Source organism: Falco biarmicus, chromosome 14, assembly GCF_023638135.1.
Source record: "Falco biarmicus isolate bFalBia1 chromosome 14, bFalBia1.pri, whole genome shotgun sequence".
Taxonomy (NCBI): Eukaryota; Metazoa; Chordata; class Aves; order Falconiformes; family Falconidae; genus Falco; species Falco biarmicus.
This window is the reverse complement of record NC_079301.1, coordinates 24,067,341-24,137,017: the sequence shown is the minus strand read 5'-3', so window position 1 is coordinate 24,137,017 and position 69,677 is coordinate 24,067,341. Positions and strand designations below refer to the sequence as shown.

The 69,677-nt window shown below is 53.1% G+C and overlaps 2 protein-coding genes and 1 long non-coding RNA gene across 13 annotated transcripts; 2 read left to right on the top strand and 1 right to left on the bottom strand.

The window, feature by feature from the left end:
* Positions 1-21,200: 21,200 nt before the first annotated feature.
* On the bottom strand, positions 21,201-59,974 carry LOC130158590 (BCL-6 corepressor-like protein 1). Of its 11 annotated transcripts, none has more exons than XR_008825411.1 (18): positions 59,659-59,971; positions 57,084-57,231; positions 56,119-56,234; positions 54,875-54,988; positions 49,845-49,988; positions 46,836-46,926; positions 43,995-46,562; positions 43,513-43,726; positions 43,187-43,267; positions 42,606-43,028; positions 38,037-38,266; positions 37,721-37,924; positions 37,463-37,629; positions 37,137-37,282; positions 36,119-36,196; positions 31,127-31,280; positions 27,440-28,760; positions 21,201-21,353 (listed from the first exon to the last, which is right to left on the bottom strand). XR_008825411.1 is itself a non-coding variant. In XM_056359291.1 (17 exons), the coding sequence occupies exons 4-17, from the start codon at positions 54,880-54,882 to the stop codon at positions 28,544-28,546; spliced, it is 4,725 nt and encodes a 1,574-aa protein (XP_056215266.1). In that variant the 5' UTR covers positions 54,883-54,988; positions 56,119-56,234; positions 57,084-57,231; positions 59,659-59,971; the 3' UTR covers positions 26,927-28,543. The 11 variants fall into 11 exon arrangements, 9 of the variants coding, with proteins under 9 accessions (XP_056215274.1, XP_056215266.1, XP_056215267.1 ...); XR_008825412.1 differs by lacking the exon at positions 21,201-21,353 and adding an exon at positions 22,578-22,688; XM_056359291.1 differs by lacking the exon at positions 21,201-21,353 and having other exon boundaries at positions 26,927-28,760.
* On the top strand, positions 25,379-26,831 carry LOC130158594 (uncharacterized). The gene is made up of 3 exons (XM_056359307.1): positions 25,379-25,871; positions 26,220-26,385; positions 26,599-26,831. Exons 1-3 carry the CDS (start codon positions 25,461-25,463, stop codon positions 26,763-26,765), a joined length of 744 nt encoding a protein of 247 aa, XP_056215282.1. The 5' UTR covers positions 25,379-25,460; the 3' UTR covers positions 26,766-26,831.
* A 5,188-nt stretch (positions 59,975-65,162) lies between the features above and the next one.
* On the top strand, positions 65,163-67,317 carry LOC130158596 (uncharacterized). Its single transcript, XR_008825413.1, has 2 exons — positions 65,163-65,262; positions 66,049-67,317. It is a non-coding gene; the product is annotated as an uncharacterized LOC130158596 (long non-coding RNA).
* The last annotated feature ends 2,360 nt before the right edge of the window (positions 67,318-69,677 follow it).

The following is a 69,677-nucleotide window of genomic DNA, read 5'->3' as shown; positions in this document are numbered from 1 at the left end:
CTTATCAACATGTTCACGGGTTGATTTATGCGGGTGTCATGGTCCCATCATGGCCTCCTACTACATTAGCATCTACAGAAAAACAACTGTCGGCATTCAAAGTGCCAACAATATCAACTTCTTGCGGTATAACGTTATACAGAGGTAACCAATTATCCCAAATATCGGAAGGCTTTCAGTAAGGTCCTTCATTCCCCAAAGTCTTTGTCAAAATCGTACGTTCGCTTTTACGCAATGATGTCTGTTAACACACGTTGCAAGTTTTGAGGAAGGCCACATCGATCAGACAAGTGTGGAAAGGTTGACTGCCTTGCACCACAGACACACCAAACCAGGACGGGTTCAGTTGCTGTGCTAAGGAGACCGCACATTAGCTGTTGGGTTGACTGGCGGCGGCGGTGCTCCCACGATCCGGCACGCTAAGCTCAGGCCGCACACAGCCAGCAGGTATCCATCGCGGACCTTCATCTGTAGAAACACAAGCATAACCTCTCCCCCAGGTTAACAATCCATGCGGTCCTGACGAATGCCTTTGTGTACAAGGTACAAGGGTCTTTCAGGCGTACTAAGACGCCTTTGTGCTTTTGCTGCTTAGCACCAATTGACACAAAGTGCCGCACAATGGGAGGCACCGCACGGTCGGCAGAGATTTTCAAAAAGATCAAAACGTAGCGTGCTTTCTCTAAACGTGCCTCTGGGGTCATTCCCTTCATTCCTCCTCCCTGTTTTTCAAGCAGGCGTTTGAGAGTACCATTCAAGCGTTCAACGATGGCTTGGCCCGGGAGGAATGGGGAAGAGCAAATTTGGGGGAGATCCCTCACAGGGAAAGGAACTGACTGACGGACTTAGAGTTATAGGCAGGTCCATTGACCGTTTTGATCGCAAGGGGGACGCCGAGCACAGACAAAGCACGTTGCCAGGGCCGAATGACCTCACGAGTGGTCTCACCTGTGCGGGCAGGAGCAATCATTGCAGAAGAATATGTATCTATTGTAACATGGACATGTTTTTGTCTGCCAAACTCGTTGTAATGAGTTACATCTGTTTGCCAAAGCAGTAAAGCTTGAAGGCCTCTAGGATTAACTCCATAATCGGGCACGGAGGTAACATTTTGACAGTCTGCACAGGCTGCAACCATACTGCCTGCAGCAGCCTGAGAGAGACCCTTTTGACCAAACTGATGATACAAGGATCGCCAATTCTGATGATAAAATTGGTGGGCTAACAAAGCCTGCTGGTGGACATCAGGAACAGGCACCAACAGAGCCACAGAAACCAGAGCATCAACTCTAGCATTGCCTTCAATTACAAAACCGGGTAGGGAAGCATGGCTGTTAACATGCGTAACATAAAATGGAGAATGGCGTTTCCGAATCTCTTCCCAAACTAAAGTCAAAAGTGCAAAAAGCTTGGGATTGTTGACATGGCCAAGGACAGCCATCTCTAACTTGGGAAGGAGGGCTGCCACACAGGCTGAATCAGTAACGAGATTAAGAGGGCCTGGGAAGGATTGAAATGCCAAGGCCGCAGCCCGCAACCCTACAGCTTGCGGGCATCCTTCCCGATACACAATTTGGGAATGCCATTGCCCATTCTGTTTGCAAGCAACTACGGCTTTCCCCGTTTTTTCCAGACCCGTCTGCAAATACTGTGCCACCTTTGACTGGTCGTCTCTGACTCAGTTGCCGTGGCTGCAAAGTTAGATCTACAGTCATTTTCAAAAGTGGGTGAGGTGGATGATGGTACTGAACTTGCCCTTGAATATTGGCAAGAGCCACTTGGAGGGCAGTAGAGTTTGACAGCGCCCATTCAAAAGAGAATTGTTGTACGGGGCTAATCACAGCTGACGCATCAACTCCAGTCCACTCTAAACATCACTTTGGGATTTTTATGATCAAATCGGCAACAAGTTTGTACCATCCAACAGCGGTTTTCTTAGGCTGCAAAGGCAGAACCAACCACTCAAGCACATGCAGTGGATCTTCCCAAGCCTGCTTTCACTGGGCCAGCATAGCATAAGGAGAAGACTGGTCCATTAAAATAAAACCACTTAAAGGAAGCGTGATATCTACACGCCACACATGTCGTGCAGAGATCAACTGTTTGACTTCTTTCACAAGTGCCAAGGCTGCAGGTGTTAAATGCCTTGGGGCTAAAAGATCTGTGTCTCCTTCTAAAAGTTGCCAAAAAGGTGGCCTTTGTTCATTAGTAAGGCCTAAATAATAAGGCCATAGCCAATTCGGCATTCCTGCAAGCTTTTGGACATCGCTCAAGGCCTTTACGTCCAGTTTCAATTTGATAGGTTGTGGAGACACAGTTCTCTTCAGCACATTCATGCCCAGATATTTCCAGGGCCCTTGCCTCTGAACTTCTTCAGGAGCTACAGTCAATCCAAACTCTGCTAAACTGTGCCTGGCATCCTTCTCAACTGTCTCCAGCAGCTCTTTTGACGGTGCTGCTAGCAAAATGTCATCCATGTAACGATAACAGTAAACATCTTGGTATTTGTCTCTCACTGAGCTCAGGGCTTGGGCTACAAACCATTGACAAATGGTTGGCAGGTTTCTCATGCCTTGAGGCAGCACGGTCCAGTGGTAGCTTTTTGTGGGCTCAGAGCTACTTCTAGTTGGTACTGTAAGGGCCAACTTGGCTTTGTCTTTTGGATCTAAAGGAATGGTAAGAAAACAATCTTTCAGATCAGTAACTAAAATGTCTCACTCCACTGGTGTCACGGTGGCAGACGGCAATCCTGGCTGCAAGGCCCCCATAGAGGCCGTCACTGCATTGACTTTACGCAGGTCACGCAACAATCGCCATTTACCTGATTTCTTTTTTACCACAAATACAGGGGTCTTCCACGGCCTATGGGATTCTTCAGCCTGGCCCGCGTCTAATTGCTCCTTAACTAATCCATGCAGGGCACACAGCTTTTCCTGGGGCAGGGGCCACTGATCTACCCATACTGGTTTATCGGTTAACCAAGTGAGACCAAGGCTAGGCTGTTTCGCTCCCTGTAGAACGTTGGTCCCAGTTAAAAATCCGTGGTGATACAAACTCCCCATTTGACGTGCGGAATTAAACTCTGCAACTCAGCATAGGCTATAAAGCAGGCACGTTTAATTCACCGGCGGGCATCAGGGTGGATAATTCCAAAAGCACCTGCTGCCCCGACCTCTTTGTGCACGTGTGATTTCAAGTATACATTCATACATACTCAATAGATGCCCAAGAAGAGGTTGGGTTAGGATAATGAGTCTACCCAGAAGTCACTAACATAAGTTTCCTCCCATTTGCACTTGCTCACTGCCTCCTGGTGGTGCTCGCGGGGGGTCGTTGAGGATGAAGGCTTAGTAGTCTCCCTCACTCTGAACTTTTCACCTTCACTCTTCGCGCAGACTCAGTCGTGTCTTGAATTTTTTCCGATCCATAAAACAGGACAGATCCGGTTTTCCTACCTCAAGGCACAGAGGTTCGCATACCGGTGTCTTCTTATCGGCACACAGAGCATCCCAGGTCCACCTTATCAGTACAAAGGGCCCCAGGACCGGGCCTAATTTGCCAAGTCCTACTGTGAAGCTCCTCGCCTCATTTGCCAAGTCACACTGTGAAGCTCCTCTTTGTGCAGACAATGAGAATTTTAATTATTCTAAGTTTTCCATCTCCTGTTAATCTAGTTATTTCTAAGCTTTCTGTCACATTGTCCTAAGCAATCTCGGCCCCACAAAGTGAGTGGTGCGGTGGTAACATATGGCCAGACGGAGGCAGTCTGTCCATTTGTGTTTTGATCTGTATAGGTTTTACAGACAAGCAGCTAGTAGTCATGCCCCCCAGACCTACAACTCCCGCTGCGTTATTTACCAAAGCCCTTTGAGGCGGCAGTCTTTGCTCCATATGACAGTTACGTCTGCTCCGGTATCCAGAAGACCGACCGCTCAACTTCACTTGTGCAGGAGTACCTCCCGATGACGCCACAGTGCAGGTCAGGTTAGGTCGTTGTGGAGATAGTTCTTGCGTCCAACACGCTTGAGGTATTCCTGTGGAGCCGAATCCTTCATCACCCCGCCATGCAGGCTCTGTTGGGGAAACACAACTCACAAAAGGCACAAGTTGAGCAAGGCCTGTATTTTTCAGAATTGTAACAGGAGGCACCCGTGTGGAAACTAAGGCACATATTTAACCTGTGAAGTCTGCATCAATAACACCAACATGGACTTGGATCTTGTGTAAAGTAGTACTAGATCGACCTATCAGTAAGGCACTAAGGCCCTTCCCTGTTGGCCCCTGAGCATTCAGACGGACCTTAAACACTCCATGGTTGGCTAGAGTTACCGATTCACTGGTGCATCCATCCATCCCTGCTGATCCTTGGGTCCTCCCTGATAATTGCTCACATGAGGCTGGCTGGCTGGTTGGTGTGGCAGCCAGAGGTACTAGTGTCATTGCGCGCCTCCTCGCGCTCTTGTGAGCGTTTCCCTGGCCCGGTGCGTGGAATCCTTCTCTATCAAAACGAGAATGACATTGCTTTGCAAAATGTCCTTTCTTTCCACAGTGGAAACAAGGAATTTCTGACGTGGACAGTCTAGGTTTTGCCACGCATTGTTTTTTGGAGGGGCAGCCCTGTTTAAGGCGTGCTGACTTACCGCAAGAGTAACATTGCATTTGCACAGCAGCCGTTACTGCTATTTTGCGTTCCAAGGCACCTACCTTGGCACAGGCTGATATCACAGTTTCTAAGCTGGGTCCTCCTGGCAATCCTTCGATTGTTTTTTGACAATCAGCATTAGCACGATCTTTGGCTAATTGCCTTACTAGCATGGCACGCAGGTGAGGGTCAAACACTTGAGAGGCAACAGCATGTTGCAACTTTTCCACAAATGGCAAAAATGGTTCTTTTGGGCCTTGCTTAATTGCTGGATAACGCTCATTGACTCTGCTAATTGTGCAGTTTTCATTATTGCTTGCATGCCTAAATTTTTTATTTGATCGAATACTGGGGGGGGGGCACTGAGCCTGATGTTGAGGGTTGGCATACTGCCCAGTACCCACCAACACATCAGGCCCATTACCAACCCGGGGATCATCTTGCGGAAGGTTTCGATTCGGCAGCCCTTGCTGTTGCGCAGCTACCCGCCAGGTTGCGTGGAAGACCGCTAGTTGCACAGGCTGGGACATGATCTGTGCCGTTTGAGAACTATCAAAAGGAGTCCAAGTGTCCGTGGTAAGCACACGCAAGAATTGCATTGTAGCCGGCGAATTCACCCCGTACTGAGAAACAGTGTTTTGCAAGTCCTGCACTATTTTCCAAGCAAACGGTGTATGAACGTTAGGATTACCAGCAGCCCCGCATCTCCTGTCGTAACAGGATATGCATGCGGCGCAGCGGTGGAAGGAGTAGTAACATCAAGGAGCGGTCCGTCTATATGTCCTACTAAATCCCAGTTCCCCTCTTGTAGTGCCCCATCTTTTACAGCCTGCCAAAATTGCCAAGGGTTGCGCGGCGTTACCGTAACGTTGGATACTGGATTACTACCACCTCCACATTCTTCACCGCCTCTGACTGATAACCTTGTCATAGCTGGGCACGATTCTGGATTTTTGGCGTTTCCATCCTGTGGAGGCAGGGGAGGAGCTGAGGGGGCAGGCGGGAAAGGAGAAGAAGCTGGGGGAGGAGGGAGTGTGGGCTGGCACAAATGCCGTTGGGACTCAGGGGGGCAGGGATCGGTCCACCGAGGTTTCTCCTTGTTGTCCTTGTCCTCGGAATCGCTACCGAACATAGGTCAATGCTGCTGGGCTTATTTAGGGGCTTTGGGGCATACAGGAGTGGCGTCTGGTAAGGGGCACGGACTCTCCCCCTCCCCCTCCCCCTCCCCCTCCTGTCTGTAGTTGGAGGGGGATCCAGGGCAGGTTTGGGTGATACACCCCCGCTCGCGTCTTGCTGACTTTTCAAGCCCCCACTCACATCTTGCTCATTTTTTAAGCCCCCCACAGCATCTCTAAGCAGTCCCCGTGTAGCCAAATGCCCCGACGCCTCTTTGTCCTCTTTCATCACAGCTTCCGACAGTGTTGATCCTAAATTGTCACAGGTCAACACACTAAGAGCAGTCACGGTGGACGTTTCTACTCCGTGTCTCTTGGCCCTCAATACCATACTGCCTAACCGCAGCCCATCTAAAGTAGCTCCACATTTCCGTAACACTAACTTCCACATTGACAGCACAGTGGTATCTTCCTTAGAGAACTTAGTCCCCATGCTGTCCCTGGTGGCTCACCTTACCGGCGTCACGTTCTCCCGGGATCTAGCAGCCGCCTGCTGTGCTATTCCGCTTCACCAGGCTCCACCTCCCCAGCAACCCGCTGGTCACAGCCTCAGGATCTGCTCCTGACACCCCTTATCGGGGGCACAGTCTCAGGGTCTCCTCCTGATACCCCTTACTGGGATCATATCGGCACGTCGAGGTGACGCAAGTCAAGACGGACATAAAAACACTATATCTACGTGGCTGGGTTCAGACAAAATGGCCAGAATGGCCTTTATTATCTGGACAGATTGCTTATATATCTTAGATAGTACGTGTGTCAGACCCTGATAGGCTTGCTGTCGTCTTCCTCTTGCTTGCTCTTTGCTCTTGCTGTAGGTGCCCGTTTGCTGAGGTTCTAAGCTCCGGTTCTACACATCCTGTTCACATACTTGTCATTTTTGGGGCTGTCTTAAAGGAACACGACTAAGTCTTTAAAGTCAACTAACTCGTCTGCAGACACGCTGCAGACCCCAACACTCCACCTCCAGAGGAAAGGCACTGAAGAGCAGCCCGTGAGGGACCATCCATGCCAGTAAGCAGCTGTCAGCTGGGCTCAGGATGCTGAGCACCGCCCCCCGCCAAAGCCCAACTCACCGGCCAATGCACCACCCACCCCTGGCACTGGTCACGGAGCCTCCCCTCTCTGCTCAGTCCCGCGGCCAGGGGCAATCCCAGAGAGCCTCAAGCCTGTCTGGCACCACTGGCCCCAGGGAGAGCCCAGCTGGCTCTTCCAGAGCCCTGCTCCTCCAGCATGGCCCTGGGAACGGTGTCCAGGAGCGTTTCTGCCAGCACCTTCCCAGGAACGGACCAGCCTGGAGGGTCTCCTACCGCTCCCCCTTGCCCTTCTGGAAGATGGTTCTGGTGATTGGTCGGGTCACCAGGAGTCTCCCCGCATCAGCAGGCCCTTCTAGAGAGCGGAGTGTGGCTTCACACTGGCACAGCATGGCTCCCTCCAGCCCTTGGATGCTCCTCAGCCACTCACACCGCCACTTGGCAAACGGTATAATTAATACACTGAAAGGACCACGGCTGACCCGAGCTGGAGGTCACCCACTGCTCTGCTTGGCTGCCAGTCTCTTGTCCCTTTCTTCAGCAATGGTCAGGCGGATACCCTTTCCATGGGGCAGGGAGATCCATGGCTTGTTGTCCTGCGGCAAGAGACAAGAAGCCACCTCACATCATGAAACACAGACTCTCCCTCTTTGTGGGGGGAAAGCAGCACAAGCCCCTTAGGAAGGTGCTGAAGGCGTACAGGCCTACATCTGCCCCTTCTGGTCGCGTCCATCAATTACGCACTTCAGCCAAGACAGAAACGCCACCCCCTTCCAACCTGGCAGGAGAGCCCATGGCAGACAGCGAGACAGCAGAGGCATCGCAGGGGAAGGGCGCTCTCAGCCAGAGCAGCTGCCCCGGGCACACCCAGAGCCCAGCGCTGCTCGGCTCCCAGTACTCAGAAGGTTTAGAAAACCACAGGGCTGCTCCTCGGAAACATCCCCATTCCTACACTCATGGATGCTTCCCCTTCCCAGAGCGCTCAGCCCGGAGCAGGCAGAACCACCAGGAGCAGAGCCACAGCTGATGCCAGTGCTGAAGCTTCACCGTGTGGGAAGGCAGCTGCCCACGGACAACACCCACGCCTCTCGGTGTCAGCCAGCAGCCCCCAGCAACGGGAGAGAACCCACCCGCATCGTGTCCGTGCAGGCTTACTTTGCCAAAAAACAAAGATGCTGGAGAGCCTGGTGGCAAAGCTATTGCCATTGGCGTCCCTCACCAAGTGAGACACTTCAAAAGGGGCGCAGGTGCTCACGGGTGGGGCGTGGGCGTCTCCACAGCCATTGCCCAGGGCTTTGTGATGCAGGCAGCGCATCATGCCCAGAGGCCAATGTGATGCGGGTCTCCACGGTGACCGTGGGGGTATTTAAGGGGCGAGAGCCCTGGGGTGTCCACTCCCAGAAGAGCGACTCCCTCAGGAGGCAGCATCTCCCCTGGGTGACCATGGCAGGTCAGCGGCAGACGCCGCCAAAGATGCCCACGCATGAGGAGGCGAACACCCGCCCCCAGCACCAGAGCAGGCTGCCCAGGCTGCAGACCCTGCACCAGGTGAGAGATGGGGCAGGAGGGGTGGTGGCGGTGGGACGGGGCCACATGGATCTTTCTTGGTGCTGCGGCTGGGCTTGCCAGCACTGGGGGGGCTGCTGAGCCAATGTAGCCACCTCCATCACCTGACTCCTGCTCTTCCTGCCCACAGGTGGGCCATGGGCAGCCGCAGGCAGCAGCACCTTCCGAATCTTCTTCCCAGAGCAGGGAAGCTGCCAGCAGACCCCGACAGCTTGTCCCATCTCCTCGGGTCTACTGTGGTGAGTGGGATGCAGCCGGCAGGATGCAGAGCTGCAGGCGTCCCCCTTGCAGCCCCACAGCCAACACCACAGCTGCACAGGAGACAAACCGGTGCCTTTTGAGGGATTCAGAAAGCAGCATGATGCTGGTGGAAAGGGCAAGAAGAGATCAGGTCCGGGCAGCCAGGAGCAGCAAGGCCCCTGCACCTAAGCCCGTGCATGACCCCCATGAACACGGGAGCACCAGTGCTGCTGGCAGGGTGTCTGTGCCAGCTTCCATGGGTACGAGGCTTGTGGGGCCAGGGCACCAGGCACGAGCAGTACAGCAAGGCTCCAAAGCACCAGTGGGACGCTACAAGTGCATCCTCATAGGCAAGTCGGTGCGGAGCCAACGGAGGGCTCTTAGGAAGCCGGAGGATGTGACACATGTGGCACACTGCTCCAGGAAGGAGGAGGATCTGCCAGAGCTGCAGTGGAGACAGCTGGCCCGCAGGCAGCACCCGAGGAGGGGAACTCCTGCAAGCATGGCAGCCCATGTCCACGGAAAGCACTGGTCGAGGGCGCCCAGGGCCATAGTCCCTCAAGTGCCAAAGAACCACCCAGGGGCCCTGGCCAAGCTTGATAGCTGGGAAGATATCAGCACCAAAGAACTGTCCCAGGAAGAGGACATCAAGATCTACAGCATCTGGGTCAACCCTTTGTTCCCAGAGCTTTTGGAGGGGTCCTGCCGTCCCAGCAGCTCTGGCACACACGCGGCAGGAGTCACAGCTGGGCACCAGCAGGATGCGTCTCCTGACCAGGCACGTTCCACAAACACCGAGCCAGCAGCTGCTGCCCTGGCTGCAGCTGCTGAGGAAGAGGAGCAGCGCTCGCCACTCGCTCCCACAGAACAGGAGGCGGCGAAGGCACCGGCTTCTCTCTTCAGCAAGCAGGGCACAGCAGCACAGGCAGGGAGCCAGGCACCTGCCCCACACAGCCCCACAGCCCACACCGTGGCTCTGCAGGACGCAGCTCAGTGGGATGTAAGTGAGGTCCGGCACAAGAGGCCAGCGGACAAGCAGGACTCAAAAAGCAGCATGATGCTGGTGGAAAGGGCAAGAAGAGATCAGGTCCGGGCAACCAGGAGCAGCAAGGCCCCTGCACCTAAGCCCGTGCATGATCCCCATGAACACGGGAGCACCAGTGCTGCTGGCAGGGTGTCTGTGCCAGCTTCCATGGGTGGGAGGCATGTGGGGCCAGGGCACCAGGCACGAGCAGTACAGCAAGGCTCCAAAGCACCAGTGGGACGCTACAAGTGCATCCTCATAGGCAAGTCGGTGCGGAGCCAACGGAGGGCTCTTAGGAAGCCAGAGGATGTGACACTTGTGGCACACTGCTCCAGGAAAGAGGAAGATCTGCCAGAGCTGCAGTGGAGACAGCTGGCCCGCAGGCAGCACCCGAGGAGGGGAAGTCCTGCAGGAAGTCCTGCAAGCATGGCAGCCCATGTCCGCGGGAAGCACTGGGCGAAGGCAGAAAGGGCCTTAGTCCCACAAGTGCCAAAGAACCACCCAGGGGCCCTGTCCAAGCTTGGTTGCTGGGAAGATATCAGCACCAAAGAACTGTCCCAGGAAGAGGACATCAAGATCCACAGCATCTGGGTCAACCCTTTGTTCCCAGAGCTTTTGGAGGGGTCCTGCCGTCCCAGCAGCTCTGGCACACACGCGGCAGGAGTCACAGCTGGGCACCAGCAGGATGTGTCTGCTGACCAGGCACGTTCCACAAACACCGAGCCAGCAGCTGCTGCCCTGGCTGCAGCTGCTGAGGAAGAGGAGCAGCGCTCGCCACTCGCTCCCACAGAACAGGAGGCGGCGAAGGCACCGGCTTCTCTCTTCAGCAAGCAGGGCACAGCAGCACAGACAGGGAGCCAGGCACCTGCCCCACACAGCCCCACAGCCCACACCGTGGCTCTGCAGGACGCAGCTCAGTGGGATGTAAGTGAGGTCTGGCACAAGAGGCCAGCGGAAAAGCAGGACTCAAAAAGCAGCATGATGCTGGTGGAAAGGGCAAGAAGAGATCAGGTCCGGGCAGCCAGGAGCAGCAAGGCCCCTGCACCTAAGCCCGTGCATGATCCCCATGAACACGGGAGCACCAGTGCTGCTGGCAGGGTGTCTGTGCCAGCTTCCATGGGTACGAGGCTTGTGGGGCCAGGGCACCAGGCACGAGCAGTACAGCAAGGCTCCAAAGCACCAGTGGGACTCGACAAGTTCATCCTCATAGGCAAGTCGGTGCGGAGCCAACGGAGGGTCCGTAGGATGCCTGAGGATATGACAAATGTGGCAGACTGCTCCAGGAAGGAGGAGGATCCGCAGAAGCTGAAGTCGAGATTCCTGGCCCACAGCCAGCACAGGAGGAGGGGAAGTCCTGCAGGAAGTCCTGCAAGCATGGCAGCCCATGTCCGCGGGAAGCACTGGGCGAAGGCAGAAAGGGCCTTAGTCCCACAAGTGCCAAAGAACCACCCAGGGGCCCTGGCCAAGCTTGATAGCTGGGAAGATATCAGCACCAAAGAACTGTCCCAGGAAGAGGACATCAAGATCTACAGCATCTGGGTCAACCCTTTGTTCCCAGAGCTTTTGGAGGGGTCCTGCCGTCCCAGCAGCTCTGGCACACACGCGGCAGGAGTCACAGCTGGGCACCTGCAGGATGCGTCTCCTGACCAGGCACATTCCACAAACACCGAGCCAGCAGCTGCTGCCCTGGCTGCAGCTGCTGAGGAAGAGGAGCAGCGCTCGCCACTCGCTCCCACAGAACAGGAGGCGGCAAAGGCAGCGGCTTCTCTCTTCAGCAAGCAGGGCACAGCAGCACAGACAGGGAGTCAGGCACCTGCCCCACACAGCCCCACAGCCCACACCGTGGCTCTGCAGGACGCAGCTTGGTGGGACATGAGTGATGTCCTGCACGAGCTTGAGGCTGTGATCCAAGAACGCAGCCAGCAGCCGGTGGAACAGCGGCACTCAGCACAAAGCATGGATGCGGCGATGGCAGTAAAACCACGTGCAGCAACTGAGGATAGCGAGTCTACATTGGCTGCAGAGCCTCGGGGAGAGCCCAGCACAGCCTCTCCTGTCCCAGACGAATGCCAGGATGGAGAACACATGGCTTCTCCCATGTCTGGAGACCATCCAGGAGAGGCTAGTGCAGCCATCGTCTCCCCGGCAGCACACGATCATGAAGGGGCTTTTTTGTTGCCTGAAAATGCTGTGGACAACACCGCCACACCACACCTTGCCCCAGCAGCAGAGAACGGAGACAATGAGACAGCTTGTCCCCTGCCTTGGGAGCCTTGGCACCAGGTGAGCCAGGGGCGCGTGGCCAGCACCGAGCATCCCCAGGTACCGGAGGCAGGCGCGGCGCCCGGGGCATGTGTGGCAGGGACATGGCTGGTGGACATCCTCTCCATCTCCTCCCCACCACCACCACCCCCCCGGCCCCCGCCCCCGCCTTTAGTCTTGCTCTCCCCATGCAGGCGACCTCCCAGCACAGAGGCGACACGCAGCCCTCCTCTGGCTGCAGGACCGTAAGCCCAGCCAACCCGACACCTAACACTGCCAAGCCTACCACGAAACCCCATCCCCAAGCGCCGGTTTCTCCCCGCATCCAGTGACGGATGCTTAGCTCTCCCTTTGTTGTTCCTGTTTTTATAGGAGGCGCCAGGGGTCTTGGCCAAGGAGGACGACAAGTGGGAAGACAGCCTGGAGCTCTTCCAGGACCCCCACGCTGTTCCCCCGGAGGGCCAGGCAACCTCCGAGCAGAGTGGTAACACATCGCCCTGCTCCGGCTCCAGGGATGAGCCCGAGGATGAGCCAGGTACGTCCGAGTCGAGCGCTGCCTCGGCCAGGGCAGGCCCGGTCCGGCTGTCCCGGCGACCTGCACCCAGGCCAGGGCAGCAGGACTGCGTGCAGAGGGGCTGGCCGCTCCCTGGACACCCCTCCCTGGGGAAAGCCCTCGGTGGTGGGGAGCAGGCAGGACCTTGCCCATTACCTGCCCAGCCCCTTGCCTACAGCTCTCCTTCTTCCACAGGCATCGCCGCCCTGCCGCACACCCCAGCTCGACGGCGACGGCCCTCCCTCTTCCGCAGGGTGCTCAGGGCTCTGCGCAGGGCTTTCTCCTGTACCTGCATCACGGCACAGCGAGAGCAGCAGCGCCCTGCTGCCAGCGGGGCCCATGAAGGTGCCGGCTGCCCCTGAGCCCGTGCTGCATGCGGAAGGTGCAGCGCAGGGAGGCACTGGAGGGATGGCTGCCGGGACTGCGCCTCACGCATTCAGCTGCCCTGAGGACATCGTGGCGCCAGCCTCTGCTGGCCCCTGCATGCTTTCTGAGGCCAATAAAAGCTGACCATTTTCCCCCAGGGCTCATGTGTGCCTGCTCCACCCTGGCAGAAAGACCCGCGCAGGCAAGGCCCACGCCAGCAGGCAGAGCTGGAGAGCCGCTGTGCTCCCTCTTCTCCACGCTGAGCAGAGCCTGTGCCCTCGGCCTCTGCCCATGCCGCTGGCATTCCAGCTCCCAACCAGATGGGGCCTCCGCTGGCCTCGCTCCACGGGGCCCGTGTCTGCCCGTCTTCCTCTTGCTTGCTCTTTGCTCTTGCTGTAGGTGCCCGTTTGCTGCGGTTCTAAGCTCCGGTTCTTCACTTCCTGTTCACTTACTTGTCATTTTTGTGGCTGTCTTAAAGGGACACGACTTTAAGACAAGTCTTTAAAGTCAACTAACGCATCTGCAGTCGCGCTGCAGACCCCAAAAAATCCCCCTTTTTGGTTTTGAACAGCTAGTACCAGGTTTGCTGTGTGCTGCAGGGTCCTTTGCAAACACAATGGCAAACAAGGCAGTAGCAAACAATCAGTCCTGCCAGTCGAGTGAATCGATGCCAAAAGCCCGACATTTTCTCAGATTTTGGTAACATGTTGCTGCAATGGGGCGCCTACAATCAATGCAGCACATGCCACCAAAATACTCTCAGCCATGTCCCTGAGTCAACAACAAAAAGTCAATAGTTGCTCTGTTTTGTAAAACTGCGTGTTGTACTCCTGGCAAATCATCAGCTAACAATCCCAGAACACTAGAGGTTTGACTCACATTCTTAACTACCTAACAAAGAAGGTGATTTAACTCTTTTAATGCTTTCCCTGCTGCTGCTCCGGGTAAGCGAAGAGCTGCTGCAATATGTTCCCATCGGTTCCATAAATCAACTACGTCATTACACGCTTCATCTAAAGCTATATGGCGTTTAAGCGCATTATGCTTATCAACATGTTCACGGGTTGATTTATGCGGGTGTCATGGTCCCATCATGGCCTCCTACTACATTAGCATCTACAGAAAAACAACTGTCGGCATTCAAAGTGCCAACAATATCAACTTCTTGCGGTATAACGTTATACAGAGGTAACCAATTATCCCAAATATCGGAAGGCTTTCAGTAAGGTCCTTCATTCCCCAAAGTCTTTGTCAAAATCGTACGTTCGCTTTTACGCAATGATGTCTGTTAACACACGTTGCAAGTTTTGAGGAAGGCCACATCGATCAGACAAGTGTGGAAAGGTTGACTGCCTTGCACCACAGACACACCAAACCAGGACGGGTTCAGTTGCTGTGCTAAGGAGACCGCACATTAGCTGTTGGGTTGACTGGCGGCAGCGGTGCTCCCACGATCCGGCACGCTAAGCTCAGGCCGCACACAGCCAGCAGGTATCCATCGCGGACCTTCATCTGTAGAAACACAAGCATAACCTCTCCCCCAGGTTAACAATCCATGCGGTCCTGACGAATGCCTTTGTGTACAAGGTACAAGGGTCTTTCAGGCGTACTAAGACGCCTTTGTGCTTTTGCTGCTTAGCACCAATTGACACAAAGTGCCGCACAATGGGAGGCACCGCACGGTCGGCAGAGATTTTCAAAAAGATCAAAACGTAGCGTGCTTTCTCTAAACGTGCCTCTGGGGTCATTCCCTTCATTCCTCCTCCCTGTTTTTCAAGCAGGCGTTTGAGAGTACCATTCAAGCGTTCAACGATGGCTTGGCCCGGGAGGAATGGGGAAGAGCAAATTTGGGGGAGATCCCTCACAGGGAAAGGAACTGACTGACGGACTTAGAGTTATAGGCAGGTCCATTGACCGTTTTGATCGCAAGGGGGACGCCGAGCACAGACAAAGCACGTTGCCAGGGCCGAATGACCTCACGAGTGGTCTCACCTGTGCGGGCAGGAGCAATCATTGCAGAAGAATATGTATCTATTGTAACATGGACATGTTTTTGTCTGCCAAACTCGTTGTAATGAGTTACATCTGTTTGCCAAAGCAGTAAAGCTTGAAGGCCTCTAGGATTAACTCCATAATCGGGCACGGAGGTAACATTTTGACAGTCTGCACAGGCTGCAACCATACTGCCTGCAGCAGCCTGAGAGAGACCCTTTTGACCAAACTGATGATACAAGGATCGCCAATTCTGATGATAAAATTGGTGGGCTAACAAAGCCTGCTGGTGGACATCAGGAACAGGCACCAACAGAGCCACAGAAACCAGAGCATCAACTCTAGCATTGCCTTCAATTACAAAACCGGGTAGGGAAGCATGGCTGTTAACATGCGTAACATAAAATGGAGAATGGCGTTTCCGAATCTCTTCCCAAACTAAAGTTAAAAGTGCAAAAAGCTTGGGATTGTTGACATGGCCAAGGACAGCCATCTCTAACTTGGGAAGGAGGGCTGCCACACAGGCTGAATCAGTAATGAGATTAAGAGGGCCTGGGAAGGATTGAAATGCCAAGGCCGCAGCCCGCAACCCTACAGCTTGCGGGCATCCTTCCCGATACACAATTTGGGAATGCCATTGCCCATTCTGTTTGCAAGCAACTACGGCTTTCCCCGTTTTTTCCAGACCCGTCTGCAAATACTGTGCCACCTTTGACTGGTCGTCTCTGACTCAGTTGCCGTGGCTGCAAAGTTAGATCTACAGTCATTTTCAAAAGTGGGTGAGGTGGATGATGGTACTGAACTTGCCCTTGAATATTGGCAAGAGCCACTTGGAGGGCAGTAGAGTTTGACAGCGCCCATTCAAAAGAGAATTGTTGTACGGGGCTAATCACAGCTGACGCATCAACTCCAGTCCACTCTAAACATCACTTTGGGATTTTTATGATCAAATCGGCAACAAGTTTGTACCATCCAACAGCGGTTTTCTTAGGCTGCAAAGGCAGAACCAACCACTCAAGCACATGCAGTGGATCTTCCCAAGCCTGCTTTCACTGGGCCAGCATAGCATAAGGAGAAGACTGGTCCATTAAAATAAAACCACTTAAAGGAAGCGTGATATCTACACGCCACACATGTCGTGCAGAGATCAACTGTTTGACTTCTTTCACAAGTGCCAAGGCTGCAGGTGTTAAATGCCTTGGGGCTAAAAGATCTGTGTCTCCTTCTAAAAGTTGCCAAAAAGGTGGCCTTTGTTCATTAGTAAGGCCTAAATAATAAGGCCATAGCCAATTCGGCATTCCTGCAAGCTTTTGGACATCGCTCAAGGCCTTTACGTCCAGTTTCAATTTGATAGGTTGTGGAGACACAGTTCTCTTCAGCACATTCATGCCCAGATATTTCCAGGGCCCTTGCCTCTGAACTTCTTCAGGAGCTACAGTCAATCCAAACTCTGCTAAACTGTGCCTGGCATCCTTCTCAACTGTCTCCAGCAGCTCTTTTGACGGTGCTGCTAGCAAAATGTCATCCATGTAACGATAACAGTAAACATCTTGGTATTTGTCTCTCACTGAGCTCAGGGCTTGGGCTACAAACCATTGACAAATGGTTGGCAGGTTTCTCATGCCTTGAGGCAGCACGGTCCAGTGGTAGCTTTTTGTGGGCTCAGAGCTACTTCTAGTTGGTACTGTAAGGGCCAACTTGGCTTTGTCTTTTGGATCTAAAGGAATGGTAAGAAAACAATCTTTCAGATCAGTAACTAAAATGTCTCACTCCACTGGTGTCACGGTGGCAGACGGCAATCCTGGCTGCAAGGCCCCCATAGAGGCCGTCACTGCATTGACTTTACGCAGGTCACGCAACAATCGCCATTTACCTGATTTCTTTTTTACCACAAATACAGGGGTCTTCCACGGCCTATGGGATTCTTCAGCGTGGCCCGCGTCTAATTGCTCCTTAACTAATCCATGCAGGGCACACAGCTTTTCCTGGGGCAGGGGCCACTGATCTACCCATACTGGTTTATCGGTTAACCAAGTGAGACCAAGGCTAGGCTGTTTCGCTCCCTGTAGAACGTTGGTCCCAGTTAAAAATCCGTGGTGATACAAACTCCCCATTTGACGTGCGGAATTAAACTCTGCAACTCAGCATAGGCTATAAAGCAGGCACGTTTAATTCACCGGCGGGCATCAGGGTGGATAATTCCAAAAGCACCTGCTGCCCCGACCTCTTTGTGCACGTGTGATTTCAAGTATACATTCATACATACTCAATAGATGCCCAAGAAGAGGTTGGGTTAGGATAATGAGTCTACCCAGAAGTCACTAACATAAGTTTCCTCCCATTTGCACTTGCTCACTGCCTCCTGGTGGTGCTCGCGGGGGGTCGTTGAGGATGAAGGCTTAGTAGTCTCCCTCACTCTGAACTTTTCACCTTCACTCTTCGCGCAGACTCAGTCGTGTCTTGAATTTTTTCCGATCCATAAAACAGGACAGATCCGGTTTTCCTACCTCAAGGCACAGAGGTTCGCATACCGGTGTCTTCTTATCGGCACACAGAGCATCCCAGGTCCACCTTATCAGTACAAAGGGCCCCAGGACCGGGCCTAATTTGCCAAGTCCTACTGTGAAGCTCCTCGCCTCATTTGCCAAGTCACACTGTGAAGCTCCTCTTTGTGCAGACAATGAGAATTTTAATTATTCTAAGTTTTCCATCTCCTGTTAATCTAGTTATTTCTAAGCTTTCTGTCACATTGTCCTAAGCAATCTCGGCCCCACAAAGTGAGTGGTGCGGTGGTAACATATGGCCAGACGGAGGCAGTCTGTCCATTTGTGTTTTGATCTGTATAGGTTTTACAGACAAGCAGCTAGTAGTCATGCCCCCCAGACCTACAACTCCCGCTGCGTTATTTACCAAAGCCCTTTGAGGCGGCAGTCTTTGCTCCATATGACAGTTACGTCTGCTCCGGTATCCAGAAGACCGACCGCTCAACTTCACTTGTGCAGGAGTACCTCCCGATGACGCCACAGTGCAGGTCAGGTTAGGTCGTTGTGGAGATAGTTCTTGCGTCCAACACGCTTGAGGTATTCCTGTGGAGCCGAATCCTTCATCACCCCGCCATGCAGGCTCTGTTGGGGAAACACAACTCACAAAAGGCACAAGTTGAGCAAGGCCTGTATTTTTCAGAATTGTAACAGGAGGCACCCGTGTGGAAACTAAGGCACATATTTAACCTGTGAAGTCTGCATCAATAACACCAACATGGACTTGGATCTTGTGTAAAGTAGTACTAGATCGACCTATCAGTAAGGCACTAAGGCCCTTCCCTGTTGGCCCCTGAGCATTCAGACGGACCTTAAACACTCCATGGTTGGCTAGAGTTACCGATTCACTGGTGCATCCATCCATCCCTGCTGATCCTTGGGTCCTCCCTGATAATTGCTCCCATGAGGCTGGCTGGCTGGTTGGTGTGGCAGCCAGAGGTACTAGTGTCATTGCGCGCCTCCTCGCGCTCTTGTGAGCGTTTCCCTGGCCCGGTGCGTGGAATCCTTCTCTATCAAAACGAGAATGACATTGCTTTGCAAAATGTCCTTTCTTTCCACAGTGGAAACAAGGAATTTCTGACGTGGACAGTCTAGGTTTTGCCACGCATTGTTTTTTGGAGGGGCAGCCCTGTTTAAGGCGTGCTGACTTACCGCAAGAGTAACATTGCATTTGCACAGCAGCCGTTACTGCTATTTTGCGTTCCAAGGCACCTACCTTGGCACAGGCTGATATCACAGTTTCTAAGCTGGGTCCTCCTGGCAATCCTTCGATTGTTTTTTGACAATCAGCATTAGCACGATCTTTGGCTAATTGCCTTACTAGCATGGCACGCAGGTGAGGGTCAAACACTTGAGAGGCAACAGCATGTTGCAACTTTTCCACAAATGGCAAAAATGGTTCTTTTGGGCCTTGCTTAATTGCTGGATAACGCTCATTGACTCTGCTAATTGTGCAGTTTTCATTATTGCTTGCATGCCTAAATTTTTTATTTGATCGAATACTGGGGGGGGGGCACTGAGCCTGATGTTGAGGGTTGGCATACTGCCCAGTACCCACCAACACATCAGGCCCATTACCAACCCGGGGATCATCTTGCGGAAGGTTTCGATTCGGCAGCCCTTGCTGTTGCGCAGCTACCCGCCAGGTTGCGTGGAAGACCGCTAGTTGCACAGGCTGGGACATGATCTGTGCCGTTTGAGAACTATCAAAAGGAGTCCAAGTGTCCGTGGTAAGCACACGCAAGAATTGCATTGTAGCCGGCGAATTCACCCCGTACTGAGAAACAGTGTTTTGAAAGTCCTGCACTATTTTCCAAGCAAACGGTGTATGAACGTTAGGATTACCAGCAGCCCCGCATCTCCTGTCGTAACAGGATATGCATGCGGCGCAGCGGTGGAAGGAGTAGTAACATCAAGGAGCGGTCCGTCTATATGTCCTACTAAATCCCAGTTCCCCTCTTGTAGTGCCCCATCTTTTACAGCCTGCCAAAATTGCCAAGGGTTGCGCGGCGTTACCGTAACGTTGGATACTGGATTACTACCACCTCCACATTCTTCACCGCCTCTGACTGATAACCTTGTCATAGCTGGGCACGATTCTGGATTTTTGGCGTTTCCATCCTGTGGAGGCAGGGGAGGAGCTGAGGGGGCAGGCGGGAAAGGAGAAGAAGCTGGGGGAGGAGGGAGTGTGGGCTGGCACAAATGCCGTTGGGACTCAGGGGGGCAGGGATCGGTCCACCGAGGTTTCTCCTTGTTGTCCTTGTCCTCGGAATCGCTACCGAACATAGGTCAATGCTGCTGGGCTTATTTAGGGGCTTTGGGGCATACAGGAGTGGCGTCTGGTAAGGGGCACGGACTCTCCCCCTCCCCCTCCCCCTCCCCCTCCTGTCTGTAGTTGGAGGGGGATCCAGGGCAGGTTTGGGTGATACACCCCCGCTCGCGTCTTGCTGACTTTTCAAGCCCCCACTCACATCTTGCTCATTTTTTAAGCCCCCCACAGCATCTCTAAGCAGTCCCCGTGTAGCCAAATGCCCCGACGCCTCTTTGTCCTCTTTCATCACAGCTTCCGACAGTGTTGATCCTAAATTGTCACAGGTCAACACACTAAGAGCAGTCACGGTGGACGTTTCTACTCCGTGTCTCTTGGCCCTCAATACCATACTGCCTAACCGCAGCCCATCTAAAGTAGCTCCACATTTCTGTAACACTAACTTCCACATTGACAGCACAGTGGTATCTTCCTTAGAGAACTTAGTCCCCATGCTGTCCCTGGTGGCTCACCTTACCGGCGTCACGTTCTCCCGGGATCTAGCAGCCGCCTGCTGTGCTATTCCGCTTCACCAGGCTCCACCTCCCCAGCAACCCGCTGGTCACAGCCTCAGGATCTGCTCCTGACACCCCTTATCGGGGGCACAGTCTCAGGGTCTCCTCCTGATACCCCTTACTGGGATCATATCGGCACGTCGAGGTGACGCAAGTCAAGACGGACATAAAAACACTATATCTACGTGGCTGGGTTCAGACAAAATGGCCAGAATGGCCTTTATTATCTGGACAGATTGCTTATATATCTTAGATAGTACGTGTGTCAGACCCTGATAGGCTTGCTGTCGTCTTCCTCTTGCTTGCTCTTTGCTCTTGCTGTAGGTGCCCGTTTGCTGAGGTTCTAAGCTCCGGTTCTACACATCCTGTTCACATACTTGTCATTTTTGGGGCTGTCTTAAAGGAACACGACTAAGTCTTTAAAGTCAACTAACTCGTCTGCAGACACGCTGCAGACCCCAACACTCCACCTCCAGAGGAAAGGCACTGAAGAGCAGCCCGTGAGGGACCATCCATGCCAGTAAGCAGCTGTCAGCTGGGCTCAGGATGCTGAGCACCGCCCCCCGCCAAAGCCCAACTCACCGGCCAATGCACCACCCACCCCTGGCACTGGTCACGGAGCCTCCCCTCTCTGCTCAGTCCCGCGGCCAGGGGCAATCCCAGAGAGCCTCAAGCCTGTCTGGCACCACTGGCCCCAGGGAGAGCCCAGCTGGCTCTTCCAGAGCCCTGCTCCTCCAGCATGGCCCTGGGAACGGTGTCCAGGAGCGTTTCTGCCAGCACCTTCCCAGGAACGGACCAGCCTGGAGGGTCTCCTACCGCTCCCCCTTGCCCTTCTGGAAGATGGTTCTGGTGATTGGTCGGGTCACCAGGAGTCTCCCCGCATCAGCAGGCCCTTCTAGAGAGCGGAGTGTGGCTTCACACTGGCACAGCATGGCTCCCTCCAGCCCTTGGATGCTCCTCAGCCACTCACACCGCCACTTGGCAAACGGTATAATTAATACACTGAAAGGACCACGGCTGACCCGAGCTGGAGGTCACCCACTGCTCTGCTTGGCTGCCAGTCTCTTGTCCCTTTCTTCAGCAATGGTCAGGCGGATACCCTTTCCATGGGGCAGGGAGATCCATGGCTTGTTGTCCTGCGGCAAGAGACAAGAAGCCACCTCACATCATGAAACACAGACTCTCCCTCTTTGTGGGGGGAAAGCAGCACAAGCCCCTTAGGAAGGTGCTGAAGGCGTACAGGCCTACATCTGCCCCTTCTGGTCGCGTCCATCAATTACGCACTTCAGCCAAGACAGAAACGCCACCCCCTTCCAACCTGGCAGGAGAGCCCATGGCAGACAGCGAGACAGCAGAGGCATCGCAGGGGAAGGGCGCTCTCAGCCAGAGCAGCTGCCCCGGGCACACCCAGAGCCCAGCGCTGCTCGGCTCCCAGTACTCAGAAGGTTTAGAAAACCACAGGGCTGCTCCTCGGAAACATCCCCATTCCTACACTCATGGATGCTTCCCCTTCCCAGAGCGCTCAGCCCGGAGCAGGCAGAACCACCAGGAGCAGAGCCACAGCTGATGCCAGTGCTGAAGCTTCACCGTGTGGGAAGGCAGCTGCCCACGGACAACACCCACGCCTCTCGGTGTCAGCCAGCAGCCCCCAGCAACGGGAGAGAACCCACCCGCATCGTGTCCGTGCAGGCTTACTTTGCCAAAAAACAAAGATGCTGGAGAGCCTGGTGGCAAAGCTATTGCCATTGGCGTCCCTCACCAAGTGAGACACTTCAAAAGGGGCGCAGGTGCTCACGGGTGGGGCGTGGGCGTCTCCACAGCCATTGCCCAGGGCTTTGTGATGCAGGCAGCGCATCATGCCCAGAGGCCAATGTGATGCGGGTCTCCACGGTGACCGTGGGGGTATTTAAGGGGCGAGAGCCCTGGGGTGTCCACTCCCAGAAGAGCGACTCCCTCAGGAGGCAGCATCTCCCCTGGGTGACCATGGCAGGTCAGCGGCAGACGCCGCCAAAGATGCCCACGCATGAGGAGGCGAACACCCGCCCCCAGCACCAGAGCAGGCTGCCCAGGCTGCAGACCCTGCACCAGGTGAGAGATGGGGCAGGACGGGGTGGTGGCGGTGGGACGGGGCCACATGGATCTTTCTTGGTGCTGCGGCTGGGCTTGCCAGCACTGGGGGGGCTGCTGAGCCAATGTAGCCACCTCCATCACCTGACTCCTGCTCTTCCTGCCCACAGGTGGGCCATGGGCAGCCGCAGGCAGCAGCACCTTCCGAATCTTCTTCCCAGAGCAGGGAAGCTGCCAGCAGACCCCGACAGCTTGTCCCATCTCCTCGGGTCTACTGTGGTGAGTGGGATGCAGCCGGCAGGATGCAGAGCTGCAGGCGTCCCCCTTGCAGCCCCACAGCCAACACCACAGCTGCACAGGAGACAAACCGGTGCCTTTTGAGGGATTCAGAAAGCAGCATGATGCTGGTGGAAAGGGCAAGAAGAGATCAGGTCCGGGCAGCCAGGAGCAGCAAGGCCCCTGCACCTAAGCCCGTGCATGACCCCCATGAACACGGGAGCACCAGTGCTGCTGGCAGGGTGTCTGTGCCAGCTTCCATGGGTACGAGGCTTGTGGGGCCAGGGCACCAGGCACGAGCAGTACAGCAAGGCTCCAAAGCACCAGTGGGACGCTACAAGTGCATCCTCATAGGCAAGTCGGTGCGGAGCCAACGGAGGGCTCTTAGGAAGCCGGAGGATGTGACACATGTGGCACACTGCTCCAGGAAGGAGGAGGATCTGCCAGAGCTGCAGTGGAGACAGCTGGCCCGCAGGCAGCACCCGAGGAGGGGAACTCCTGCAAGCATGGCAGCCCATGTCCACGGAAAGCACTGGTCGAGGGCGCCCAGGGCCATAGTCCCTCAAGTGCCAAAGAACCACCCAGGGGCCCTGGCCAAGCTTGATAGCTGGGAAGATATCAGCACCAAAGAACTGTCCCAGGAAGAGGACATCAAGATCTACAGCATCTGGGTCAACCCTTTGTTCCCAGAGCTTTTGGAGGGGTCCTGCCGTCCCAGCAGCTCTGGCACACACGCGGCAGGAGTCACAGCTGGGCACCAGCAGGATGCGTCTCCTGACCAGGCACGTTCCACAAACACCGAGCCAGCAGCTGCTGCCCTGGCTGCAGCTGCTGAGGAAGAGGAGCAGCGCTCGCCACTCGCTCCCACAGAACAGGAGGCGGCGAAGGCACCGGCTTCTCTCTTCAGCAAGCAGGGCACAGCAGCACAGGCAGGGAGCCAGGCACCTGCCCCACACAGCCCCACAGCCCACACCGTGGCTCTGCAGGACGCAGCTCAGTGGGATGTAAGTGAGGTCTGGCACAAGAGGCCAGCGGACAAGCAGGACTCAAAAAGCAGCATGATGCTGGTGGAAAGGGCAAGAAGAGATCAGGTCCGGGCAACCAGGAGCAGCAAGGCCCCTGCACCTAAGCCCGTGCATGATCCCCATGAACACGGGAGCACCAGTGCTGCTGGCAGGGTGTCTGTGCCAGCTTCCATGGGTGGGAGGCATGTGGGGCCAGGGCACCAGGCACGAGCAGTACAGCAAGGCTCCAAAGCACCAGTGGGACGCTACAAGTGCATCCTCATAGGCAAGTCGGTGCGGAGCCAACGGAGGGCTCTTAGGAAGCCAGAGGATGTGACACTTGTGGCACACTGCTCCAGGAAAGAGGAAGATCTGCCAGAGCTGCAGTGGAGACAGCTGGCCCGCAGGCAGCACCCGAGGAGGGGAAGTCCTGCAGGAAGTCCTGCAAGCATGGCAGCCCATGTCCGCGGGAAGCACTGGGCGAAGGCAGAAAGGGCCTTAGTCCCACAAGTGCCAAAGAACCACCCAGGGGCCCTGTCCAAGCTTGGTTGCTGGGAAGATATCAGCACCAAAGAACTGTCCCAGGAAGAGGACATCAAGATCCACAGCATCTGGGTCAACCCTTTGTTCCCAGAGCTTTTGGAGGGGTCCTGCCGTCCCAGCAGCTCTGGCACACACGCGGCAGGAGTCACAGCTGGGCACCAGCAGGATGTGTCTGCTGACCAGGCACGTTCCACAAACACCGAGCCAGCAGCTGCTGCCCTGGCTGCAGCTGCTGAGGAAGAGGAGCAGCGCTCGCCACTCGCTCCCACAGAACAGGAGGCGGCAAAGGCACCGGCTTCTCTCTTCAGCAAGCAGGGCACAGCAGCACAGACAGGGAGCCAGGCACCTGCCCCACACAGCCCCACAGCCCACACCGTGGCTCTGCAGGACGCAGCTCAGTGGGATGTAAGTGAGGTCTGGCACAAGAGGCCAGCGGAAAAGCAGGACTCAAAAAGCAGCATGATGCTGGTGGAAAGGGCAAGAAGAGATCAGGTCCGGGCAGCCAGGAGCAGCAAGGCCCCTGCACCTAAGCCCGTGCATGATCCCCATGAACACGGGAGCACCAGTGCTGCTGGCAGGGTGTCTGTGCCAGCTTCCATGGGTACGAGGCTTGTGGGGCCAGGGCACCAGGCACGAGCAGTACAGCAAGGCTCCAAAGCACCAGTGGGACTCGACAAGTTCATCCTCATAGGCAAGTCGGTGCGGAGCCAACGGAGGGTCCGTAGGATGCCTGAGGATATGACAAATGTGGCAGACTGCTCCAGGAAGGAGGAGGATCCGCAGAAGCTGAAGTCGAGATTCCTGGCCCACAGCCAGCACAGGAGGAGGGGAAGTCCTGCAGGAAGTCCTGCAAGCATGGCAGCCCATGTCCGCGGGAAGCACTGGGCGAAGGCAGAAAGGGCCTTAGTCCCACAAGTGCCAAAGAACCACCCAGGGGCCCTGGCCAAGCTTGATAGCTGGGAAGATATCAGCACCAAAGAACTGTCCCAGGAAGAGGACATCAAGATCTACAGCATCTGGGTCAACCCTTTGTTCCCAGAGCTTTTGGAGGGGTCCTGCCGTCCCAGCAGCTCTGGCACACACGCGGCAGGAGTCACAGCTGGGCACCTGCAGGATGCGTCTCCTGACCAGGCACATTCCACAAACACCGAGCCAGCAGCTGCTGCCCTGGCTGCAGCTGCTGAGGAAGAGGAGCAGCGCTCGCCACTCGCTCCCACAGAACAGGAGGCGGCAAAGGCAGCGGCTTCTCTCTTCAGCAAGCAGGGCACAGCAGCACAGACAGGGAGTCAGGCACCTGCCCCACACAGCCCCACAGCCCACACCGTGGCTCTGCAGGACGCAGCTTGGTGGGACATGAGTGATGTCCTGCACGAGCTTGAGGCTGTGATCCAAGAACGCAGCCAGCAGCCGGTGGAACAGCGGCACTCAGCACAAAGCATGGATGCGGCGATGGCAGTAAAACCACGTGCAGCAACTGAGGATAGCGAGTCTACATTGGCTGCAGAGCCTCGGGGAGAGCCCAGCACAGCCTCTCCTGTCCCAGACGAATGCCAGGATGGAGAACACATGGCTTCTCCCATGTCTGGAGACCATCCAGGAGAGGCTAGTGCAGCCATCGTCTCCCCGGCAGCACACGATCATGAAGGGGCTTTTTTGTTGCCTGAAAATGCTGTGGACAACACCGCCACACCACACCTTGCCCCAGCAGCAGAGAACGGAGACAATGAGACAGCTTGTCCCCTGCCTTGGGAGCCTTGGCACCAGGTGAGCCAGGGGCGCGTGGCCAGCACCGAGCATCCCCAGGTACCGGAGGCAGGCGCGGCGCCCGGGGCATGTGTGGCAGGGACATGGCTGGTGGACATCCTCTCCATCTCCTCCCCACCACCACCACCCCCCCGGCCCCCGCCCCCGCCTTTAGTCTTGCTCTCCCCATGCAGGCGACCTCCCAGCACAGAGGCGACACGCGGCCCTCCTCTGGCTGCAGGACCGTAAGCCCAGCCAACCCGACACCTAACACTGCCAAGCCTACCACGAAACCCCATCCCCAAGCGCCGGTTTCTCCCCGCATCCAGTGACGGATGCTTAGCTCTCCCTTTGTTCCTGTTTTTATAGGAGGCGCCAGGGGTCTTGGCCAAGGAGGACGACAAGTGGGAAGACATCAGCCTGGAGCTCTTCCAGGACCCCCACGCTGTTCCCCCGGAGGGCCAGGCAACCTCCGAGCAGAGTGGTAACACATCGCCCTGCTCCGGCTCCAGGGATGAGCCCGAGGATGAGCCAGGTACGTCCGAGTCGAGCGCTGCCTCGGCCAGGGCAGGCCCGGTCCGGCTGTCCCGGCGCCCTGCACCCAGGCCATGGCGGCAGGACTGCGTGCAGAGGGGCTGGCCGTTCCCTGGACACCCCTCCCTGGGGAAAGCCCTCGGTGGTGGGGAGCAGGCAGGACCTTGCCCATTACCTGCCCAGCCCCTTGCCTACAGCTCTCCTTCTTCCACAGGCATCGCCGCCCTGCCGCACACCCCAGCTCGACGGCGACGGCCCTCCCTCTTCCGCAGGGTGCTCAGGGCTCTGCGCAGGGCTTTCTCCTGTACCTGCATCACGGCACAGCGAGAGCAGCAGCGCCCTGCTGCCAGCGGGGCCCATGAAGGTGCCGGCTGCCCCTGAGCCCGTGCTGCATGCGGAAGGTGCAGCGCAGGGAGGCACTGGAGGGATGGCTGCCGGGACTGCGCCTCACGCATTCAGCTGCCCTGAGGACATCGTGGCGCCAGCCTCTGCTGGCCCCTGCATGCTTTCTGAGGCCAATAAAAGCTGACCATTTTCCCCCAGGGCTCATGTGTGCCTGCTCCACCCTGGCAGAAAGACCCGCGCAGGCAAGGCCCACGCCAGCAGGCAGAGCTGGAGAGCCCCTGTGCTCCCTCTTCTCCACGCTGAGCAGAGCCTGTGCCCTCGGCCTCTGCCCATGCCGCTGGCATTCCAGCTCCCAACCAGATGGGGCCTCCGCTGGCCTCGCTCCTTGGGATCCGTTTTTTGAGTCAACGTGTCACCAGGGTGTCCCAGCACTGGCTGGGGCAAGCCCTGGGCTGGTGCTGGCAGCAAGCCGGCTGTCTGGCTTGACTACCTCAAGCTCCCTTCCCACTCACCTCTCTGCTATTCAAGCCAAGGACTTTGAGCATTTCATTTGTATCGTAATCTTAAGTCTGTTTTACCTAATGCTTGCCCCATGCCTCATCACCTTGGTATCCCAGGGAACCTCCCCATTGTAGGGGGGGGTGGGAGCATGTACATTAGCCACTTGCCCCTCCATTTATAAGACCCTCCTCCCCTGCTCTAATGCTCACCTGTCATTAGCAGCAAGTGCAGTGCTGCACCCCATCTGTGGTCAAGTCCGTCCCCCCCCCAAAGTGGTGCGTGATCAAGACTTTCCTTCTACTCCCACTGCCAGGGCACTCCTGCTGCCCTTGGTCTCTTCTTCTACAGCCATGTGAATGACCTGCCAGAAGCAATCACAGGCCTTGTGCCTCTCATTCTGAAAGTCATACCCAGGCAATGCTTTGCTTGCAGGGATCAAAACAGGTTTTGTATCCCTGGACCAGCAGCTCTTTTCGTCAGGCTGGAGTACATTCAGGTACCAGCCTGGTGCTGTGCTGCGAGGCTCTCAGAAATCTTGCTGGCTCTGCTGTGTGGCTCTCGGGCTCCTCGTATCAGCACCACTTTGCCTGCAGTATATCAAAAAGCTGAGCTGGCATCCTGCGCACTGCTATGGTCAAGGCAGGGGTAGGTAACAACCGAGTTGCTCAGCCGTGTTACTTCTCATTGCTAAATGTCTGCTGCTGACCTGGATATCTAGTTTTGGTTTGGGGCTTTCTGCTCTCACCAGCCAACACAGTTGGGCCATTTTCTACTCAGTTTTGCCTTTGCCTTTGCCTTTAGCCTCCTGTTGTGACCTTTGGACTTCCAGTCTTCTGAAGTGGCTTTGATCGGCACCAGTACCCACATGGACCTAGTTATAAATCCACGGCTTATTTCTTGCACTCCAGCTTCCCATCTCATTCCCTGTTCCCTTCTTTAAAGCCTCTCTGCATCTTTTCAGGAGCAGTTTCAGGATACAGGTACATCCTGGGCACGTACAGAGGCTAAGCCATCCCTGTGCCTTGGAGCGCACCTGGGCTGGGGAGTAGGGAAGCAGGTGTAAAATGGGTCTTTCCAAAAGAAACAAATAACAAATATTATGCACACTCTGCTCCCAAGGGTGAAGCCAGACAGAAAATGGCTGCCCCACAGCCAGGGTTGCCAGGCACTAAAGCTGGACACAGCTCACTGGCCACCAGCAGTGGGGTTTGGGCACAGCTGGGCTGAGCTGCAGAGCTTCCACTACCAGCACCAGTGCAGAAGCAGGTGTCTGTGCGCTGGGAGGAGCAGCAGAGTCTCCCCAACAGCTTGTCCTAGTGCACCAGCTCCACTGTCTCTGCAGCACCCTGTGCCAGCTCGGGACTCTCCTGTACCTCCTCCTGTGCCAGCACCTGGCTGAGAGAGACCTGACGCTGGAACTCCGCCTTGGGCAGTGTGGCGATCTCAAAGTGTGGGAAGCGGGCCTGGAATATGCGGGAGGACAGCTTCAGCCGCTTGAGCACATCGGAGAAGAGGAACCAGTTGCAGGGCCTGCAAGGACAGCAAGGGGATGGTGGGTTAGGGGTGGAGGAGTATGCCCACCTCACTGCCTCCCTGCGACACAGCGCCGCTGCTGAGGCCCAGGCACTATTCTCCGTGGGGTCCTCCTCCGCGGGGCCTGGGCAGACCACACGTACAGGACCCAGGCTCAGAGATGCACCTCGCTTTGATCACTATTTTGCAGGTCACAGCTTTTTAAAGCACTCAGGACAGGAACATCGGTGTGGAAGGTATGCCACCAACGGTGTCCCGGCAGCATCCCCACCCAGCAATGCCACACCAGAGGCTCCGTTTCCCACCCGGCCATTTCTCCTGGGTGCCGTATGTGTCCCTCTGGATGGACAGAAATTGGCAGGCACAGAAACTCACTAAACAGAAAAGTAGCACTTTTGTTGCTGCCTCTTCCAAGTCGCCTTTCGCCCCGCTGCAATCCTGGCAAATCCAAGAGCCATGGTGTCAGAAGGGGTGGAGAAGGGAGGACCGCTCCAGCGCTGTGCCCTGATGTAGCCTTCCCCACGATGGAGGGGAAACAAGTCTACTGGGACCCATCAATGCAAGCCACTGCTGCCCATTGCTGGAGAAAAAGAGGGCTAGGAGCAGCATCAGGAGGAGGAGAGAGGGAGGCTTGCAGCAGGTTTGCACGCGGAGATCCTTTACTACCCCCGCCTGCTCATTGAGGGCGGCCAGGTCTGTCCCAAGCAACGCAGGTTGCCATGCTGCCGCACAGCCAGAACTCTGCAGGAACGTGAGCAGCAGGACCCCAAGAGATGCACACTGCCAGACGCTGACTGCATTCCTACAAGGCCCTGCCTCCAACCCAGTGTCTCTAACCTGAATCTGAAGGAAAAGCACCACCTAAGGTACACAAGCTGCTCTTAACCTCAAGGAGCTGAAATGACTGATATGCTGCTGTCTGTGAAGGGGACACCAAGCCTGTGACCACCTGTGGTACAGAACAGCAGGCATCAGACAGATGACACAAAAACAGCTATTCCTTTTGGCTTTACCTGTGCTGCTTCTCAGTTTTGTGTTAAACAAGTCGTCCCTTAAACCCATCTTTTCCGAAACCAAAGGGGTCTTTCCTTGCTTGATTCCCCCATGTATAGGTCTCCCTCACCTGTAGTCCCTCATTCTTTCTCCTCTTTTCATTAACTCTGGGGGAGAGGACCAAGGACCAGCCCCATGTTTACTCCTGCCCTCATTTGGATAAATCCTGCCGTCAAGTCTTTGCTGACTGCAACAAGAAGCCAAGGTGACCACCTCAGAGGTGGACTTCTGAGAATCACAGAATGACAGCATCACAGAATGGCTGGGGTTGGAAGGGACCTCTGGAGATCACCCAGTCCAATCTCCTGCTAAAGCAGGTTCTCCTAGAGCAGGTTGCACAGAGTCACGTTCAGGCGGGTTCTCAATGTCTCCAGAGGAGGCTCCACAGCCTCTCTGGGCAGCCTGTGCCAGTGCTCTGTCACCCCCAAGATAAAGAAGTTCTTCCCCCGTACTCAGATGGAGCTCCCTGTGCTGCAGTTTGTGCCCGTTGCCCCTTGTCCTGTCACTGGGCACCACTGAAAAGAGTCCCATCCTCCTGACACTTGCCCTTAAGGTGTTTGTAGACGTTGATGAGATCCCCTCTCAGTCTTCTCTTCTCCAGGCTAAAGAGACCCAGCTCTCTCAGCCTTTCCTCATCAGGGAGATGTTCCAGTCCCCTCATCATCTTGGCAGCCCTCCGCTGGAGCCCCTCCAGCAGTTTCCTCCCTCTCGAACTGAGGGGCCCAGAACTGGACACAGCACTCCAGATGCGGCCTCACCAGGGCAGAGTAGAGGGGGAGGATCACACAATCAGTCAAACAAATTCCATCTTACCCTATATCTTCTACTTGCTTCTCTGACTTGGGGCTCACAAAGTGTCGTTTCTACCTTCACATTATTCTAAGTAAGAGTCTGTCCAATGCTTCATTATGAGATGGCTCATGACAGGGAGTGTGCCACAAGAGGGTTACTGCTGCAGCAGCAGCAATTTGCTCCTTCTGGGGAAGCTACAATAGCACCATTCCTCAGTCTCTACCTGCAGAACAGGGATAAAGGTATCATCTCCTTTGGAGGAGTGCTTTCTGGTCTACAGGACACAAGTGCAACTCTGTATGGCCTGTCTCCTTAGCACACAGTCAGCTTGGGCTCTCAAAGTTTCCCAGGCGGGTATGAATTTTATATTTCATGTTATCTCTCACCTGGAGAGCAGCCTAAGGCTTTCTTGTACTGTTGCTAGCCTCATAAGCTCAAGGGCTCTGTTCTGTGAGCTCGCCCTCCAGCCCAGCATTAATGTCACCCAAATGCTCTCTGCTCTGGGAAAAGATACTCACCCCCGAGACACTGACACTTGGAGGTTATAGCTGGGAAGCAGTGGCTTGTCTGAGAACTCAAACATGAAGTTGTCTGCTTCTTGCTCCTCTTCCTCCTGGTCTGAACTTCCTGGAGGGTTGAGCAGAAGATCACATCCAATGCTATCTTTCCCCTCTGCAACAAGCAAAAGAGACATTGGCATCACTCACAGTTTCACACCAGACAGTGCTCATCACTCCCTGGGGAACAGCTCTGCCCAGCTGAACCGGCTACCACTGCAATTTCCCATGAACCTTCCCACAACATCACAGCAACTGTAAGAGCCAAGTCCCGGGGGCTCTTCCTGCTCTCCTTCGAGCCCCTCATCTCAGAGGAACTCTGTGTGAGCGCTGGCTGCTCTGCACAGCAAGACTCCACTTGGTGACCGCATCAGGTAGAAAGAACATCTTATGTCATAGCAGCAACCTTTAGGTTTACACTGATCCTGCACACAAGACGAGGCACGGCCTGCTTGCAAAACGAGCCACTTTGACTGGTAGTCTTTTCTTGGGCCAAACACGTGCTGGCCCCCAGGCTCTCCCTGAAACAGCCTCAGTCCCCTCTGCTTTGCCAGCACAGCTGTCCTCAGAGCCTGCGCCAGAGCAGGAGGTGGATGTATGAGGTGCTTTTTCTGCACAGATCCTATAAAGGAAGGCACTGCGCTCTGCTTGTTGAGTACTTCTCCATCCGGATTCCACTCTTGACAACTGTCAGCAGGTTATCTAGAGGTGTGTGCCAGCAACCGTGTCTAAGTAAGGACTGCAAGGCTGTGCCACCAAACTGAGCAGCAGATCTAAAGACTAATACAACCAAACAACACCAAGCATGACTTCAGAGAATCAGCCCTGCAGATTTCTGGCTTGAAGCTGGCTGTTCCAGGAGGTACCTCAGCTTCAGCGGGATTTGTGTCCATAAGAGATGGCAAATAGCGCACTTGATCCATCAGCCATTTAAAAGCAGTTAAATTTACCATTCACTAATCTGAATTGAAAAACCATCTGTTGAAAAACAGCTTGCTGTCTGGATTTCATTGTTAAGAAGTATCAATAGTCTTAGGTTTGCAGAGTGGTTTTTGTCCCGCTGAGATAAAAGAGAGTAACTCCAAAAACTTCCAGAAAATAGAGTTCAGATTCTACAGAAAGAAGTCAGACCAAATGTGCTAGTGAGCAAATAAACCAATCACGCAAAAGTTCAATACCACCTGCAAGAGAAAAGGCTGGGGAAAAAAAGAAATCTTATGGTGTGCTGCATGAGAAAGCTCCACGCACCATACTGCTCTACAAATCAATCCAGCACCCAGTGAGAATGTTATTTTAATAAAGAAACAACAGCAGATGACAGGAGATACAGGCTCAAACAGGGTCTCAGGAAAAAAAAGAAGGAATTTCTTAGTCCTGCCAAGGGAAAAAAAAATCCCTAAGAAACAGAAAACCAGAGTACTTAAATCTTCAAAACTCATTGTAGAATAGGACAAAAATAAGTGACATGAGTATTGGTCTGACATCACTGCTAGGCAAAGCTCAGATGCTATCACCAAAAAAATTCCAATTTCTTGAGCAACCCAGGAAAAAAAGAATTAAATGCATTTAATGCGGCAACACAGTCCAATGTCTGTCCTGAAAACTCTTCACACTCGGTCCTGTCCGTTAGCCCAAGTGAAAGCTGCGACAAGAACAGAAACATTCTGTACCACTGCAGAGTAACAGGGAGACAATCAGACACAACAATGCTACTCCCAGGTGTAGAACAAGACCCTGGCGTGGGACTTTGTATCTGGAACTACAGTAGTGTGAAGTCCAAGATGCTGATGACTTTACCAGACTCAGACCTCAGAGATCCCACACCCTGGCTTCCCTCATTATCTTTTGGCTCCCAGAGATGTGCAGACCTAAAGGAAAATGTGGACAACATTCTTGCCTCAAAGAATAAAAACAGATCAAGCAGGGGCCTGGGATTTCTCCTCCACCCTGAGGGACATGCAATGCTTTGTGCTTCAGTTAGTGGACCTGATGGAAGGCAAATTTTGAAGGACTGAACCACTGAAGGAGGAGGACTTTTTTCTGCTGAGCTGGTTTGCTGCCTATGACAGCTGGGAGCAGCTCGGTTACTCCAGAGCTGAATGAGGTAATCCCCTGCCCTGGGCAGTATTTGCTCCTGGTGACCCGAGGTGACTGCTGAAGGTAACCAAGCCAAAAGGACCCATTTCAAAACACTCAGTAAACGCCACTGTAAAGAAACCAACCCCTTCTCACAGGCTCAGGCATCTTGCCCTTCCTTGCCAACTCACACAGTGCCCTGGCAAAGCACAGGTGACAGTGGTCTAATGCTGCCATTTCACCACTGCTGTAAGCTGATCTAGGTGTGGATGGAAAGGAAGGTCCCTTTCTGTGCCCGCTGAAAACAGACCTGGCAGGATAAAGGATTACTTCCCAACTGAGTTAGTTCCTTGCCACAACTTGCCACGCAGCCTCCCAAAGGCAGTGTCAAGGGCAGCACTGGGAACACTCCCTGCTGAGGGGCAAAAGAAGGGGCAGTGTGACTGAGCCTCTCACTGCAGCGTGGTGGTGATTTGGCTTGGGATCTCTGTCACCCTCTCTCCAAGCCAGAGACAGAAATATCCCACATCATCACCAAAGCCACAGGGTTTCAGAACATTTTGCATCACTGACATTTCTGCAGGGATATTCGCTGATGTCTGGGAGGAACCTATGTTCTCCCAAGAGCTGTGCAGAGGTAACTGTTAAAGTTTGAAGCACCTGAGATGCAAGCATCAGGCCAGTCCACACTGGAAGGATCTTTACGGCAACGAGGATGAAATGACATTTCTAGGGAAGGGTACAGGCAGATAATGTGGGATTTGTCTGGCTTGTTAACCAGCTTCAGGTAGCGCAGGAGAGATGGAAGACAAAACCTGACAGATGGCACCACATGAATGACAGAGACCCAGCCGAGACGTATCCACAGTGGCCAGGATTTAGTGTGAAGTCCCAATGCAAGAGGTAGGACATGCCTGACAGGGAAAGTAGTCTTTTTCCACCCTCAATTGAAGAAATACTCTGAAAATCTCGACTAAGGTCCAGGGGAAGGAAAGGAAGTGCAGTGCCCAGCGCTCCCTGGGGAGATTTTCCATGTATTAGCCAAGGGTCTCAGCAAGGCCTTTCTGAGTGGTAAACTGCCACTACCGATGGCATCCCAGCACTCCTGCATTCCTCCAAGAAACACCAAAGACTCAATGGTGGTTTGCTTATTGAAAAAAAAAAGCCTTTTTTTTTTTTTTTTTTTACCTATGGGGTGGAGGACAGAAATGTGGGAAGACATGATGCAAGACAAGATATTTCAAGACAAGACAAGGGCTAGGGAAATGAAAGAACTGAGACAAGCAGCTAATTTGAACAAAACACAATTGGCTTGCTTTTCCAAGATCCACCTGTTCCATTTCAGGCATTAGGGTATATGAAAAACAAGATGGCACATTTCTAAATTACTTGCATGTGGCAGTGGGCCTCCTAGAGAGGGTATGACAATTGGCAGTTTAAATCTCATGCCAGGATCCTCAAGAGGAAAGGACGCTGATGAACAGGACACAAGCAGATACTAGAACTCAAGCACATCAGCTCTCTGGGCAACCAAGAACTCAGCATGCTGTAGTAATCAAAGCAAGCCAAACTCTCCTACCCACAAAACCACACACAATTTTCCTCCCTTGTTTATCAAGAGGAATCCAAGTGGGAAACAGTGACAAATCAAAAGAGGTAATATCTTTACTTTTAAAATATTCAAGTCAAAGAATAACTATTTTTCTTGTGGTAAAGAGGCTTCTTCTTAAAGGACTGCGATAGTTTCAGGAGTGAGAAATTCAGAGGAAGGAGGTTGTGGTTTGAACAGTCTTCTTGGTGCGCCTGAGGTGCAAAAGCCTACAAATAAAGTGTTCTTAGGAGTACAAATAAAGTGTTCTTAGGAGTAAAGAATTTCTTTTACTCTGAAATGAAGAGACACCACGGTCCTCCAAGGATAAGTCCTCTACCAAGAGTACCCTTCCATATGTATCTGATTTTTTTCATTTCTAGGAGGATGTCGGGAATGACTATGTGAGCAACTAAAATCAACAGCCTTCTAGCTTGCCAGCATACGTAACCCAAGTCTTTATGAAGGGCTTGACAGTGCTGATCTCCTGTCTCAGAAGTGGTTGGGAGGGACACTGCAGTCTGCCCAGTCCCCCAGCTAGATCCAGAACATCTTCACTCATGGACCCCTGGGGAACGGAGCAACACAGGGAACAATTTGTGGACCTTGTGCCTGTATCATTTCAAGAAAACTTCTAAGATGGTAACCACAATTTCAGAAAGTGACAGTAAAAGGTACAAATCATGCCTTCACTGGGAAATGCCCAGCACTGTAAGAAGAGGACCTCACCTGGATGAGTGCCTCCCCTCCAAAGCGGAGGAGAGGGATGGGCAGCTCTGGGAACCTGGAAGTTCAAGACTTCTACACCTCGAAGGAATAAGTATGTCCTCTGCCTTCCTTGGGTTTATCTTGATGACTGGTTAGCTGGGGAGTAGCAAGAACTGCTACAAGAATAACATGCTCCTGGATCGATACCCAAAGACCCTCAGGAGGCACAGCAGCATGTGGATTCTAGCCTTGCACACCGTGTTCAGCCTATTTGGAGGGATCTACACGTGCAGCTTCCCAAAGAAAATGTCCTTTTCAGGAGCAACTACCAGCATGCAACATGACAGCAAGATCTCTAAGACATGAGCTGGGAAGGACACGGACAGACCTGAGTGAGTGATGTGTCATTACCTAGCATTACTTCTCTCTGCTCTGGACTTTGGGTATTAGCTTTTCCCCACCCCGCCACCCCACTGCCCATGTAAAGCAATATAGGATCAAACAAGACGAGGCTTCAAAGTTTTAGCCCCTTCAGTAATGTATATATGTACAGTACATGAAAGGGCATAGAATGAGCTCACCTAGTACAGAGCTGCTGTAGAAGTCCCACGCTGTTCGAGGATCCCCATCAGTGCGCCCCTGGAGATCCAAAAGGTAATCTAAAGAGAAAAAATGGAGAGGATTAACATTTAGCTACTGGTCAAAGCATGACCCTGGCATGCATATCCATTGATCTGGGGTGAGCCAGTTCACCTCTGCTGCTTTTCCCCACTTTGCAGTTAGGCATTATGGGGAAAGCTGAAACCTGACTTGCAAGAAGGTACCTCAGGAGAGGACAACGCGACCCTGTGCCTGAGAACATGAAACGGAAGTTGAAAAGAGAAAATGGACAACACTAAGTGGCTTGGAAAGAAAGGTTCTTAGGGTGGATTTGAGTTCAAAATTACATCTCCGACACCTGCATGTATAGTTAAGCCTGGAGGAGCTCAGACAGACAGTGGCAAACAAGTTTTTTTCAACACGGGAGACTTTCTGCCTTGTATCTTTCTGGGAACCACTGCTACTCTAGCTGTCTCTTCCTTGCTGGGATGTAGAAGCCGCAACACTCATCTTGCTTCTACACAAACAGCACAGAAAGCGGGTACGCTTCATTCCCGGCCATAGGGAGCCAAAATGGTCCTTTCTAACAACAGCAGGCAGGCAGCATTTGGGCAGAGCTGTTTTCAAGTAGAAGGCATCACCACTTGGCAGCAAAAATATGCTCACTCAGGTTATGCAGTGCAGTGTAACTGGGAACTGTGGAACAGTCTCCAAGCCTCATACACAGTACTGTCTTCAGTTGTGTGACCACGAGAGGTCACTGCCACCTCCTTGCACGTTAAAGACTGAAAAGTGACTTGCATCTTATTTGGAAAACCATATACAATTCTATAATCAAGGTTTGGGTGGTAAAACAACATACACATGACAGGACAGAACTAAAATTATTCAGTCACCTGCTGCTCAAGTACTTCTAAAACATCTGATACCTAGATTTGGTCCCGTATGCTGCCAGACAGGATGGATGGAAGCACTGCTGCTCCCAGGCTTGGCACCTACCACAGAGGAAGCGCTTCATCACTTCACTGGTGGCAAGCTTCACAGCTGTCTGCCCAGAGTAAGTGGCCAGAGTGGGATCAGCACCATAGGAGAGTAGAAGCCACATGGTTTCCAGGTTGTCATTTGCTACTGCATCATGGACAGGCCTGCAAGGACAGAAGCATTAGCAGAAAAAGAAGAGACTGGATGGGTCCGCAAAGCAAACGCTCTGTTTTGAGTTAAAACAAATCTAGCAATGACCAACAGCTCATCCTGAAAAACACGCCCTGCTCCCTGCCCCTACGCTTCTCAGTGCTTCCCCAGATGTTCCCCTCTCACTGGCTTGCCTTGTGCCATCCTGTGCACTGCAGTTCACGTTGGCACCGTGCTCTAGCAGAATGTGGAGGATGTCGATCCAGCCTCGCGCACAGGCTTCATGCAGAGCTGTGTAGCCAGCATTGTCACGATGGTTCACATCACTGCTCTTTTTCTGCAGGCAATACAGCACTACGTCCTACATGGACAAAAGCATTGCGGGCCTGGTTACACACAAACCCAGACAAGGCAGCCCAAGACACAGAGCAGAAAAGGGCACCAAAACTCACCTTATAGCCCAATCGAGCTGCTCGCTGCAGAAGGGTCTCCCCTGCATTTTTGTTCACAATCAGCCGCCGAGCTCCAGGAGGAATGTTCTGGGCCATGGGCAATTCAGGGGAACTCCCTGAGACCCGACGGGACTTACAAAGCGTCCACAAGTCTTGGGGCTTCTTCAGAGAGCGCATTTTGGGCTGGTTCCAGCAGCCCTTCCCCTGAAAAATAATGGAATACAACTCCTTGGCACATGTGGCCGTGTCTTACTAACAGGAGTCCCCTTCTCTCTCTTCTCCCCACACGTGTTCCCCTCATCTGTCCAAGCCATACCTTCCCCTCATCACAGATCCCTGCCAGGTGTTTGGTTTTACATTTGCGTTTTCCTGATGGTTTCTCCAGCTCTTCTTGGACAGGAGAACTGTTGGAGGGCTCCAGGAAGAAGCCATTCCGAAAGTCTGGGCGTCCTTGAGATTTTCGAGGGGGTGGGGAAAGCCTGCTCCTCAATCGTAGCTCTGTGCCTTTACCCTTCGCAGACTCCTTCTGCTTCCGGTACCTAAAGTCTAAAGGAGAAACGGGAATGAGAAGCTTCTCTAGGTATGGCACGGAAGGCCAGCAACCCAGACCTCTGCCCCCAGGCAAAACAAACTGCCAATCTTTGATGGCTGCAGATCCATGGCGGAGGCACTGCAGTAAGTAGAAGAGAGTGAGTGCACAGATTCTCCCCACCAGGGATGGACTCAGCATGGACACAAGACACAAGTGGTCCTGGTCCAAAAAGGCCAAGCTATTTCCCTGAAATAGCAACATCCCGTAGCAAGGGCACGACAGCAGCAGGAAAACAAAGTATGGAATAAGAAAGCAAAGCCCTGTGAACAAATAACCACCCAGACTTGTATGATGCCATACACCTCCCTCTGTGCAGACGATCAGTGCTGGAATAAAAAAGGTTACAAAGGAAGAGCCCTGCACAGACCAAAGGACAGAGGAGGCATCTATACACAGCTCTGCAGTGTCTCTCAAGCCTGGCTCTCCCCGCAGCTTTGGGCACTTCGTTTGGGAACAAAGACTTTGCTTCATTTCTAGGTGAAGAGCTAGGGGATGCCCCAGTGGATCACTTCAAGGAATCGAAAGGATAAACTCCAGGAACAAAACTTTACGTCTGTTAGGGACACTGCTGCCTTCAGTGCCAAGGCAGGTTTTGCAGCACTCCAGTAGCAGCATCTTCAGCTTCCAAGGTACGCCGAGACTCTAGATTCTCCATGTCAAGCACCGCAATATAACTTCCATTTATGTTTTGCTACTGCTAGGAAGCATGGGCCACAGATCCTGCACAAAGAAATGGGTTTGGCCAAAATACCTACCAAAGGTAGAACCACAAATAAATCTCAAAGCAAGCACATCTCAAGTACTGCTGTGCTGTTCTGTCTCCACATCTCAGGAAGAAGAGAGTGGAAGTGGAGAAAGGCAACCAAAACAACGGAGGAGTGGAAAAGCTGCCCTACAAGAAAGACTGGGATTCCTCAAGCTGGAGAGGAGAAGGAAGAGGAGGATGTGACCAAAATCTGAAAGAATCATTCCAAGGTGGATCAGCTGCGTGGAGGAATCCTGTTCACCCAATCCTGCAGCACAAGACTAAGGAGCACTCCATGAAATGAGTAAGGGGTCAGTTAAAAAAACAGACAGAAGAAAGGACTTTGCACAGCACAGAGAGAACTTCAGGGCTTCATTGCCACTGGAGGTGATGGAGGCAGATGTTATCTGCAGGACAAAATAGGACTTAGGCAAATCCATGGACAACAGACCCATCAATGAGCTGTAGAAGGCCTGAGCAGGGACAACCCTAGTTTAGCTGTTCTGCATACTGGGGAAGCCTAGGCAGCCGAAGTCCAGGAAGCAACCGTGCTCAAGTCCTGGCCCTGCACAGCCTCTGTGCTTGCCGTGGTCAGAAGAAAACTGCAGGCTAGACAGACCCCAACACAATGCAGCATGCAGGATTGTACTTAGGCAAGGAACAGGAGACATCTCCTTGCTCTGAACAAAGTGGAGCGCACCCATGAGATGTGGTCTGGGGCAGAAGTTCTGACTTCCACCACACAAAACACGGCATTTGTTTTCAAGCTTAAGCACAACTCTCAGGCTACAACTAAGCAAAATTTTAGCAAAGAATGCAGCACGCAGCAATCACTAGCCTGCTTGCTGTTTTGGAAGTAATCACTGGACGGAGATTTCTGCTGGGCTGTCTGTAACACTGTCCTCCTCTTTTACAGCACTGCAACACTTTCACAACTAACCCAGGGCAATATACAAGGACTTGAGATGCTCCTTCTCCGGTATCTGATTCCTTCTGCCAGCGTGCAGTGGCTCTGTATTCTACAGCAAAGCTTTTAAAGTAGCCCATCAGTGTAGGTTAAATACTCCTCACTTGGCAGGTTGCCTATCCATGTCAGGGAACACCTTCCCAGCAATGAACAGCACCCTTGGGCTGTGGAGGAGTCAGGTAGGAAATGGCATGAACCTAAGAAGAGTCGAGAACATGGCAAGGAAGAGCCAAGTCTCTTGACTGGTATGTGAAGAGAAAGGGGTAAAATGCTGACACATCAGACAACACATAGTGAACGGGACGGTGTGTGCTTGCAAGTGGCGTGCTCCAGCAGCCCCTGCACACACAGCAGAAGGAAAACACAGCAACTCCATCGCTCCTCCAAGCACAGAAAGGAGGTGGACAGTGGGTTCCTCTAGCCCAGAGGTCCAAGATGTGGTTCTGGCAGGGATCTGCATCTATTTTCACTCTCTGCAATAGCCAAAGGAGACAGAGGAACACCACTGGCTTAATGCTTTCACCAATGTATGCACCTCAACTATAGCTGAGCAGCACTGACACTCCAGGGTGTGCACTCCTAGGTGAGGAACAGCCAGTCCAGCTGATTGAGCAAAGCGGTCTTCCTGAAAGCAAGGCAGTATCAGCCAGAGAGGAGACACAGCCAGTGGATTCAAGCATTATCTTCACCATCAAAGGAATAAAAAAGTGCCCTTTATCTAAGTGCTCGTCCCAAAGCCTAGGGGCCTTGCTTGTTTCTTAGGTGCGCTTGATGATGAGGTGATATTAGCAACCAAGATTGCTTGTGTTGATCCCTCTCCTGGAGACGATTCAGTCCCTGTGAGCCAGGCATCTGTCAGTGGATCACCCAGTGGTGACACAGATTTTTTAGCTAGCACAGGACACAGTGGTCTGCTTTCTCCAAACACGTGAGCTGGGCCCCTGTCCCTCCTCTGGCTGCCAGCCAGCTTACAGTGCCACAGTGACGCCCAAGTCCTCATCTCTAAAGCCAGCCATGGTTCTAGGTCACAACTTCTGAATCCAAAATACAGAAGCTCACCTATCTGAGGGCCAAGCAAGCAGTCCCTGAGGACCCAACTCCTACACTCTCCTTAGCTGCATTTCTAGCTAAGAAGATTCTAATCTGTATTTGGCCTAGGCATTTTGCTACCCTTGTTTCACAATAACAGCAAAAATTAATGGTGAATGCCCTTCCTACCTGCATAAACCTGTCTCAGTGTCTTCTGGTGATCTTTTCTGCACCTCTAAAATCTGGACAGAAGACAGACACTCTTAAGATGTGTGGTAAAGCTCCTGGAGAAAACCCTCCTGAATGCTGCTGCACTCAGACTTCCTCCTCAGGCTCTGTTTGGAACCAGCAGCAGCAGCAGTCTGAGAGCACCCTTGAACTAACTGAAAAGATGCCAGGAAGCCCATCAGAAACCTTACTCCTGGTCTCACAGAAGCACCCAGACAATGCAGCAATAGAGTAAAACTGTGCCAGAGAAGAAACATAGCTTGGGAGATCAGCTGGTGGGAGGACAGCAGCCACCTCTACTACTTCTCACAGCGCCTCAGCAGCATCTCAGCCTCTCCTGAAGACTGGCGATCGGAGTCCTGTGGCAGAAGGCAACAGCTCTGTACCCACATCACCTCCAAAAGAAGGGCCCAAGCATATGGAGGGCTGGCAGAAGCACTTCCCCCAACACCACGGCTCAGACATGCTCTTCTGCAGCCCTGGCAGAAGTTACCTGTGGGATGCTCGGACACAGCTACAAGCTACCAGCCAGCTGTCAGCACACACACCGAGACACCAGTACGCTGCTGGATGAATCCCAGCCTTACTCCCAACAGCCTCAAACTTGCCCCACACGGGCTGAGAGAAGGGACCATGGAGACTGCTAAACCTCAGGGAAACACAGATCACAGATTCGGTTTTGACCACATGGTCTGGGCAGTTATGTAAGAAAACACAAGAGCAGAGGTAGAGCAGTGAGTGGGATGCAGGCAGGTGGCACAGCATCCTCCTCCTAGCAAAGCTGCAAATACAAACCATGGTGGGGGATTTTTCCATCACTTGCAGACACTCTAGCTTTGTTAATCCTCTCATCCTTGTGCTCCTTGGTGCAAGCTTGCAAGTTGCCTTAATAAAGCAAGACAAAATGTAAAGAAGCCCAGCTGAATTGTGATGGCTCCATGTCCCTCCACTTCAGCCAGGAATGCTGACTACTCCCAGGGGCCCATTCTTGTCCAGAAATATTTCACTGTGCTACCTCATCCTATTCTCATTTTCCCATGCCCTCTCTCTTAATCTGAGAGTAAGATCAGTATCTAATTAGGCACACAAGCTGCTGTTTCCTACTCCAAAATTTACTGCAATATTTTTGAAAGAAGAGCTGATCAATTGAAGCAGACCACGCTGTGGACATCAAACCATTAATAATGACGGAGTTTCATCATTACCAAAAAAACCTAACAAAATCCCCACCAAAATCCCACATGTAATAAAAAAAAGCAATAAAACAACAACACCCCGTGCTGGGCCACAGCTTGATACTGGAACCCCCCTTCCCAGATTGTACCTGCTTTGGATTTTCGCCTCCTGTGGGGGTAGCCCACTCGCTCCTCCTCTCTCTCGGTCAAATATTCCCCCGTCTGGTATTTCCGACTTTTCTGTCGTCTCCTTTTCTTCCTTTTGATGTGGCTGTCGTCATCCTCCTCCTCGTTGGGCTCCCACAGCTGCCTGGGTGATTCCACTCTCCAGGGCAGCTCCCGATTCCTCCTCGTGTAACAGCTGCTCCTCTCAGACAGAGACCTGTCCCTAGCCCTGCGACTGTGACAGTGTGATGTCCTGTGGGATTTTCGCAGCCTGCGACGTTTCAAGGATGTCTCCTCCTCCCCTTCCTCCTCCTCTTCTTCCTGATCCTCCTCCAACAATGGTAAAATCTCCTGACCGCTCACATCACACTCTCCTGTCACACCAGCAGAAGAGCCAGCGATGCTTCCTGCAACAAAGTGAGATCTCTAGCTGACAAAAAAGCCAAGAGTATCTACAAGAAAACCCCTGCAAGGCAGGACAGAAGGCAGGGACAAGGCGACGTAAAAAGGGAAAGGCTCACAGTCCACCCAGGACTCCCAGCTGGGTCTCCTAGCACCAACTCACCCGACTGACTGCGTGTCCGACTGCTCAGCACCACCGGAATGAAATCCCGAAAGTTGTTCTTGGGCTTCTTCTCAAGGTAACCTGTGGGGAAAACTGCGCCTTGAGAAAACATGCTACAGATCTGTCCACGCAAGTCTGCTGGCCTGGGAAGGGCTGTTCAGCATCACATCGCAGCTCTGTTTTGGATCCCAACCCACTACAGGAAGCCACTAGCTCCAGAGGCTGTTCAGCTTCAGAGTAGCAACAGTTTGGCCACATGGGCATTAGGGTGACAGGAACCGCTGCAGCCTGACCCCGCAATAATACATTGCCATTCACAAGGGTACCTTCCTCGTGGCTGTCCCCACGGTGTGCTGGCGATGGGAACTCCGTCTTTGCTGGCCTCCTGCGCTTACGCTTTACCCTGAGACTGCTGTGATCTTGCCCTGATCCCAGGCCGCTTCGGCCTTCTCGCTTGCCAAGGTCATGCAGATCGTCATGGTGTTTTCGCCACTGTGAATGGAGGACATGGACTGAAGCCTGAGCTGCCAAATGACTGAGCTGGAGTAGCAAAAGAGAAGGGACAAAACGCTGTCCCCTACTCATCATGCTGGTGCCCTCCAGCACTTTTGACACCCCAGATCCATTTTTGCTCTAGATAACCTGCAGACACGGGTACATTAATCCACTGCCAGGTAATGCCAAAGAGCATGGGCGGAAAGCCCTGTGCACTCAGCTGTGCCCTCCTCTGTGAAGAGCTCCCTCCTCGCCTGCAACCTCGCCTGCTAACCTTTGCCATAACCCAAGAGGCCCAGCCTATACCACCTACCTTCCGGCCCTGCGCACTCCGGCTCCCCGATTTGCCTGGGGGCTCCTCACCATCCTGGGTTTGACACTTCAGTCTCTTGTGGGCCTGCCTGGCGTCCCCACCATGCTGCCGCTTGGACTTGCAGTGCACGCTGCCCTCTTGCTTGATTTGGCCTGCTCCTTTGAGTTTGACCTCACCAAAGGCCTGGGGAGCAGTCCCAGCTCTTAGACAAGTCCCAGAGGTAAATGACATGTCACACTCCACTCGCTCCTTCTTGACCCTGCACAGATCCACCTGACGGACGCACTGGAGGGGCTCTACTGCTGGTGGCTCCTGGGAGCCTTCGCAGCCTAGCTCCTTGCGCTGACTCTCTGTGGGCACCTCTGAAATCATTCGCAGGCTCTGCTGCCCAGCTGCAGGCAGATCATGCGACAAATATGCTGCTAACACTTGGGTTTTAGGCTTTGCGTCCAACTGTTTGCGGCTACAGCTCCCCTGAGGAGCCTCAGTCTGTACATTACCCTCCTTACTGGAGTCAGCCTCTGGCCGATCACACTCTTGACTCTTCTGTGGAATGTCCAGCTTCCCCTTCCCCCCTTTCACATCCACAGCACTGGTCTGAAGAGATGGACCAGCAACCAGTGGGACTGGATTGGCTGGCTCCTCATAGAGCTTGGGCAAGGCCCGGCAGCTCTTGCTCTTGGCTACAGCTTCCCGTTCCTCGGGTGGGAGCCTGGGCAGCCCCTCTGGCAGGCTCTGGGCAGCTGTGCTGGACTCTGTGGGCTGCACGCTCGGGAATGTTGGGAGCTCACCTGCACCAGCTGGCTTACAGGAGCTGTTCTGGTTTGGGGGCAGCTGCCCTGCTGTAGAGATGCCGATCGAAAGCAGGGGGGTTTGATGATAAGGAGACCAGCCAAGAGGCAGAAGCTGAGGATTGGAAGGTTTTCCATTCACAGGGCATCGTGGGTACACACTTCCCTGGCCAGGATTCCAGGTGGACATGTCCTTGGACTGACACAAAGGAGCTCCTGGAGCAACTCTACCATGAAGTCTCCTGGCGGGATCCTGCTGTCCTTCTGTGCTGACCTGGTTGGACTTCTTCCCACAGGGAACCCCAGCACTGCGAGGCTCTCCCTGGTCAATGATGGAAATAGGCTCCTGCTTGGGAAGGTGGCGCGGATCTCTGCTGAAGCTCATGCCAGGGTCCTTGCTGAGCAGCAGCGAGGCAGGCACCGGGTTGGCGACGCCGACATAGGTGCCTGGAATGGTGCTGATGAGCGTGGTGTTCTTCACCCAGGAACCCTGCTCGCCATTGCGCAGGAATTCAGGGAAGATGACTAAGGGAGGGGTGGTGCCAAGACACGAGGTGACGCTGCTGCCCGTAGTCTGGGCTGCACGCTGGGACCTGGACAGGACTGTGGTGAGGAGAGCTTTGCCACTGGTGTGCACGGGTGTGAGGATGGGCATAGGAGGTGTTTTGCATTGACTGGGTGGAGGCAGTTTCTGACGATTGGACTTGGAGGAGAGATCGAGAGGCATCTCGCTGCACTCTGGAGAGGAGACCATCTCACGCTCGAGCTGTGGAGGGGACTTCAGAGGAGAGAGTGAAGTGGCAGCCCCCGGTACTTGCGGCTCGGGAGCTGCCGGGGCTCTGGCGTGCGCACCAGTGCCGGAAGACGGAGCAGCACTCCCGCACGATGCTGCCAGCGCAGCCTGGCTGGATGAGAGGGAAGGGCCAGCGGTGCATGAGGGAGCGCCCTCAGCAGCAGCCTGGGCACTGCTTCCACCCGAGGGCGAGGGGCAGCTAAACTGATTCACCTCCACAGACACCACTTTGGCGTCTGAAGCCAAGGGTCTGGTGACAGAGAAGGGGTAGGGGTAGGAGCGCAACTCTGGGGAAGCGATAATGCCTGGCAGGCAACGCTCGTGTATGTAGGAAGGCAGGACAGGGAGGGTGAGGGTGGAGGAGACCCCCAAGGTGGCTGGCAGCGTAGCCACACTGAGTGGCTGCCCGCAGCTGGGTGGTGGGATGTACACCAGTGACTGGCTCGGGCTCAGAACTGCCCCAGCCTGAAAGGTCAGGGGTAGTTTTTGCATAGCAGGGGCCTGAGATGTGGGAAAGCACACTCTGTTCAAAGTAAAAGTAGCAGGAGTGGAGGCAGAGGTGTTGCAGCTGGAGACAACCACAGACAACGTCCCTTCTGCCAGCGTGCCTGGCCCCTGTGCTCCAGTGCTTGGGGTGGTTTTCTCCTTCCCAGCAGGCTCGCTCTCTGGAGCCACGGAGCAGGCTGGAGGAGCATCAGCCTGCTTGTCACTGTGAGGCTCTGCAAGTGTCCAGGCAGCATCAGCACCACCGCTCTCCTGCTCAGCAGCTCTGGGGACTGGAGGCTCCTGCCCTCTGCCATCCCCCTGGCTCACCAGAGGGCCCAGGGCATCATCTTTCACAGTCTTTCCCACACGCTCAGGGTTTGGGTTGGGATCAGGTGGCTGCTCTTCCAGTTTGGGCCCCAGCTTTTCCTCCACCGTGTTGCCATCAGCATCCAGCCCCTGGGCACTGCTGCCACCACTGCTGACTGCTGTGAGCTCCACCTGCAACAAGAAGGGAGAAGAAGGTGTTCCTGAGAGCTGTGAAAGTGGCTCCTAGCACAACAGGCAGGACCTTCTCTCTATGCCCCGCTCAGGACACAGAGGCAGAAATGGCAAACAGTTCTTGCCAAACTAGAGCGCTGCTTTGCCTTACTGCACCTAAGTGCACCACCTTCAAGAAGGAGCCTGCGGGACCCATTAGGGTAGATGCTTTTGTTTAGCTTGTTCCACCAGGGAACGCCTTCTTGAACCCAGATGTGCACACGAGGAGCTCACCTCGGAAAGGCTGCTGCTGACGCAAAACTCTTGAGACCCCAAGTGCTGGGAGCTGCTCGTTTTAGACTCCTCATCAGAAAGGGGGGCTCTCCTAGTCGAGGAACAAGACACAGCATTACGAAAGCCCAAGACACCCTCCCAGGATCCTACCCCTCCCTGTCCCCGCATGGGACAGCAGATCAGCTGGCAGCCTGAAGCAGCATGCCTGCTCCAGGTAGCTAGCTCCTCATCAACACAGGTTATGTGGCCACTGCAGGCTGAGGGGATGAGGAACACTGCTGTCCACTGTGGCCTCCCTCTCCCAGAGCTCTGCCCGCTGGATAGCACCTCCTCACACAGAAATGCTTACCCTACACCACCTACGGGCCTGACAAGACCTTCTCTGTGGCACAGCAGCTCTGTGCACCCTCCTTACCCATGGCCATTTTGGCACACACACCCTGGTGTCACCATGGGCCAGCCCAGCCCTCCCTGGCTGCGCTGCATCACAGTCCGGCTCCACACATCCACTCCCAACCCCTCCGCTTCCTGTTCTGCCCCACCACACGTTTCCAGTCCCATCCTCCCCCGAGCCCCAGCCTGCCCCTCTCTTCTTCCACAGGCACCTCCACACTCCCCATTCCTCTGTCTCCCAGCCACGCTCACTCCCTGCCCTGGGACTCCCCAGCCCAGCCCTGCTGCTCCCCGCCAGCCACAGGTGGACATCTCCCCCCAGCGCCAAAGCTATCTGGGCTCAAGCCGTCCGTAACAGAAGCAGCAGGTGCGGGCAGCCGCCTCGGTGTGCAGTGCCCTGCTGGCCTGCGCGTCTGACCCTTTCTCTTTGGAAGACAGTTTCTGAGCGGAAAGCCTGAATTTGGGGTACGGACTGTGAGCTCTGTGGAAATGGAGCACACCGAGGAGACAGTTGTTCTTGGCATCTGCGAGAACCCTGCACAGGAGACAGCGCTTGTGTCTTCAATGCCCTGGCCTGGGACACTCCTGCCCCAGCAGTATTTACCCCACAGGGATTCTCTGCTCTCGAAGGAACCAACCTCCAGCTCAGCTTCTGCTGCTGACATGATTTTTCTGGATTTGCTCCCCTAACCCCCAGGCTTTCACCACAAAGTAATGGACACAAGCTACACGAGCCAGCTTTCTCCTCAGGCTCCCGCAGCCCCAGCACAGGCACCCCGCTCCGGGCTGCCTCACAACCCCCGTGACAGCCTGGTCCCTTCGAGGGGCTCCTGCCCCCTCGGCAGCAGTTTGGCAGGGCCCCTCCAGCCCAGACCGGCCACAGCAGGCCGGAGAGGCCTGTCACTAGCGAGGGGAGATGGGGGGCCGGGCCGGGCTGTGGCGCGGGGGCCGGGCTGGCAGGGGCCAGGCCGCCTCAGCACGGCCGGCGGGGCTCGGGCTGCCGCACAAGGGGGCCCGGACGTGGCCAGGCCCCGGGGCCCAGCCCCGCGCTGGGGCAGACCCGGCCCCGCCGGACCGGGAGGGACCTTTGCGGGGCGGGGAGCGGGGGTCCCGGAGCCAGCCCGCCGGCGCAGCCCGGTCCCCGAGGAGCCCTGCGGCGGCCGGCCGGGCGGAGCGCGGGCGGAGCGGGGCCGGGGCCGGGGCCGGGGCCCGCCACACACAGCCGGGCGACGCGCCGGTGAGACGCCAGGGGGCGCCCGAGCGCAGCTGGCTGCCCGCGGCACGGCGGGCGAGCGGCCGGGAGCTGGACAGCGGGACCCGGCCCTTCCCCGCCACCGGCACCGCCTCCTCCCGCCCTCGGCTACCTGCCAGGGCGGCGGGGCCGGCTCTGCCCCGTGCCGGGCCCAGGCCCTGTCAGCTGCCGGGACGGCCCCGAGGGCAGCCCCGGCCCCGGTGCTGCGGCCTGCCCCGCCTCCGGCCCCGAATGCCGCCGACCGGGGCTCCTCCACAGGCCGGCCCGTGCCGCGGCGTGGGGAGCCCGCCACACCCGGCTGCAGGGCACGGGGACAGCACGGCCAGCCGGTGCCAGCTGCCTCCCACCTGGCCCCAAGCGGGGCGGGCAGCCACGGGACAGCGCTCGGCTGCAGCCGGCCCGGTGTGCCCGTCTCACTCGCACCCCGAGCTTTGATGTTTGTTGTCAACTAGGAGTAGCTCCACGTGGTTTAGGAGAGGCGGAGGGCAACGCCATCCCCAGCTCTTATCTGAGGGACACACAGCAGGCCAAGCGGCTGCTGAGGGCTGAAGATGATCTCTGCCCGCATGTCTGCCTCAAGCCACAGTCTGAACTCTTCCCTGTCCCGCCGCTCTTCTGACCGGCCCTCGGAGGACTCGCCGCCAAAAGCCTCAACACCCACAGTCAGGAACGACAGGTGCGTGCTGCCTTCAAGCCCGTCAAACTTTTCTGGCTCTGGCAAATGCAATGAACACACGTAGTAGCCTCAAGGAAGCCACAAACTGATCAGTTTTGAGAACTCCCCCAAGAGCTGTGGAATAAAAAGGTGATGCAAAGCCACGGGGCAGGCCAAGAACTCATCTTGATCGATTCTGCCTCCCAGTCACTAATCCTCCCTAATCTCCTATTTGGTGGCATGTCACAACTCTCCCTTCTAATCATTTGGTCTGTACTAACCCTCCTGGGTCACCGCCGACAGGTCTTAGCTACTTGGCTCGCAGCGGGTCAAGCTCTTCCCCTCTCTGCCAGTTAAGAGCACACGTCTGCTGAAGCCAACAGCACATGCAGAAAGCTCAGCCTCATCACCCACCAACATCATGGATGCACTACAGCTACACGCAGCCAGCAGCTCCTCTGCAGAGAACTCCAGCATGCTCTGCTTGTGCGCCCTCCTTGTTGGAGCACGGGATGTGGGGACCAGCACAGAATGCCACTGTTTAACCACACACCCATCCCCTCCCTGCAGCTCTTTCGCACCTCAGTCCATTTTACACCATAGGAAGAACAGGTTAAGCCAGCACCAGCTCCCTTCCCGTAGCCTTTCCCGATCCCTAACGCACTTTCTCCACTCTCTTCCTCCTTCCCCTACCACACCGCCCACGCACCTCACCTCTCCTCGTTGAGGCCACACATGCGAATCCGGTCTGTGCTGCTCCAGTTGTGCACCCCACTGTAAAGAGGTGCTGTAGAGATCATGACAGCTGCTCGTCACCAACCGGGACTTGCTGGGGCTCACGGGGCCACTCTGCCTACAAAAGAAAAACAGAGGATTAGTAACTCTCCCTGGGATGCTCGCATTCAACCATGCTTGAAAAAGAGCCATCCGCAGCTTCGCTGTCAGGCAGGTTTGGTGCAATACCCAAAATGCTACACCTGTGCCTGGAAGATGGCTAGAAGACATCAGTAGCGCCTTGGGACAGAATCCACGGTACGCTCATCCTCATATTAAACAATGTTACTGCCAAAAACCTCTAGCTACCCTGAGAGTTTCACACAGGTGTCTTTGCACACATATGCACCCCTCAAAAGAGTCCTCCACTCTTCTTCTCCCCCTTCCAGAGGAGCCTCCAGACCCCGGTAGTGAGCCGCAAGACCAAGCTTCTTCATGATGGTCTGTTACAATGCTGGCATCCCCATAGCTTCATATAACTTTCATAAACCGGCACACAGCGGGCTCAAGGGGGAAAGCCTCAAACAAGAAGGCAGCTGGGGTGCCCTGCAGGGGAGCAGAGGTTTGCCAACAGGGCCATCAGTGCCATCAAGTGATTATCCCCTCCCTCTGTCAGGAAGGTGCTGGTATTCAGTATGATTACGGGTGGAAAACATGAGGAAATCCAGAGATCCATGAGCATCCAAGATTCACCGTCGGCTGGAGGAGCTTTTGAGGGAGAACGTTGCAGCCAATCGTGCAGCACTGGGTGTTCAAGCATTAAGGCAGCTTTGCTGCTCAAGTCCTATCAGGGAAAAAGCAACGAAGGAAGAGAGGCTCTACTGTGCTAACAAGTGGACTTGGTCGAACCAAGTAGGACTGACGCCAAAAGGCAGAGAGAGATGCTGTCAAAGAGGTTCTCGCTTCAGAGAAATACTAAACACACGAAAGTAAAGCAGGCATAGAGCCACAGCAATGCTCTTGGTGCAGCGGGTGAGAGTGGGAAGAAGCTGAAAGTGACACATGATCCCAAATCTCCCTCGGTTGTCTTTTCCCTGAAAAACCTCCTGGTGACAGAAGGACTGAACAGGACAAGAAGCAGCTTGCACCATCCGTTCATGCTGAAACGACCCACGCAGGGATCTACCAGGCAGCAGCTCAAGGGATCAAGATGTGGAACTGAATGACACCTCTGAACACAGCTGCTGCCAGCCATCCTCACCCCAGCCCAAACATGCCAGTGAGGATCCTCCAGACAGGAAAGAAGGGTCAGGCACCCAGGAGAAATCGGGGCAAGGTAGCTTGTTTGCGAAAAAGAAGCAACTGACCCATCTGCACATATGAGGGCACAAGTGAGCAAACAAACTAGGGAAATCAGAGGTCAGGAGAAGAGGGGGAAACCTGCTAAAAGACACAAACCGTAAGATGGAAGAAATACTGTATAATGGAGGGAGACCCGGGCAGACGCTAAGACAGAGAGCAGGGTCATACCCAAAGAGAATGAGAGGTGGCTTGGAGCAGGAAGGGGAGGAGTCTTGTGATGCTTGGAGAGAAATGCAACATAAAGGAAACAGGGGAACAAACTATCTGCGGGGATTTCACCATCTTAGGCTAAACTGAAAGAAGGGAAAGAGAAAAGTTCTGCCCCTGAGCACAGTGGCAGGACAGATGCTTCAGAAGATATCAAAAGGGACCTTCTGTGCAATGGGGGAAGGAGATGCACGCGGCTGCACGATGTAGAACAGGAAGGAGTTGGAGATGAGCTGAAGCCTCAACTAAGCACAGATCAGGCATGACCTGAGAACGGGCTTGGCAAGGGAAAAATGATAGTGGCGTGGTACAAGGAGCTGGGAGAAACAGCACATTTTGAGTACTTGAGTGAGAACCGGTCAACAGAGGAGGCACAATGGCCACGAGAAGACAGCCAGCAGGACATAGTAACAGAGATAGTAACCTGCAGCAAAACCAGGTGGAAGAGGCTTGCTTTGAACCAGACGTCAGGAGTTTCCCTATGCTGCAGCTCGGTCCATGGGCCATGTGGTCCATATGGAGGTACCGTCCAGATCACTGGGTTATCCTTAGGTCCATTTCAGATTTCACAAACTGACAAGGCATTTTTACTTGCACACTACAAATAACCCTTACACCAATACAGCTACGAGTATAACAGCAGTTACAGAATGCTGTGCAGGAAGTTTCGGAAATTGTAGCCACATAAGGTAGACGCTCCTGATCTGGCTCTGGTCAAGCTGGGATGAGCACTGGGAACCACAGAACTTGGCCAGCACTCAGTCTATTAGGAAGCAGGTTAAATGAGGCAAAGGAGAAGCTCACAACTCTGCTGAGCTGGGTTCTTGGCACCAAGGTACCTCTGTGACACCTTCACTGTGCTGCAGTGTAAACTTGGCCTGTGATTTTCAAAAATTGAAGATCCATCTTTAAAATGCAGCTCCTTGGACAATAAAACTGTTGTGTCAAACAAGCACACGCACCCCTCACCAATGGTGTTTTGGGTTTTTTCTTCATACCTTTGCTGCTTCGGCACAAGCCAGCAGTACAGAGGGCTTAGGATACAGCTACGAAATGTGGCTTCTGTTTTGGGAGCTCTAACTAAACATGCAATGGACAGTCTTTAAGTTGGGAAAGCTTACAAAAAGCTTAAAACCAAATAAAATACAACACTTCTTTCATTTTTATAGAACTCCTTAGATTTGTATTTTTTATATAGAAATGAGAAATCAGGGGTTAGTCATGCTTTTTACGCTGTCTAAAGGCTTTATTCAGCAGTGCCTCCCCTGTCCATTGAGAGGAGGTTGTGTCCATCTTTTTTCAGATTCTCTGTAGCTGGAAGAAGTTTTTTTGCCAGCCACTGCAGACGAGTTTTCCTAAAAGGCACAACTGGTCCATTTACGTATTCCTTCAGCATGATAATGATTTCAAAACTGCGCCTGCTGGTCTGAACCTTGATTTCATGTTCTAGTTCCCCCTAACAAAATAAATATAACGTTCTTTTCTGTAGCTGCCGCATTGCAACAGGGTCTCCAGGAAGGGATTCTGCATCCAGCCCATCATAAAGAATCACACAGAATTCAAGAGACTATTTTAAGACCAACACGCTCTACACTGATTATACACCTCAGTGGTGAAGATGAGAATGAGGAGTACAATGAAGAGGAAGAGAACTGTAAACCGTTTTTTTCTTTCTTTTACAAGGAAGAAGAATGGTGGGGTTTTTCCAACTTTTGCAATGCACTGCACAAATGATTTCTTAAAATAAGCATTACATTTCTAGAAAAGAGCTGTCAACAAGTTTTTGAAATAGTTTGCCACTAATCTTCAAAATATTGGAGCTGATAGCCACCCCCTGTAGCTGACACAGTCTTTTCTAATTCCTGTGAAATGCCTAGCTGCCTATTTCCATAGTGGTATTATTCCTAAATCTCCGTTTCTTTAAAGAGAGTTTAAAATGGGATCCACCAATCAGGTGATCAGGTCCACAATTCAGATGGTCATCAAAGAGTCTGCAAAATTTCTCAAATTTCAGGTACTTCTTTATGGGAAGCATACTCTTTGCTACTTTAACAGAATGTGTATGTGTAGGTGTAGGTATTTACAAAGAGGCGTTTTGTAAAACGTTAGTTAAAACGTTGACTGTCTCTCACTTAGAGATGAGAGATTCTGAGGGAAGGAATGGATTGCACGTTCCCAGAGAGTGAAAGCGAGAGAACATCCTGCTCCCACGCGTTCCCTCCGTAAATGCCTGTGCTAGTTCTCAGGCGGCCGCAAGCTGCTTTTCACATCCCCCCTGCCCTTCAGGCTGGCTGGCAGGGCTGCCTGTTAGCACTCCCTCACTGCCTTTCAAGCTGCGTAAGCCCCAATCCCATCAACAAGACAAACGGGAGGGCTTTGCTATCCTTATTATCCTCAACGGAGACAGGGAAGGAGCACTCATGTCACCAGCTCTGCTGGCAGGCATCACAGGACAGCAGGTCTGAGCAGAGGGTTTGTGTCAAGCCCTCCCTGGGGACACGTTGATCCCAAAGGTTTCCTTTTGGGTGTCAAAGGGTGATTGCTTAGAAAAGGAGCGCTGAGGATGGCTTTGGAATCATTTAAGATCAACAAAGAGTAGCTTCTGAGTACGTGTTGGGCCTGCAGTTCCGTTGCACTTGGCAAGAGCTGCTGTTAAGGACTCCTTTTCCTGGCCAGAAGCAGAGTTTGTGGGCAGACAAAAACCAACAGAAAATCCAGAACCAACAGAAAATTCTTAAATCCCTTGCTGAGGAATTATCAAAAGCTTGACTCCGTTTAGTGCTTCTGGGTCTGAAGCTGAATTTCAGCAAGCAAAAGCATCTGCGACAACTCTTAGGTTGTGTGTCCTTTTGATGCTGCAAAACATAAATAATGCTACTTGCATGCATCTCAGTTAAATGTACCGTGGCTAGCTTCTTCAACTAGTCTGGAGCTTAAAGGTCAGCTTCAAAATGCTGCCTGGTGTACTTTTTTCTAAACATAGCTTCAGTCCGCTTGGAAGAAAATGCGACTGGCTACACAAGTCTTGATGCAAGGTAGAAACAAAGCCTATTTGTAGCCTAACGTGAGCATCAAATAATAATTACCTGATCAACAGACTGACAACCTGGCTGAAGACAATGCTACCAAAGAGGATAAAGTACAGGCTACGATGATACAGTCTTGCTGTGAATACAACCCAGTCAAGTAACTGTCAGGTATGTTCTTTGAAGGTTATGGGAACATTGTAGAGATGTTTGTTTTAAGAAGATAGATATATGCATATGTTTTCCTTTTTTTTTTTTTTTTTCTTTTACAAAAAACTTCTAGTTACATGAAAGACCCCTGGGATCCACGTCCACCATCAAACATTTGTTTTTGTTGTGGAAACCCTGGCCACAATAGAAAGAACTGCCCAACAAAATGGGTCAGTTTGTGGGGCACTTCTGATGCTACCGAACATTTTAGGGTTTTTACCTTGGCATTTATGTGACAAAGACATGAACACTCCCAGTCAGAATTGTTTCTCTTGGGGTGAAATACAGAGGTTATATGGCAATGTTGCAAAGCCCTTCCAAATTCAAGGGAAGCCTGGAATTATGAATTACAGCAAAGCAGTAGTTAAGTCACAGTGCAATTTGATGGCATCACATGAATTTATCAGGACATTTAAGCTTTTGAAAATACTTCAAGGACAAAATGCTTAAAAGTTTTTACAATGGCTGGACAAAAAGTGGGATGATGCAAAAAACAAGGGTTCCTTTTGTCACTTTTCACTAAGCTTGCAGAATGTAACTTATACAGAGATACTATAAAATGGTGCATAGGCACAGCATGTTAACCATAACTGAGGATGTGTGTCATAGGTAAAGCGGTTGATTTGGTAACACATCTGTAGTGAGAATGATGTTGCTGTCTGCTGGGAGAGGGGGGGAAGAGAGTAAGACATTCTGCCCCTCTACGCCTTGCCCTTAACATATTGTTATCATGCCTGAGACAGATATATTTTTTTTTTTAATCTAGGAAGAAGGAGATTGAGTTCAAATCTCTATTCTGTGTGCTGCTTTTTAAAACCCCAGGGCATCTGTCCTTTTTGGAGTAAAATGGTGAGTCTAGCCTATAGCAGGCCAGGGAAAGGCTGCCGAGTACTTCCTTCCCTGCGTTTTCTCCTGCCCTTTTTGACTGTGGCACTGAAGGCCACTGCTGCTTGGGAGCCCCCCATCCCTAATACAACAGCCCAACATTCCTGTTGAAGCTGAGTAAGCTTGGTTTTGGTTAGCTAACGAATATGAAGTCGTTCTCCTGAAGCAAGTGGTGGAGTCATAGTATACTACCGCGTGTGGGTTAGTGTCCCACAACCCAGGGGAAAAGTGTCTGAGCTGCAGCAGCTAGCAAACTAGTTGTCCAATACAACAGTTGAAGGGAAAGTCTGGCACTTCCCCTGTTCCAGCCTTTTAGTCCTGCTACTTCTTGTTGTGCGTGGTGAGCATAAGGACCGCTGAGCTGACTGGAATTGGCTGAAATAAGGACTGGTCGAGCTGACCAAACTTTTTTCTAGGTGAGTCTCCCCTAGAAAAAGACCATTACTATAGTCATAGAGCAAACACCCTAAAAATCATTCTTCTTGATTAAGTTTTGTAAGAAATATATATATATAAATATAAAGAAATATTTATAGAACTGTATAGATCTGTGCTAGAAAACCTAGGACATCTACTTACAGGTAGCTCAGTAGAACTCCTTCTTACTGATTCAAAACAATCCATCCAAGACACAAGCTGAGGAAAAACTTCTTCTGTTTTTGAGTCGATTACTGTACTCTGGCAGCAGCACATTGCTGGAGACAGAAGAGGAGAATTAATGTCTTCTGGAAGAATACAGTGTCCAAAAGAAATGCAAACCCAGCATCATTAAATCTGCACCCCAATCCAGAATGTTAACTGTGTCCTCAGCAGCATCAAAACAGGTTTGCAAATGCATGAAATTTATAACTATCGCATGTATTGTTGCGATGACATAATGAAAATAAAAGGCATACCCAGTGACTAATGTTCACTCTGATTGAATACTTATTTCCATTGAATTTTAAACTCATTGGGTAAAAAAACTTGCTCAAGTTTTTTTTTTTTTTCCTGGAAAGGATCCCTTTAGCAAGTGTTGTGACCATTCCTTAAATGGTTTTCAGTTCATCGGTTCCCCTAAAGAATTCTCCAGTTAACCTCATTCTATTATGCACGGGTGAAATATTTTTTTTCCTTCCTAGCCTGAAGTTTTATTTTAACCTAAACGTAGATAGCTTAAATTGATATCACCTAGGCTCTTTTATCTTTATGCTACTCTTTTCCAATAGCCATGATGTTTTGTTTGCCTCTCAGATGGGAAAAGTGTGTGGTTGTAGAATGGTAGTGCATTTTTGTCTGTGGGGCAAAAAAACAAGGGCATATTGGAACCCCACGGTTACAGCTCTGAACGTTAAAGCTTGATCTGTTCACGCATTCCTGCTTGGCAGCATTTAATCCTGGCACAGAAAGGGAATTCTGAAGTCCCTGCGTAGGTGATACTCAGTTCAGTTGAGTAGCTTAGCAGCAGGCTACTTCTAGATCTAACACAAAAAGAGTGAACAGAATAGTGATTTGAATTTGAAAAAAACAAGGGACGGACACACACCAGAATACAGTAATATTACCCAGAAATCCTGTGTCTTTGCATCTCACGTACATTCTCATTGTTTCTTCACTCCTTTCCTGTTTGCACAGGTGAAATGGATCAGCACTTCATCTGGCAAGTTGTTTTTCTTCCCTTCCTCCTGAAGGGGAGGCAACTCCCTGAAACTCCTGGAGAGCAGACAGAGATAAGGAGCATTAGATGCGGGAGCTGGAGCAGTATCAGAAGACTGAGGCCTATGAAGTCTTTAGCAGGAGAGCACAAGACAGACAAAAAGGCAAATCACACAGACAAGGTATTGAACGGGACAAAAAGATGTGCCTGGAACAACAGAAGATTCCCAGCTGGCTGTGCAGACTGACTCTCGTTTACAGCCTTTGATTTAAAGGCTTGTTAAAATGTGGATGCTCATCTCAGGGAGCTCACCTGTGGGCATGAAACAGAACATTTTTATTCCCGCAGATCCAGGTTTCATAAACATGGCATATAGCAATATACACTAGAAACAGCAATTGTCATCAGCAGTGGCCAAACCATTGTTAATTGTTCTCCATTGTTCTGTTATTGCTTGTTAAAGACAATGTGTTTTGAATTAGGAAATTTAAAGTGCTGAAGCAGCTAAAGTGGCAGAACCAGGCCTCGTCCCCAGTATAGCCCTAATCCAAGCCTGGTTTAACACCCAGTCCAGTTAATCAGTGGGAGAACAGAGAAACAACAGATCATCCATTTGTGCACACAGGTGCACAATTTCTAGAAAAATTAGTAGATGTGACTAGGAATTGCTTGTCAAAGACTAAGTGTGCTTGAAGGAGTGTGTGAGTTAAAGCTGGCAGAGATCACGATCTGAGGAGGAGCCTGGAACCCAGACAGAGACTGGAACCGAATAGATCAGTCAGCTGGGACAGGGTCAGGTGAGGGATTTGCAGAACTGACACGACCAAAGGAAACTTCTAAAAACTTCGGACACTGACTAATGATTTGGTAAGTGTATATAAGCCGTGCTGTATCCCTTTGCTCTGCCACTCGCTGGGGTGGTAGCCCAGCTCTGAGTTGTGATTAAAGCAAACCAAATTTAACAAAGTTGTGATTATACCAAACCAAAGCTGCCGGCAACTAGGTGAAATCACCTGATGAGACTTGGACATGGGTAATTCCAGACACAGACCTGAAAGTGCTCTTGCATTTAAATTTTAAAAATCGCAGACTGGTGAGGAAGGTAATCAATTTGATAAGAATGGAAAATAGACCCAGCATTGGAAGGGGGGGCAGCCCTTGCTGAGGTTTTAGAGAACTGGGAAAAGATACCCCTGGCACAGGCTTTGCTGAAATGAAAATTCATTATTTTGTGCCAGGAGGAATGGCCATTCCTGACTCGTACTAGAGGAGGACCCATGGATGTGTGGCCTCCTAGAGGAACTTCTAAGCCTCATAAAACAAAAAAATTTTGAGAATAATTTTAGAAGACTTTGGCAGCCAGGATATTGATTATTGGTATATTCGGTATAATTTGGCACAGCAAAGACATGAATCACCTAGAAGAAGGGTCCTAGCTAATGCAACTGCAAATTATTTTTTTTATTTGTTAGTTGTTTAACTTATTCTCACCCTCACATACCCTTCCCCTGAGTCGTTTGCCTCAGTATCATGTGTATTCTGTGTATTAGTTAATAACTGTTAACTAGTTATTTTGCCCCTTCCAAATCTTTCATCTTTGTGCATTACATGCCCAAAATGTGGGTGAAAGGACAGGATAGAGGCTTTTCTATAGGCTTGCTTTCCAACTAATCACCACCAACAGAGAGAGGAACAAACTCCAAAGCAGGGAACATCTTGAGGTTTGCCTGTGGCACACTGTGAGCTCACAGGAATGACTTAATTGCCACTCATCCTCTTGGCTTCATACTACTACTATAGCAACCTCTGGACAACACTTTTCTTATGGTACATACGCACAACTGTTCCAGTACTTCTAATCTCTCCCCAGATCAGCATGTCCCTGACATCAAGTTAGTTTCAGTTTCCCTTCTGGAATTTAACTACTACTTTTAATTAAACAAGGACCTCACAGATGAAGACAAACTACAAGAAGGAATGTCAAATGCATCTATCAAAAAATAAAACCCCAAGCCACTTTCTTGTCAAACTTTAGTTCCTTCATGTTTTACTCACCAAGAATCAGTGCGGGATGGCACACAACGTATAGTATAAAGCAGTAAGCATAATGCCTTCAAAGACACCATGTACTCCCAGAGGAGTACAATGTCACTTTTCTGACTCACAAGGGAGAAAATGAATTGTGGCCGCTGAACATCCAGCATTCAGAAAAAGATGGAATGCAGCACCAGCCTGCGGACGGGGCTGGCTGAGCTGGAGGGACGCGTGCTGCTCTCTGTACACGAGGCCAGCCAGCTCTCCCCAGCCAGCTGCGTGCAGCTGTGCAACACAGGAGAAAACCAGAGGCACTCAAGAGATGAAAATGGCAAATGGATGAAAATTTGTGCAATGAATGCAAATTGTGCAATGAATGCAAAAAATCTGAGGAGGTAAGGCATACTTCAAGGACAAAACTCCATGCTTTTGCTCCGGTGAGAACTTACTGCTATTTCATCTCCCCTCCTCAGGCTTCTGCTCAGCGTTTCCAGCAGGATCAGAGGGCTCATTCTGCAGCTGCCGAACCTGGGACAACTCCTCTGCCCCATGTGGGTTATTCACTGACTGTCAAGTTCCACCACCGAACGAGCTCGTCTGAAAAAGCCCAGAACAGCAAAACCCTTGAACCGTCGATGCCCTGCCTGGCAGCCACCCTGACAGCGGCAGCTGCATTTTACCCGAAAAAAGCCTCCTGCAGCATGTGCGCTCCCGTGAGGGGCCCGTTCTCTCTAATCCCCCCCGGAGCAGTCTCCCCCCGTGCCCGGCCGACCCCCCCCCCTGCCGCGGGGGCTCCGCAGGCGCCGCTCCCTGCCCGCACCGGGGCTACCGGCACCCGCGCCAAGGCAGCGCCCGGCGCACCGGGCCCGGCTGAGCCGTCACGGCAGGGCCGGGGGCGGGGGGGCTGCGGGCCCGGCTGCGGGGGGCAGCTGCGCGGGGCGAGCGGGGGCAGCGGCAGGCTCGGGGGAGCTCTGGGGAGGCGCCAGCCGCCGCCCCCCCCCCCCCCCCGGCTCTCGGGGCCCCCGGGCCGCCCCCCCCCGGGGCCGCGGCGGAAGGAGCCCCCCCTCGGGCCCGCTCGCCGCCCCCGCCGGGCTCGCCCCCCCGCAGCAAAGCGCCCCCCGGCGCCGCTCCGGCCCGCAGCGCCGCCAGCCCCCGGCACGGCCCGGGGAGCGCGGCCGCAGCCGAGTGCCGGCAGCCGGCACCGCCCGGCGCTCCCGACACGGCGCGGCCGCCCCCCCGGCAGCGCTGCCCCCGGGCCCCCAGCGCGGCTCCGGCCCCCCCCGGCCCCGCTCCCCGCCCCGCCCCGGCCCGGGCCCCGCCGCCCCCCCGGCGCTCTCCCCCCGCGCCCGCCGCTCGCCGCCCCGGCCCCCGCTCACCTGCCCCGGCGCGGGCGCGGCCCGGCGGCGCTCAGCGGCCGCTCCGCTCCCCGCCCCGGCCCCGCCGCCGGCAGCCGCCCCGCTACAGGGAGGGGCCGCCGCCGCCGGCCCCCGCTGCCCGCCCCGGGGTCCCCCCGCCCCGGCCCTCAGCCGGAGCCCCGCGGGGAAAGGGGCCCTGGCCCGACCCCTCCCCCGGGCTCCCTCGCAGCCCCCCGCCCGGCGCTGCGGCGAATGAAGAGACGGGACGCAGCTTGATGCAAGCAAGTGCCCATTTATTAGTGATTTTCTTACAATTATATATGTTTCTGCCTTCTACATATTACACACTGATTGGTTAAATCTTAAGCGTAAAAAACACTGATTGGTCAATATTTAAGGCACACCGTTAGAACAACAGGTACTTACTAGTTTATCTTGACCTAGCAATAATTTTTATTCCAAGGTTAGGGAGTTTCTACGCGGCTTTCTTAATTACATATTGGTGCCATCCGTTCCCTTATCTGGCTACTTGTTTCTCTGTCCGTCTGGTTGCCTCCTCAACTGTGCTGGCTCAGGGGTCTGCAGTTAGCTTGTTCCTTTGCTCCCAGGGCTTGTGCCCTACAAGTTCTAACAAGTCTCTATTCATCAGGCTATCAGTACTTGGACTCTTGTCCTTGAGGCCTTGTCCTACACGGCGCCGAGGGGGCGCGGACGCAGCCGGGGGCGGCGGCGGGGAGCGAGCCCCGGGAGCGAGCCTGCTGCGGGGCTGGAGGCCCCCGCGCCCCCCCCTGCCCCGGGACGCCTCGGCCGTCGTTCCCCGAGCCGCGCTCGCCGTTCCGGGGGGCTCGGCGACGCTCCCCTCCGTGCCCGCGCCGGGACGGGCTCCCCAGGGCACGGACGCCCCCGGCCCCAGACCTGCCCCCCCCCCCCCCCCCCCCCGGCGTGTGGGCACATGAAGGAGACCCCAGCGGGGCGCGGAGGGGCTGGGGCGGGTGCGGGGCGGGTGCGGGGCAGGGGGAGCTGAGCTGAAGGGGGCGCTGGGCGAGCGGGGCCGCTCGGAACGCGGCGCGTCCTCTCGCAGCCCGAGCGGGCTGGACTCTGAACGCCGCTGTCACGGCTGCTCGTTGCGGGTTTGCACACGTGCCTGGCACAAAAGCAAACGCTCCGGCTGGTGCTGGAAAATGCCTTATCCCTTCCGTAGCTGTTCCGCCTGGGACAGAGTTAATTTCCCCCTGGTAGCTGGCACAGACCTGTGATTTGCTGTGGGACGAGCCCCAGGCTAGTAACACGCTGTTGCGTGCTGCCCGGCAGCGCCCTCGCACCAGCGAGAGGGCTGGGGGCACCGGAGGCTGGGAGGGGACACGGCCGGGACAGCTGACCCACTGGCCAAAGGGCTGTGCCATACCTTATTTCATGCTCAGTGTATAAACCGGGGGAAAGCTGGCCAGGGGGCCGTGCTCGGGAGCCGGCTGGGCAGCAGTTAGTAGGGGGCGAGCAACTGCGTTGTGCATCACTTGTATACTCTAATTCTTTTCTTATTCCACTTCCTTTTCTGTCCTGTTAAACTGTCTTTATCTCAACCCACAGATTTGACACCAGCAACACTCCGCCACCACCCCCCCAGTTCTATCCCCCAACCCGCTGGGGTGGGGGGGCATGGGGCAGGACAAAATGAGCCAAAGTGCCACCTGTGTGGTATTTAGCTGCTTGCCAGGTTCAACCACACCACCGCCCTTGCAGCACCGCTCAGGGAGATAACCCCATGAGGCCGCAGGACGAGGCTGTACCATCATCAGCATCCAGGCTTACGGATCCACCGCAACAGCCACAGCCCTTGTGCTGCTGCTGCATGTCTTGCTCGCTTGGTCAATAAAGCCCAAAGTGTAAAACTTCAAAGAGCAAAATGAAAAATAAAGAACAAATCTCGGTAATTCACTTTCTACTAAAAAAAGTGTGGGTATGTTTATGTGCATCCAATAAAAATACTTACAGTGTGGAAGTGTTTGATTTTTGTTTTGCATTATTGGAACTTGCATAGCTGTGAACTGGTACTATTAAATTACCCATCTCCAAAATACAGTTATAATTTGACTAGGGTGGGGTTTTTTGTTACATAATTGGGAGTGACATCTGGCCAGCTGTGCTGCCCAAGAGAGATGCTACTGATCTGCCAGGGAAATGTGCCATTGCAAGAAGGAGACAAACAAAGTACTTCGGAGCACTCCTTCAAAATATTGGGGAAAATCCCATAACATTCAGCTGCACCTTTTTAAACATTGATGCCAAAATGGCACAGAGTAACGGCTCCGAGACAAATTTTGTCTGTAAGTAGCAGCTGGTTCACACCGGACAAACTAGCCCCAAAGTTTTCAGTGAAAAGTCAGGTAATTTATAGTTTTCATGAGAGGTTACAACATCTTTACATACGTATTCGTTTGATTTCTACATCTAATCATTCTATTCATAATAGGTGGGATCTAGGTGGAGTAAACCTTTCAATTTTCTTTGTTCAACGATCTCTTGACTCAGGGTCTCCTTATCTCCTTCAGGTGCTCACCTTACCTTTTCTAGTTATTCAGAGTACATTCCTTTAACATGGTCAGTGGAACCTTTTCTAATTATTCAGACTACATTCCTGAACTTTAACACCGTCAGTGGAACGGAACAGGCCAGCCATGCCGTCTTCACCTTATCTCAACACAAAGTTTTTCATCTTACCTCACACAAACGGAGCATCACCCAGAGCATTGTACCAAACCCATCCTGACTGATCTTTTTAAGACCTTGCTCTGTTTCAACATTGAGAACAAACCCCTAACTGCTTAGGGACACCTAATAAATTACGTGCTACCCCACCACTCGACCCCACCCCCCAATCGACCCCACACCCCGACTCGACCCCACAACCCCAACTGACTCCAGCCCCTACACTTGACACCACCCCACACTCGACCTTAATCACCAAATCGACCCCACCCCCCCCACTCGTCCCCACCCCTCGAATCGACCCAACCCACCGACTCGACCCCACCCCTCACTGGACACCACCCCCGACTCGACCCCACAACCCCAACTGACTCCAGCCCCTACACTTGACACCACCCCACACTCGACCTTAATCACCAAATCGACCCCACCCCCCCACTCGTCCCCACCCCTCGAATCGACCCAACCCACCGACTCGACCCCACCCCTCACTGGACACCACCCCCGACTCAACCCAACTCCACAACTCGACCCCACATCCCCACTCGAACCCACCCCCCCGACTCCACCACACCCCCGACTTGACCCCTCCCCCCCATTCGACCCCACGTGCCCACTCGACCCCGACCCCTACTTGACCCCACCCCCCCCATTCGACCCCACCCCCCCCAACAGGACCCCTCCCCCCCACTCGACCCATCTCCCCCACTCGACCCTAACCCTAACCCTGACCCTAACCCTGACCCTAACCCTAACCTAACCCTAACCCTAACCTTAACTCTAACCCTAACCTAACCTAACCCTGACCCTAACCTAACCCTAACCCTAACCTAACCCTAACCCTAACCTAACCCCAGCCCTAACCCTAACTCTGACCCTGACCCTAACTCTAACCAACCCTAAACCCTTCTGCAGTACCCAATTTCTGTCGCTAGATGGCAGCAGCGCCCCACCAGCCCTGTGCTGAGCACCGGCCGGGCGAGCACTGGGCGGGATCTCAGCCCAGTTTACACCACCGGACCCCGGGAGCGCTCGCTGCGGCTGCGGGGTTCCCTTCGCTCTGCCCTTTGCCCACTCGCAGCCCGGGCATTAATGCTTATTGCCTCCGTATGCAAAAGCACCCACGGGGCTCAAGCTGTTAAATGCTTTCTGCATGACGCATTCCATTTTGCTGTGGGAAACAGGGGTGCATTTGCTCTGTTTGCATTTGGAAGCACGTTAGTAACAGCGATTTTAAATATATTTTATTGAAATAGAAGCGATTTTGCAGGAGTGCACTTTATGAGTAGGACAAAGCGACTGGTGTGAATGTGTGGCTTGAGAAAAGCTCATACAAGTTTTCCCCTGCACAAGTAAGCCATTAGGAGCTGCTGCACGGTTTAACCTCTTGAGCCCATAGCCGTTCCCTGTGAGGGAAAAGTGAAGCGTTACCGGAATGAAGGGGTGCGGAGTACGCGGCAGGGCTGGAAGGTGGGACAAGGGAGCGGGGGTCTTTCCTCCGCCTGCCTCTCCCCGCCCCCCCCTCCCCCAGGCAGCCGCTGTGGGCACAGCCCGCGCCCCGCGGGCGGCCTCCGCAGAGCCCCGGGGGCCGGCAGGCCGAGGGGAGCCCGCGGCGGCACCGAGCCCCTGCCCGCCCCGGCGCGGAACGGCAGCCGCAGCCGCTCCTCGGCCGGCTCCGGGCCGCGCTGCCCGGCGGGGCGGGGGCGGGGCCGGCGGGCGGGGGCGGGGGCGGGGGCGGGGGGCGGCGGGCGGGGCCGGCGGGCGGGGCGGGGCCGGGGCCGGCGGGCGGGGCCGGGGCCGGCGGGCGGGGGCGGGGGCGGGGCCGGGGCGGGGAGGGCGGGGCCGGGGCGGGAGGGCGGGGGCGGGCCTGGCCGGCCCCGGAAGGTGGGTTCATTTCCGGCCCGCGCGGCACCTTGGGGCGGCTGTGGCGGAGCGGGGCCTTCGCCGGGAGCCTGGAAGACTTTCGGGCCGGGGCGTGCGCCGGCGCGCTGGGTGAGCGGTCGGGCTGTGGGCGGCCGGGGACCGGTGGGCGAGCCCGGGCGCGGCCGTCGGGCAGCGGCCGCCTGGGGGGGGACGTGGCGGGCCGGCGCTCGGCCGCGGCAGGGAGCGCCTGGTGCCGGCGGCGGACGGGCTGAGGCGGGCGGCCCGGCCCGGGACCGGCGGGGCTGCCGGCGGTTCTCGTCTCCCCGGCAGTGGCGGCGGTCAGCGGGCTGCTCACGGTGCTGCCTTTTTTTTTTTTCTCGGAGCTGCACCGCTACCTCAGCGAGGAGGCGAGGAGCGGCGGCGGGGCGGCCCCGGTGCTCCCTTGTGGCAGCGGGGCCCGGGAGGGGGGTCGGCCCGCGGCGCCCTGCCGCCCCCCCGCCGCCTCCGGGCAGCCGCTGCAGCCGCCGCAGCTCTGCGCGGGGCTTTGTCTTTCCCCCAGCCGCTGGCCGGGCCGTGGCAGCGGGCTGGGGCCGCAGAGGCTGCCTTGGGGCCTGCGGTAACGCTGTCGCAGGGGGGTGGCTCAGGAGCCTGTTCAGCCCCTGCGAGCGGGCAAGGGAAGGAGAAGCAAGCCGCCGGCGGAATCCCCACCCCTCGCCCCCGAGTGCTGATTTCTCTAAAAAGTATTGCAAAGGGCAAGCGTTTAACTGCCGGGGAGGGTTGGGAGGCAGCAGCTCAGGTGTCTCGCTGATCCTGTGTCATGACAGTCAGCTCCTGGGCCGGAGCAGCCGAGGGGAAGAGGCCTTTGGATTTGCTTCCCAGTGAAACGGGGCTCTTTTGTTTTTCCTTTGTACTTAGGTTCGTCTGGAATTGTATGTTGACAAATCAAGGGGAGCTAAACGGAAGGTCAATCTAGATGTTACTTTTCCACATGTGCCTTGTGCTTGTGAGTCAGACTGCTGCCTGTGAAGGGATAACTTTTGTACTTAGGGGTAGGGACATGCATGACTTCTGCCTACTAGATGTTTTAATCACTCCTACCATCATGCAGATGATTGTTCCTGAGTTGTCAAGGAAGTTGGTAGTAAAGACAGTAGCAACAGCATAGGAGGCAGTAAGATTTTCACTGCTGCAGCCTCATATTTGATGTCCTACACTAAAAGCATAAAGAAAATCTGAGATAAAGTGATAAATTGTGTGCAATTACATAGATGAACTGAAAACTTAAAGCCAACACAGGAAAACACAAAGTGGTATGCATTTTTCAAAGAAAAGACAAGGTTTGAGTCTGAAATATGGACTCTTGCTTATAATTTTGGTTAAAAGCCATAGAAAATAGGCTAAGGGAGAGGAAAGAATTGCCTATTTCAGCATTTGTAATCTGTCAAGGTGTTAGGAAAATTAACACTACCACAGAATATACAAAAGAAAGACATAATATTTTAGCTTGGTGACTCCATAAACTGCCTGATTCCACATATGTGCTCCTATTTGCTTCTTAAGATGTTATTTTCTTTAAGATGGCTACAATGATGTCTGTGTTATCACTTCATTCACAGGGCATTTCTTCAGAATATGCTCATTTGGAAAAAGAAAGTCATTACCAATTTGTATCTTTCCTGGTGGCTGATCTCACAGCTCTGAAATCACATTGAAGGAAGAATGTGAATCTTCAGACTTGTTTGCAGAATGGGGTGGGGGTGTGTGTCTTTCCTTTGATATTTGGAGGCATAGCAACAGATTACTCTCCTCAAGAACATTCAGAAAATGGTTTTACTTAAGTGATCTATGATCACTCAACTCAACAAAGTAAAAAACCCTAGTGCCACAAGCCTCTAAATACATATGCATGTAACTGCATTTGAGCGCACTGTTAAAACCAGTGGTCCTACCTCTAAATATAAAAGTTAAGGAGGAAGAGAAGTTTGTGGTGCAGAGGGTGCGAACTCATAAGGGTGTTCCTACAGATTCTGTATATGGGAGAAGTGTTTTATTTAAATGCGTCTGGACAATAAAACTGTAGTAAAACCACTTCTATATGCTTTTGGAAAAGTATTTTGTAATTTCTAATTACTTTCAAACGAAGCAAATGCTAAGGACTAAATTAAATCAAAACAGAGTAGTGTACACACTACGTCCTGGTGTTCCCTTACAAAAAAAATCCTATTACTTAAGAAAGTATTTATTCCTGTATGAGGTAGGTGGTGGAAACAATCTAAACACTTTTATAATAAATGTGGCTGTTTGCAAATATTAGCTTTCTCAGGCTGACAAGCTAAAATACAGATGTTCTAAGACAGCTGGTGCCTAATATCAGTCTTAGTTTCAGAAATTAAGCTGTACAAGCTTTCAGTCACTGTTGATTTTTTTTTTTAGTGCTACATATGCAATCTACTTTTTCACCATTATGTGTATATGTGACAAACAACAGTCTCAACTTGGAGAGTTTTTACTTGCTTTAATTTACTGCTAATTAACACTGATTTTTTGATCACCAAGTCAGGTACAGGGGAAAAAACCCACAATCAATCAAGCACTTAACACTCTTCCTCTCCCTTCCCCAGGGTCACCTTAACTCAAACACGGCTCCTCCCTACTTCCTAGTGTAAGCTTGCTTTGTTTACGCTGTAGGTTATTAAATCCATCCCAGTTCCACAGGGAGGTGATAGGCAGTACAGGATGTCAGGATCATGTGCATAATGGTTTCTCTCAAATGCCCCTTTGCTTTTTCCTGGTTTCCTCTCCCACGCTTTGCTTCTTGCCCTTTTTCGCAGATGGTCTTTGCCTCTTCAGGTTTTCCTGCAGCTCTGTCTCGTAGTGTCCCTACTGCAGCATGGGTCATCCATGGGCTGCAGTCTTTCAAGGCTGTTCCTGCCCAGCATGGTGCCTCCTTACAAGACCCTCGGTCTCCCGATGGGTGCTTCCACCCCCTCAGCAGCCTGTTTCTTTCTTAAGCATGTTTTTTTTAACAATGGTGCCAGGACAACAGATGATATTGTGATTACTTCTGTGCCACCAGTAAACTTGACCTGAAAAAAAATAACTAAACTCATCTTTAGGAAAGTAGGAGAAATGTTTTTCTCTATGGTTCCTAAGATCACAATAGTAATTGGCATCTGTACTTCTGCAATGTTTACACATAGCAGCAGGAGAAATTATGTCTGCTGTTGTCTCCCTGATGCATGGCACCTGCTGCTACAACCAGAAACAATGAGAGACTGGTGGAATGACCACATCCAAGTTTCTTGTGATGCTTTAAACCAAAGAACCACAAAAGTCTCAACATATTGTTGTGGGATTTACTGAAAGTTCAAAATACATTTCTACGAGCAAAACCACAGTGGTGACAGAAAGACACTTTCCAGAGCTGTAGGGAACCCAAATTCCATATGGCTTAGCAAGAAGATTGAGAGAATGGAATATGATCCCACAGTAGTTTCCCCTCAGTAGGGTTATTGCCAACTTAGAACAGGATCTAAGTCCAAATTTACAGAAAAAAACATTAAAAACTATTCATTTGTTGCAAGTTGTCGCTTTGAAAAGCCACTGTGTACCAAGACATTTCCAGGAGACTGGGATGGGGATTGGGGGAATCAATAAAAATGCATGTTGAGTGCTGATACACGTGTTCTGTGATAAAAAAATGTGCATATGTAATCACAAATCAGTGAAGACAGTTGTGGGCTTTATACCTAGTAGTGTCTGTCTTTTCTTGCACTAATCTCAAGATTCCATCTGAACTGTGACCCACACTTTGTGTTACTCAAATCAGCAGTTCTCAGGATTTAAAAATGGAATCAGGGAAGGGGGATGTGTTTGGGAATTCATGTACACATGTTCTCCTTTACGTTTGTCAAGAGATTTTGAAATGGCTTTTGCCAACTGAAATAACAGCTAGAAACATACTTGACATTTCACTTACTTTTCAGTATTTGTAACCTTGGTGCAAATGTTTCATCTCTTAGATTATCTTGTATGCTAGGATGCAGTTCATGAAAAATTGATCTTCTGTGTTGCATCCAATATTTGGAGATTATACCACCTGGAATCTACTTATTCCAACACACCTGGTGCTGTCTCTCTTTTTAGCCTGTAATATGACTTAGCTTTGCCACTACCATGAATCATAGTTTCTGGGCTGTAGAGAAGCCTGTTTACTTTTTTCCCAATGTGTTACATACCATATAATGTGGAAAATGACTGCAAATATATGGATACCATGAACTCCCAGTGTGATTCTACTGGAATTTCTCTGCCAAGGTGAACAGGACTTTTGTTTTTGTTTTCTATTTTTTATGTTTGTTTCATAAATGCCAGCGATGGTGAAAAGGACTAGGCACTTTCAGTATCAGAAGCCAAACTTCTGTTACCACTGAGTATCTTAATTGTTTTGCTTTCTGTTTACTTTCACTGTTCTCCAAGCATTTCCTCATCAGTACACTTCCAGAAGAAACCACAAGTCCTGAAATAAGAGGGTTTTTTTCTAC

Excerpts from the sequence above, each read along its gene's own strand:
- LOC130158594 (XM_056359307.1), top strand. The coding sequence starts at position 25,461 with ATGAGTGATGTCCTGCACGAGCTTGAGGCTGTGATCCAAGAACGCAGC. Across the intron at positions 25,872-26,219 it reads CTTGGGAGCCTTGGCACCAG|GAGGCGCCAGGGGTCTTGGC; the intron begins GTGAGCCAGGGG and ends CTGTTTTTATAG. Across the intron at positions 26,386-26,598 it reads TGAGCCCGAGGATGAGCCAG|GCATCGCCGCCCTGCCGCAC; the intron begins GTACGTCCGAGT and ends CTTCTTCCACAG.
- LOC130158590 (XM_056359291.1), bottom strand. Across the intron at positions 43,268-43,512 it reads TGGGGACAGCCACGAGGAAG|GTTACCTTGAGAAGAAGCCC; the intron begins GTACCCTTGTGA and ends TTTTCCCCACAG. Across the intron at positions 43,029-43,186 it reads TCGGACACGCAGTCAGTCGG|GAAGCATCGCTGGCTCTTCT; the intron begins GTGAGTTGGTGC and ends ACTTTGTTGCAG.